The sequence below is a fragment of the Telopea speciosissima genome, chromosome 7 (assembly GCF_018873765.1).
Source record: "Telopea speciosissima isolate NSW1024214 ecotype Mountain lineage chromosome 7, Tspe_v1, whole genome shotgun sequence".
NCBI classification, from domain to species: domain Eukaryota; kingdom Viridiplantae; phylum Streptophyta; class Magnoliopsida; order Proteales; family Proteaceae; genus Telopea; species Telopea speciosissima.
In genome coordinates, this window is record NC_057922.1 from 39,162,612 (window position 1) to 39,234,700 (window position 72,089).

A 72,089-nucleotide genomic window follows, 5' to 3' on the forward strand; every position below is an offset into this window, starting at 1 on the left:
GTGAAACTTTCAACATTAAATCATAGATCAGACAGTGAAGAATCTACGGATCATTTTGAATCTTTTATTTAGGTAACTCAACTAGCGAGTCATCTTAGCGTTCCCCGAACACTTTATTCCACGCTTCGCTTCCTCCTCGCAGTTTCCGATCGTTTGCTTCCAATCATATAAAACACGTGGCAAGTTCTCGTTGAAATTGTGCCCGTCTACTTTTTTTGTTTTAAAATTATCCGGTCGGATCGGAAATGTGTGCAGAGTTAATTAACTATGACGTCTCTCATTTTCAAGAAGAGAGTTTGGGGTTCTTAATCTGGTTAGCTTCAATCCGCTTTTGTATTCTGGAAGGATGAAGCTGAATATGATTTAAGTTTTGCTTTACCTTCAAACAGATTGGGTTTAGAATAATCTGTGACTATGAATTAGGGTTTCGGATTGAATTGATGGAACATCTCGTTTGCTTTGATTTTTTAGATGATAAGGTCAATTTTTAGATTCGTGAGTTTCGGCGTTTAGTTGTTTTGTTCGTGGAGGAGGCCCTGAATCTGTGTTCTGGTTGTGGATCTGTTAAGGTTTCTGGATAATTCATGGGAGGTAGGCTCGCAAACCTATTTGTCTTTCCTGAGATCCTGAATTACCTTTCTTGGAGTTTGGCCTGTGCTTTAATTTTGAGGTTTCTGATTATCTGATATGAGGGTTTGAGGTAGATTTAATTTCAAACCTTCTCAATTTTCTGCTCTGATTGGTTTTCATAGGTGAAGAATTTATCTGATTTCACCTTCCGCGAAACTGTTGTCGAAGAGAATATTTTTTTGGGGTATTGGGATTCTCTGTGGCACTAGGATTTTGAATAGGAACATCAATCATGGATGGTAACAAGGATGAAGCAGCGAGATGCATCGGAATAGCTAAAGCTGCTATTGCTTCTGGCGACAAACAACGTGCTCTGAAATTCATCAGAATTGCACAACGCCTTAACCATGACGTGCAGGTTGATGATCTACATGCTGCGTGCGAAAACTTAGATTCTATGGAATTCACCTCTTCCACTGAGCAAAAGCCCATTGGTCAAAATCAGAAAGAGCCTAGTCCATCTAAATCTCCTGAGTTGTCAAATGGAGTGCGGAATTATACCGAAGAGCACGTTAAGCTGATCCGAGAAGTGAAGAAAAACAAGGATTACTATGCAATTCTTGGGGTGGAAAGAACCTGTTCGGTTGAGGAGATTAGAAAATCTTACAGGAAATTATCTCTCAAGGTTCATCCTGACAAGAACAAGGCCCCAGGTTCTGAAGAGGCATTTAAGAAAGTTTGCAAGGCTTTCAAGTGCTTGAGTGATGAAGATTCAAGGAGGCAGTACGATCAAACAGGTCTTGTTGAAGAATTTGAATACAATCAGCAACACAATGTCAGGAGGAGGAGGAGGAGAACTGCACATGACTACTTTGATGATGATTTCGACCCCGATGAAATATTCAGGTCGTTCTTTGGGCAGGCAGACATGTTTCGGACTGCCCATGTTTATAGGACTAGAGGAACGGGTAGTCAACAAAGGGAAAATAGTAATGGAGGAGGGCCTAATCTTTTGGTTCTTCTTCAAATCTTACCATTCCTGGTGATCTTCTTGCTAGCCTATCTTCCTTTCTCAGAGCCTAATTATTCTTTGCAGAAGACATATTCTTACTATATTCCCAAGGTCACTGAGGAACATGGGGTTGAATTTTTTGTTAAGTCTTCCAATTTTGATCAACAATTCCCACTTGGAAGTCCTTCTCGTGCTAAGCTTGAGGATCTTGTGGTGAGGGATTACAAGAATACACTAGGACGCTATTGTCATGTGGAGCTTCAACGGCGGCATTGGAACAGGAATTATCCAACACCTCACTGTGATAGGCTACGAGGAATGGCATGAAGGTTAGAGCGGTGCTCTCTTTACTAATGATATATCATGTTATATTTGTTATTTCCCTTCTCTTGCCGCCTTAGGTATACTGTGGAAAATCCATGGACAGAGTTAGTTTTGGAATTTTATACTGTTTAATTCTTTCTGTATTCTATATGTGAATATTCAACTCAACTCATCTTAGCCTTGTCCCAATTAAATGGGGTCAACTACATGATCCTTACCCTCCAAACAGCTCTACCCAAAGCCATACTTGTTACGAGGCCTAAGCTATGCATATCTTTCCTCACCACTTCTCCCTGAGTCATTTTGTGTCTACCCCTGGCTCTTTTAGCCTCTTCAATCTGAATCAAATCACTCCTCAGTACTGGAGCATCTAAAGGCCTCCGTTGCACATACTCATGCCACCTCAAACTACTTTCTCGCCGCTTATCATGTATCAGAGTTACTCCTAAATCAGAGCTAATCTACTCCTAAATTAGATCAATATGTTTGTTCCTTATTTTATCCTTTCTAGTTCTACCACACATCAACTTCAACATCCTCATCTTGGCCACACTAAGTTTATCTATATGCTGTTTCTTTACTGCCCAACATTCAGCTCCATGCCTTATTGCCGGTCCTATGATTGTCCTATAAAATTTTGGGTAAATTGCACGACACCCCCTGGTTTTTGAAAATACTCAACCATCCCCCTCTAAAGTAACGGTGTTTACTTAAATCAAACCAAAAAGTGAAATGATAATTTTAACCTCAACCATAATAAGATAAACAATGACAATTGAGGTACCCAACGTTTGTAGAAAATGTACTTTAGATACCCTCTCTGCTTCTGCTGCTCTTCTTTTCCTTCTTCCTGTTGCCACCGCCACAGCCATGGTTGAAACCGGGGCCGCTACCCTCATCTGAGGCAAGTCAGTCACACGAAACCGTGGCTTCTTCTCCTTCTTCCTGTTTGCAGTTTTCCTTTCACTTTCCCATTTCCAATCCAAAGTCTAACTTGCAACCTGTTTAGCCATTTGACCCCATTCAGGATTTCTCTGTTTCAAAGGAATTAAACTAATCAAGCTTTCAAGCTTCAAACCTTCTAGACTAGTTCTGAGCGAGCTACGATTGATAAGAATTGCAGAAACGTCATCGAAGTTCGTGGGCTTCTCCTTGCCGTCTTCTTATCCTTCTTAACAAATTTTTTTTTTGGATGTAATCTTGGTGTTGTTTTTCATCTTCTGAGGCTGCCGCATTTTGGTCTTTGCTGCTCTTATGAGACTTCCTTCCCCACCAAGAAGACATGCTTTTACTATCTTCAAGTCTTCCAACCACAATAGATTAGAAGATAGAGATCAAGATAAGTGAGAGATCACAGCCGATGCCTGTGCACTGACCGCTGATCACATCTGATCCTGTCATAGAAAACATGCTACACCCATTCGTGAAGTAAGTAGAGGTGCCTTGAAGCGTTCCCTGGGTGTCACAACCTAGAGCAGTGAATTTGTTTCCTGTGTCAGGGAACGTGAAGGGTGTTTTAGTCATAGATTGCAGCCCAGGTGTTTGATAAAATCGATGACCCAATATGTTGTAGCAATCTTTAGTTACATGGCTTTCTTCACCAGGCTTTCTTCGCCGAACAAGGAAAAGGGGGTTTCGGGGTTTTTTTTTGGGTTTCACTGGCATCCGAGGCCGGGGTTATGGCCGTCGGACCTTGACGGTTGTTCGCCGTGTCTAAGCTTAGCCGTGTCGGCCTCTGGTTCGGTCGCCGCAAGAGACCGCAGTGGTGGTTGTTAAAACCCTAAATGGGTTTTCTCCATTCTCGGTTTAGCGATTTTGGGAAGGAGGGGGAATATTCCCTCTCCGATTCCTTTTTTTAATTAAAAAATAAAAGAGTAAGAACTCACATATAGTTTTGGGGTTTTTAAATCAAGGGTAAAAAAGTAACTCTACAGTGGTCAAGGGTAGTTTAGGGATTTTTAAAAATATTTAACTTGTTGACTTCATAACTTAACCGCATAAAACTAACGGTAGGGACTAAATTGTAATATAAGGCTCTAATATAGGGGGACGGTGAGTATTTTCAAAAATCAGGGGGTGAGTTGAGTTTCATTTGAAAACCAGGGGGTGTTGCATAATTTACCCTAAAATTTTTCTTTAAGTTTTAAAGGAATACTTCGATCATAACACTCCGGAGTCCAGACACACGTCTTCACTTCATCCATTCTATTTTAATTCTTTGTGTAATATCATCCTCTTTTTCTCCGTCCTTATTTTTTATTGAGCCTAGATACCTAAAATAATCACTTTGTGATATCTCCCTCTTCTCAGTTTTCACCACCTCATTTTCCCTCCTACTGTTGTACTAAAGTTACATATACTCTATTTTTGTTCTAGTTATGTTAAAACCTTTTGATTCCAAGGTTAATCTCCAAAATTCCAACTTGGTGTTTATCCCTACTCTTGTTTCATCCATCAAAGCAATGTCATCAACAAAAATCACACACCAAGGGATCTAATCTTGAATGCCTCTAGTCAACTCATTCATGATTAGCACAAGCAAATATTGACTTAAAGCTGATCCTTGATGTAACCCAATTCTAATTGGGAATTCACTACCCTATCCCCCTGCCGATCTTACACAAGTCACCACACCATTATACATATCTTTAAGTATGTCCACTTATTTACCTGAAAACATTTATCTTCTCTAATACTTGTCATATTAACTCTTTAGGGACTTTGTCATAAGCTTTTTCTTGGTCAATAAAGACTGGATTGAGATCCTTCTTACATTCTCTAAATCTTTCTATGAGTCTCCTAAGTACATAAATAGCTTTTGTCGTTGATCTTCCTGGCATAAAACTAAATTGGTTATCCGTAATATTAGTTTCTTGTCTCAGGCGAGTTTCAATAACTCTCACATAATTTCATAGTATGACTAAGTTTTATGCTTCTATAGCTATTACATCTTTGAATATCACCTTTATTTTTATAAATTGGAACAACAATGCTTCTCCTACAATCATCTAAAATTTTTCTTGTGTTCATAATCTTATTAATTAATTTAGTTAGCCAAGATAAATCATGGATTCCTAATCTCTTCCACATTTCTATTGGAACCCCATCTGGAGCTGGTGCCTTACCTACTTTCATCCTCCTTAATGCTTCTTTTACTTCAGGCACCCAATTCTTTCGTATATCTATGACATGTGGTATCTTAATGGGAATTGCAACCTTCCAAGACACTGTTACTCGAAATGTCCTCATTTAGTAAGCTGTAGAAATAGTTTTTCCATCTCTCATTGATGTCCTCATCCCTTATGAGTATTTTATCGTCTTCACTTTTATTGCATCTAACATGGTTGAAAGATGCATTAACAGTGAAGATGATAAAGTACTAAAAAGGAATGAGGACATCAACAAGAGATGGAAAAACTATTTCTACACCTTACTAAATGATGATATTTTGAGTAATGTTTTTTGTTTTCTATGTGAATGTTACTGCCAAATGGGGATTCTCCCCCTTTCATTATTATCTTCTCATCATTGTCTTACTAGCAAATTATTTGTAGCTTTTGAATTTGAATTTGTATATACCAATGCCTTTTCCCCCTGCAAATTTACCACTGGTTTTTGCTTGTGCATATTGATCAAGAGCTTATATTGATGCTCTCATTTTCTGGACCTGTACCCACTTCCTTCCTATTTTAAACCTTGCAGGCTTGCACTCCTTGATGCAATATCAAATTTTAACTAGAAATACTTGGCTTTATATAAAAATAACTGTGGAAATTTTTTTAACTGTGGAACTATAATGTTTTTAATGATGCTAAACCTCAATTGCAATTGAGAATGTTATAACATAAATTTCCGAAATTCTAGTGAATCTCTAATATGATGATTTTAAATATATCCAAAAGAAAAAAAATTGGATCACCAACCAATCCCCTTTTTTAATGCTTCACATAAGGGTTGGGTCCATTTATCTAACTGGTGCTCTAGTGGGCTCAATTGACTGTCCAGCCTAATTATTCCTTAAAGTTCTTCTGCTGCTAGTTTGTATTGGTAGGATTTGTGATTTGACTAATTGACCATTTCTTGTGCAGGAAATTAAGGTGTTAATGTACAGACGAAACAAACTACTCTGAATTGAAGTAATTATGGTTAAGAATGATAAAGATGTGTTTATGATGTAGGATGTATGATCCCACAATCTCAATCAGGTATTTTAAAGGTTAGGCTTGGGTTTGAGTCAAGTAGGATTGATTCTGTAGTGTTAGTGGGTTTTGTTGGATTAAAAGAAGAAACTTGAAATTGAATTAATCTCATGCCAATTGGTGAGAGAACTCTTAGTTGCTGCAAATTTGCAAGCAAACAGTTGATATATGCAGGTTTCCTTCCCTTGTGAACATCCTGCACCTCTACTCTTTTCATGACCTGAATTAAAATAAATCTAGAGAATTAAATACCTACCTGTAACAAGAAATAAGATCAGGTTAGCCATACTTCAATCAAAGAAAAAGATAAGAGTAATGGGAAGAGAGAATGCTAGTTGGTCACGTGGCCCCTGTGCCAGCGTGGGGGCCAATGGGAGTGCGTGCCCAGGCATCCAACATGGGGGGCTGGATGGTCATTTCACCAATCCTGTGTCTAGGCGTAAGGGCTAGCAACCAAGCAGTGTTCTTTTCCCAGAGTAATAATAGCAAATATGATTTCTCAGACTCTAGAATAGAACCTAAGAAGATGATCTGCAGAATAGGAGCTCCAACACAGATATCTAACAAAGAACTAAAACTAGAAATTTCAGAATAGAGATATATGGGGAAAATTTAATAACTATTCGATAATTGATTAGATGGATTCAGGTTGAGTGACCTATTAGATGAGGTTATTCTGCTGGTTAAAGATCTCAGAAATTTGGGACCAAAACAGGGTTGCCGCAGAGTGATTCTATTAATAGGAGAAAAGGGCAGAGTTGAGAGATCATAGAATTTAGCCACTTGAATTCAGATTCAGAATTGGAACTGAAAAGTATAGGGTATCTGAGCTCGCAGAAAATTAACTAGAAAACATGGGAACCGTAGGTAGCTATGGGTGGAAGGACTGACCTGAGAGTTGATAATAAATAAGTATAGGAATTCAACTGCGGTTAGTCCTTGGAAACCTCCAAGCCACCTGAGAATCCGCTCAAACAATCACTGTAAATCTCTTGCAGCAGAATAGTTGAAAAACTCGACTTTATTATCATAAAACTATGGGGTAGGGCATTGGCCATTACATCTCTATATAATTTTAATAAACATCTCCTGAGCTGACTTGGAAGTTGAACTACCACTTGGAATAGCAAGAATAGACTGGTATTTGACTCTCCTAGTCAAACTAGGGTTCTAATTTCCCTAGCATAATCTGAAAAGTAAAACCTAACCAGCTTTCCTAAGAACTCTAGGACTTGAATTAGCTAACTTCTTACATGAAGAGTACAATAAAGCCCGACTCAAATAACCCCACGAATTCGGAGTAAACTCACCCACTTGACTAATCTCATATTCTTACCTCCTACCCATTTTGTAGGCCGACTAAAAAGGCCTGTGTTAAATGAAGTGGGGTAACCCACGAAACACCACTTAGGGGTCCAACCTAAAACCTTAAGACAATAGGTGGAGATGGCTCAAGGATATATTAAGACACAGCCGAGGTCCTAGTTAACCAATGTGGGACTATATACCTCTATAAATCCCAGCATCTCAACAACTTATTATAATGAAAACCCATTAGATCAAAGGTCAATCCAAAACTTATTTTCACTAAACTAAGCCAACTTTTGTGATTTTCCTGCATCAAATAACCATATTTAAAATAAAAAAATAAGATCAAACTAACCATACTTAATCAAAGTGACCCACCCATACATAGCAAAATACCAGAATACTTTCTACATAATGAAATGCTAGACTCCTCTAAACACAACCCAAGACCAACTTTCAGCAAACTATTAATATCTAGTATAAGACAATACTACGACAAATTCTCAGATGCTAACCCACCAAAGGACACAAAATAAGCTCTATACAGAGGGTTGTAGACTCCTAATGGGCCCCCACATTATATTGGTTTCGAATCAGAATTTATACCCTCATATTGAGCACCCAATTTCTTTCTTTCTCAAGCCTTCTTTGTTCCCAAAATATTACACTTGCCCCGTTTTCTTTCATGAAAAATTGTTCTGATGACATGAGTTTGTTGTTTCATTAAATTCTTCCACGCGCATGATCCTCAAGAAAGCCTGCCTCTAAATCGTTCTCCATCTTATTTTCCATACTGTGATCCTCTACCTTCTTCCAAGGAGCCATTGTCTCAATAGTGAGTCCCCACTCCATATTCCCACTTATCAAAAGTATTCTTTGCTAACTTAATCTCTCTCAAATCCTTGCAAGCACATAAATAAAGCTACTTAGAGAAAGAACATTTTTCCTAACACTAGTCCACATATGCAGTCACTAAGGGAAGGGTAAAAACAGGCCTTGTAATTGATTTAGTACATTGATATGAACCAAGAAAAACCTAGAGAACAGGGCAAGTTTTGGTGAGGCTAGTCAGTATCTTATGGTAAAATGTGTGGTTCTCGCAGGTCTTGGGTGTTTTAGGTTTTGCTGAATGCTGAGTTCGGTAATTGGTTCGACAAATCGACATGAAGTGATGAAAGAAAAGATGGACAGGTTTTGATCATGTAGTTTGGTTTTCTGCAAAATGTTTGGTTGATCGGGCCTTGGTAGGTCTGGCCTAACTAGTTAGGATCAAGTAAACCATCAAATGGGTTTCTTTTAGAGTCCACATGATGGGGAGTGAATGGGTTACTTCTAGATCAGTCTCCATTTGTTTCTTGGGAAAGGGTAAAATGTTTCAAATAATATCCAAAAAATCAACCTGCTCAGAAGATAAACAGGATGCTATGCAATTAGATGCAGTCCTCAAGAGGATCCTTTATACAAAAAGCCCCTGACACTGAACCCTATACATGGCCAGGCTACAAAACCTTTTGTCTAATACAAATTGATACCAATTTTTTGAATCAGAAAAATATTTCGTTCTGTTACGTGCGTCGATCTTGGTGGAGAGAAAATAGAAAACAAATAGAAAAATAAGAGAAAAGATAGGAGGGAAAATAGAGATTTGGCTTTACGGACGAAGCCAGGCATCCTGGCACAATTGGGAGGCTGGCAATCCTCTCTCAAGATAAACCCAAGAATTAAATTAAGATTTTCCCCGTACTCTTTCTACTTCTTCATTCATCAATAATTAAACGGATTATCCTAACAACCCACTTCCCCACTCCTACAGTTTCTCACTATAACTCATCCCACTTTTAATAACTACATATAATAACTAACCACAATCTTGTATACACATATAAGTAATAATAACTAACCACAATCACAAATAACCACACCCTAAGCAAGAACCAGCACATAACATTCCATCCATAGTTGTCATGGCGCCGCCATGGCATTCTGGCGCTGGAGAAGCATGCATGTCGACCTACGCAATGGCGTCCCTCTTCGATTTCTTCTTCTTGTCTCTCTTTCCCTCTTCGATTTCTTCTTCCTGTCTCTCTGTCTCTGTTTTGCAACTAAGAAGTCGCCAGATCTGATTCCAGGAATTAAATACTCCTTGTTTAGTTGATTTCTGTGATGAGTTCTTGCTGGAATTGATAGAACATGATGTGGCGATGCTTCGCCTGAAGGTTTAGACTAGACCGAGAAGAGTTGAAGGAGTTATCTCCTTCGTACCGCGCTGTTTTCCGTCCCAGGCTGAAGTCGTAAGGTTGAAGACAACCATAAATCCATAATCCGATCGTGGGTTATTACAAACCCTTATTTTTGCCTTTTTTCTAAAGTACCCTTCTCTTCTTTTATTCCCCTTTGTCCATACTTTACACATCCCTCCAAGTTTACCCTTGGTCATTAAATCAAAACCCTTTTATGCCCTTTCTTAGATTCTGCTTAATTACAAGATTGCCATCCTTAAAACTTGAGAAACAATAGAGAAAAAATAAAACATGGCTTGAGTGTACATCTATTAAAACATTAAAAATAGAGAAAATAAAAAATAAAACATGGTCGACATGATCGCCATGGTGGGCGACATGTCGATATATCGACGTAACACCCCTCCACCGACTTGGATTGCAATGACGACGTGACAAATATGATTCCATCCCCCTAAAATTTGGTCTTGTCCTCAAGACCACTAAATTACAAATATATTAAAAATAATTCCCCCAGGATTCCAAATCTTGTTGGGATAATTCCCAAGTTGCTTCCGCCAATTGCTAATGTTACGCCCACAAACTCATCCGGTTCAACAATGCTTGAAGAACTTGATGAAAATCTCGTACGGGCTCGGGAAGGTTAATCTCCGCCGAATAAATCTCTTCCAACCACTTGTTTTAGGCTGTTGAACAAAGGAGGATATTCCCATATAGACCCGAGACAGTCGATTTCCTTTGCCATGCTTGGCTCTGATACCATTTGTTACGTGCACTGATCTTGCTGGAGAGAAAATAGAAAACAAATAGAAAAATAAGAGAAAAGATAGGAGAGAAAATAGAGATTTGGCTTTAAGGACAAATTCGGGCGTCCTGGCACAATTGGGAGGCCGCCAATCCTATATCAAGATAAACTCCAGAATTAAATTAAGATTTTTCCAAAAAAAAAAAAAAAAAATTCCCTTTCTACTTCTTCATTGATCAATAAATACACGGATTATCCTAACTGCCCACTTCCCCACTCCTGCAATTTCTCCCTACAACTCATCCCACTTTTAATAACTACATATAATACTAACCACAATCTCGTACATACATATAATTAATAATAACTAACCATAATCACAAATAACCACACCTAAGCAAAAACCGGCACATAACATTAATGTTAAGTACTTGACAAATACGCCAAAAGCTCAAGAGCTGATGGAATGCGTTAAATCAAGCCCTTTAACCTATCCCATACTAGGCTGGCCCAATCCAGCGTCCATACCCTAGAGTGTGCCCCATTAGGCAAATAACAGACCACCACGCTTCTGCAGCCGTCGTCCTCGGAGGCTCTCATTCTATGCAGCTTTCTCTTTGGCGGTAGGTAGCCCTTCCCAAGTGGCTCCACATTGCTCCATGATTTTTGCCTGGAGGTAGGTAGTCCTTTCTTGACAGCTTTCACTCTACTCCAGATAGCCCTCTCCTAGGTGGTCCTTTCCATGACTCGAACCCGTAATGTGGTGCCTTGCTTCGATACCAAATGTTAGGTACTTGACTGATACGCCAAAAGCTCAAGAGCTGATGGAACTCGTTAAATCAAGCCGTTTAACCTATCCCATACTAGGCTGGCCCAATCTAGCGTCCATACACTAGAGTGGGCTCCATTAGGCACATAACGCCAAATCTCTATTTTCTTGAGAGAGGATTGGTGGCCTCCCAATTGCGCCAGGATGCCCGGCTTCTTCCGTAAAGCCAAACGGCCCTTAGGAAGTAACTTTCCCTGGTCACTTTGAACCATTCTCAAGTAATAAAAGCGAAGCGGCCTAACATTTCCATGTTATAAATAATGTTTTTAGGCTCATCCGTGGAGCTGGGTCCAGGCAAGATTGAATTTTAGTATTCATAGGTAAACATATCTATCCGAACGGGGACCTTCTCTTCCCTTATTGCCCGACCCTGTCCACCCTTGCAGGTTTAGATTCCAAAGCAATATAAACATATGCCCAAAAGCTCTCACCAGGTGGGTTTCCGTCCCAAATTAGGTAGAAAAAGCACTCGTAGAACTACTTTCAAGAAAGAAAATTTCATGGTTTTGGTACCAGTTGCAACTATAATGAAAGCTAGGCTTGCTGACCCACACCTGAGAATATCTCTATTTTCTATCCTTTCTTTTCTCTTATTTTTCTATTTTCTCTCCACCAAGATCCGCGCACGTAACAAATGGCATCAGAGCCAAGCACGACGGAGGAAATCGACCGTCCCGGGTCTATACAGTTTTAACCTCCTTTATTCAACGGCTTAAAACAAGAGTGGTTGGAAGAGATTTGTTCAGCGGAGATTGACCGTTTCGAGTCCATACGGGATTTTCATCAAGTTCTTCAAGCATTGTTGGACTGATGAGTTCTTGAGCATAACATTAGGAATCGACGGAAGCAACTTGGGAATTATCCCAACAAGATTTGGGATCCTAGGGTAATTATTTTTAATTTTTATTTGTAATTTAGTGGTCTTGAGGATAAGACCAAATTTTAGGGGGATGGAATGTTATGTGCTGGTTCTTGCTTAGGTGTGGTTATTTATGATTGTGGTTTGTTATTATTACCTATATGTATGTATGAGATTATGGATAGTTATTATATGTAGTTATCAAAAGTGGGATGAGTTGTAGTGAGAAATTGTAAGAGTGGGGAAGTGGGTAGTTAGGATAATCCATGTACTTATTGATGAATGAAGAAGTAGAAAGAGAACGGGGAAAATCTTAATTTATTTCTTGAGTTTATCTTGAGTGAGGATTGGTGGCGTCCCAACTGTGCCAGGATTCCCGGCTTCGTCCGTAAAGCCAAATCTCTATTTTCCCTCCTATCTTTTCTCTTATTTTTCTATTTGTTTTCTATTTTCTCTCCACCAAGATCTGCGCACGTAACACATTCCCCTGAATTTTGGCTCCACAGATAACGTAAAGGACACCAATCTATTTTCTTCCTATATGTTTCTAACTTTAATAATGCACACATTTATATCCATCCATGAGCACCAATACTCTGCAAAATGAATCATTCTCCAAAAGATTCTCTCGTGTTCCTCTATGACGAAAAGTACAAAATTCGAAAAAGTTCATGCCAACCGCAACATTGAAAATTTCTCCCATACAGCTGACACAAACTTACATCTCTAAATTAAGTAATTCACATCTTACTCTGATTGAGGACAGAGACTCAGTCATTTTTAAACCTCAATCACCTCCTAACCAAATTATCAAATATCAATTGTTAATACCTTCCCCCAAAGAACCCACCACAATAAATCCTTCGTGGAATGCTGAGGTTCTAAATAATTTTACAAGGAAAAGCACTGTCACCGCCATGTAACATCTTGAAAAAACAAGTTACAAAAATTACCTTAGGTTACTACCCTATTCCCCACATCTTCCCTTCGTTAGTCCTTCCAGTCTCTAATACCTGCATCATCTCCTCAACTCTCTATTCTCCCCAATCAGATTCGTTCTGAAAGTAGGAACCCACACCTTTCTACCTTCAGTATCTCCATATACTCAAATCATTTTGTTTCCTGGTGGGCTATCCCCATGCCAGTGCTTATACCAGAACTTCACCCTCTTACCATTTCCTACCATAAATATTTCCCCTTCCTAAATTGTGTGATTTACTGTAAGTCCACTTCCAAACTACACATGGGACCCATTTTTCTAACCGTTCTTCTGAAAAATTAGCTGTTGTTAACAGCTGGATGAATCATGTATGTTAACTCTTCTAAAATGGTCTTATAGAATATAGGCTCCTCAGTTTTCCCCCTCCAAGAATTAGGTAAAATTAGCTTTCTGTTTGTTTTTTTTTTTTTTTAAAAAACTTAATTTATCCAAAGAACTGATAGGGTGGATTATTGTTTCTAACAGCTAATTTTCCTGGAGAAACAAATTTTACAAACAAAAGCCTAGATGGAAAGCTGATGGATGATTCATGAATCAATCTTAATCTATATCACAAATTGGATAAGTAAATTTAATGAATTAATTTACATATTGCGAAAAATGGTTTCTATATCTTATATCAACAATTTGACTTTTGTAACTTTTAATTGGTCCTATGATTGGTAAACGGTAAAAAAATTCCCAACCCGCAAGTAGGACTGTTGATTACAGTTTTACAGCAATATAAAGGACTTAATAATCACAATATTAGGGCTTGGATTATACCTCAATTAGGTAAAACATAAGGACACAGTAACAGTAATATACCCCCCCCCAAAGATGGTACCAATCCAACGGTTGGATTGACAGTTACAGCAGATCAAAAGAAATAGCAACTTGCTGTCAAAATTAGGAACTTTGTATAACTCACAAATCTTATGATAGAATACCTCGAAACTGATATCAGTAGTTGTTAGGTTTTTTAAGCCTTGTATTCTATAGTGGTCCTCATAATTATTATTGGGCATGTATATGTTTGGGTTGTGTTTTGGGTCCATTACATATACAAGGGTAAAATTGTAATTGTGTGGGGATTAGGGTTTTTAGGCTTCCTATATATTGTCTCTGTGGGGAAAATCCTAGACACAAGAAAGGGAGATCACATTGTGAGGTGGAGAGTGGTGGAGAGTTTTTCTAGCTTGGTGAAAAATCTTCGGCTCTTCAGGTGGATGCAGGCAATTGTGGCGAACCATGTTAAATTCCATGTGTTGTATGTGATTGTTTGCTTGGTTGCACATACGTCCCCAACAAGTGGTATCATGAGATTCGACAAGTCGTTGCAGGGTGTACACGGAGATTTGAGGAAAGAGCAGTGCATAAATAGAGAGAAAGTTCTCTATGGAAGTTCACAGATCGTTTACTCAAGAGAAGGAAGGGATCTTGTGATAGCGTGTGAAGAAGATGGAGCAAATTGTGTGATTTTTTTCCTCTTCTCTCATCATGCATAGTATGGTAGCAATGTAGCAAAGAAAAAGAGAAAGGTGCTTCGTATGAGTGAGAAGGAAGGGACAAAAAAATTAAACAGAAAGGGAGTTCATACGGAAGGGGAGATTTTGTACAAAGGAATTAAAAAAAAAGAAGAGAGAAACAGTGAGGAATTGAATAAGAAAGGAAAAATGAAGAGAAGTCTTCGTATGAAAGAAAAGGGAGCTTGCGCACAAAACAAGGAAATTGAAGAGTCAGTTCCTGTATGGAAAATCTGATTTCATACAGAGGGTGCGGTACAGGTTCTGTGTTCCTAAGGTATTTTGGCATTCTAGACTTGGTAGAAGGGACGAATCGAGCAAATTCTGCTCTGTTGGTGTAGATCGTGCGGGCTCGTATATAGATCAATGGTGATCAGGTTTGTTGAGGTTGATGGTGGGCACAGAAGGCACATATTGGGTAATCAGATGGTGGTGAAGGGTTCAAGGTTCTCCATGGAATGCTTCAATGGCCATAATGACTTCACCTTGTGGCAACAATAGGTGAAGAATATTCGTATACGGGAGGGAACAATCAAGGCTCTCAGGAAGAAATTAGAAAAGTTAGAGAAGATGAAGGAAGATGAGTGGTAAGAGTTGAGGGATCTAGCAAACAGCACGATCCGGTTGTATCTTACCGATAATACTTTTCACGAGGTCATCGGGTTGGTGGATCTAGAGGAAGTCTGGGTAAAGCTATTGGGTAGGTATAGGTCATTGACAAATCATTTATTTTTTAAGAAACAATTATTTGGCCTTCGGTTGTTAGAGGTAACTAAATTTGAGGTACACTTGAATGAATTCAACAGGATATTGATGGAATTGTTGGCTCTAGATGTTAAGATTGAAGAGGACGACAAAGCACTTCTCCTTTTGGTTTCGCTGCCTCCTTTGTTTGATCACATTGTGACTATATTACTGTTTGATAAGGATACTCTCAAACTCAATGAGATTATGGTTCCTTTGCTGATGAATGAGACACGGCGAAAAATAGCGGTGAGGGGGAGTCAAAGGAGGGTAATGCCTTGGTTACAAGAGGTGGTCAAGGAAGAGGCAATTAAAATGAGAGACTGGAAGAGTTTGGCAAGTACAAGGGCTCCAAGTCGAAAGGTCGCAAAATAACTTGTTATTACTGTGAGGAGGAAGATTGTAGAGAATTTGTCCTAGTAATAGGGAGGATAAAAGGAGAAAGAGGACACGGAGAATGGCGAGAAATCATCTAATGTTGCTGTTACAAAAGGATCTTGGAGTGATGGAGATGTTTATTTCACTACTTCTTTAAGTACGAAAAATTTCATATTGGATTTTAGATTCCGGTCTGTTCAGTCAGGGGTCAGTTTGCTACATATCATGCATGTGATAATGGTATTGTCAAAATGGCTAATAATGCTAAAAACCAGATTGCCGGGATTGAGACCTTATGGATTCACATCTTTGATGGGATTGTACGAACTTTGTCTAGGGTTAGGCATGTTCCAGATCTAAGGAACTGATTTCATCAGGAACATTGGATTCAAGAGGTTCCAGATGCTCATCTGAAGGTGGAGTTCGAATGGTTTCAAGAGGGGCCATGGTTGTGATGCAGCCATGCAAGGACTTATGATTGAGAATCTGTACAGACTTGTAGGGAGTGTTGAAACAGGTGGAGCTACCATTGGAACTCAAGCAAGTGGCATAGATGGACGACGAAGCTTGTAGATAATTCAGGCTATGAAAACATGATGGTTTGGAAAGAAACGGGTCTCTTGTGTCAAATTTTGAGTGGAAGTGATATTTTTGAGCCACCTCACTTCGTGCGGCGGTGAGCTGTATGGGACACCCCAGGTGGGGGAGTGGGCCATGCCGGTTTGGGTATGGCGGACAAGCAAGTACCCCCTAGGCGGAGGTGTGGCTATACCGGTTTGGGTATGGTGGATAGGCAGAGAAAATGGTGGAGTTTACAAAAAACTAATATAACACCGGTCTTCTTTAGGTGGCTTGCAGAATCCAAGCCAAGGTGGAGATTGTTGGTATTTTTATGTCTTGTATTCTGTTGTGGTCCACATAATTATCATTGGGCTTGTATATGTTTGGGTCCATTACATGTCATGCACAAAGATGTAATTGTGTGGGGATTAGGGTGTATAGGGTTTCCTATATATTCTCTGTGGGGGAAAACCCTAGACACATGCAAGGGAGATCACATTGTGAGATTGAGAGTGGCGTAGAGAGTTTTCTTTGATTTAGTGAAAAATCTCTAGTTCTCTCGGGTGGATGTGGGCCTTTGTGCCAAACCATGTAAAATATCTCGTGTTGTGTGTGATTGTTTGTTTGGTTTCTTTCTCGTGGTTGTGCATTTGTCCCCAACAGTTGTAGGTCTTGGTTACAATAGAAAGCCCCTAAATTATCAGAGTCATCTGATGGACAGATCACATGTTACAAGTTCAAACCAGAATTAAGTAATTGCTAAATACTAATCCTACAGTACCAACCGATGGAAACCACAGTTTGTGTTGATGGAAGGGGCTGGTATTCTTCTTATGATTTCAGAAAATCAGCAAGGGTTGATGGGTGGATGTGGTGCAACAGCTCATGAAAGAAATTAGTAACTTACGGACCATAGGCAGATCCAACCACTGGATGTTGCTGAAATTGGTCTCGAGGGAGGAATCCAATGGTGCGACTTTTTTCTCAAAATATCAAACCAATCTGTTGGTTAATAGGGTTTGTAACCTGCTGCAGTAGAACTCCAATAAAGGGTGCCACAGGGATGGATGAAAAGTCTAATCTCAGCTCCTGTTATTGGATCGATGGGATACTCTTCAAGGGTTCAAACAGCAGCAACAGCAGTGTGGAAAGAGTGGCTTGATACAATGATACCTCCCTGATCAGACCTTGTAACAGTAGTGAAAATAGAAACTAAGAATGAAAAAGGATAGAAGAGGAGTTTGGAATTTGGATCCTCTGCACGCATGTTCTACCACCTGTCCCTGTTGCTTCTGTAATGGCCCTCTTCCATCTTTTAAATGGCAGCAGATGGGACAGGTTTGGCACCTAACCAGAGGAACTCAACTCATACAAGAAAAGGGGAAGGAAAAGAGGGGATATAACCGAGGCCTCTCACCTATGGCCTTGGTCAGCTTCTTACTAACCCCAAAGGCTTCACACCTCTCAACTGCATCTCACAGCAACCATGGCAAAACCAAGCTTCATTCATTCATTAAAATCGTGGGGTGTAGGCCAATGACCCTTACAATGACTAGGTGCTTGTACCAAAGTCCATGGGCCTAAGTATGTGCCTGGTTCGTCTTATGCCTGCAACTATATTGCTTGCTGTATTTCTTTTCTCTGTCACATTCAATCTTATAAATCGAATGAACTGATGTTGAATTGTGTCTGGGTACTTATTCACTAATCAAGTAATGATTTGTATAATATCTATCAACTTTGAATCTTATGAACCTCTGAACTTGGCAGCTATTCCTCTGCCTTGAAATACCCGTTATTTTTCTCCTCCTCATTTACTTCCCCAATTTCTGCCATGGGGATATTCTGTCAGAATAATTTGAAGGAAAGAATAAAGTCATGGAAAATGTTTTCTTCTGTTTCTCTAGCAAAGAAAGTGAAAACTTAATCTTGGCTAATTGAGAGCATGCTTAACGTCTTTAGTGGTTGAATTAGATTATTTGGTGCACTTCTAATTATTTTAAGTTTGTGTGGAAAGAGTCAATTTCTTAATGATATGACCAATAGGTAAATCCCTAAATGATGACAGGTTCCTGGATCCATAGAACATTAAGCGATGAACTAGTTATTAGTTTTATGGATCATACTATTGGCTGGTCCTCCCCCCATCCCCACCCCTTCTTTTTCTCTCTTCTAGCCCTGCACTAAGGTGGTCAAGAAATTTGTTGTGATTGATCTATTGAAGCTGATATATTTGTACATTTTTTCCCCCTTCTGGGTTCTTGCAGGATTACAATGAGAATAGAGGACCTTTTCGCTATGACATGACAAAGCGTCTACACTCAACTGGACTCTGGTAACGAGGATAACAGTGTCAAGTTATTTAAGATTGAGGTATTGGCCATTGTGTTCCCAACTGACTTGCCTTCATGGTCATTGGTGCAAGGGTCATCCTCGATAGAGAGGAAAGAAGGCACAGGGATGTCCACAGCATACGACACTTTGTATTCTTGGATATGGAAACACTGCCTCATAACCTAGAACTTGGAATGGAACTGATGAAAGTGCATTCTAAGTAAATGAAAATTTATCTAGTAGTGGAACTGGAATTTGTAGAGCTTATTTCACTCGAGCCTTCTAGAAGTGCACTTCTAGTAAACATGGGTGGCAAATTTGGCAACACATTGTATGAAAAGTATGGTCCATCGACTGATAAGTTTTGTTAAGTATCTCCATCCTGGATTGTTCTTATGGAGTTAAGGGGAGAGCGTGACATGTTTAATCTTGAACAGGTTTTTTGTTTGCACCAGTAAAGAGAGAGGTTAATTGCAGCTAGTAGATAAGGTTAGGTTGTTTGTTCCGAGGATTTAAAACTCATTATCACAGGTTGGATCTTTCACTGTTGGCTCCTAAACAAAATGGCCAATCTGACTCCTATTGGTTGATATTGAAGTAAAAATTGATTACTCTGCAAGTATTGGATGGATCAATATCAGCCAATATGCTTGAATTTTGCAACCATGGTTTGGATTCTCTCCAATGCCTTCAAAGAGGCTTATAGAAGATGGCTTCTTTCTGAATGGAAACTCTGTTAAGGTGATAGTTTCTCATTTTGAATGATGAGTTCATATGTTGGATTCCGAATGGACTTCAATTCTGATTCTTGCTGATCTGAGTCGGTCAAGTCATATTGGATTCTAGGGTTCAAGTTGATTCTGACCGAATCGGAATTGACAAGACTCATACCATTCCAGATTCTGCTTGCTTGAAGTTTGGCATTAAGTAGGTATTTCCTTAAATAATTTTTGATTGGGGAGAGTTCGGATGGATTCCATCTGAACGGATGTGACCTGTTCTCGTACGTGAACGTACGGGGAGGGGGAGTTACACCTCAGGTGTTGCAATAAAAGCTGACCCTGTAGTACTAGGATCTGCTTATAAGAAAACTAGGGATCTAAATTGATTCCTCCATTCAACAGTGGAAGGGTTTTAACTAGGCAGTAATATAACTTAAAGGAGTTGTGATCATTTGTAAGTTTTTAGTCAAATCCAACACTTCCACGTGTATAGGAGAAATTTTTTCATAATTGTTTGAAAATTATAGGTCTACTCGGAAGAACAAGAAAAGCCACCAAACATGATGATAAATGTGTTAGGACAAAACCTAACTTGACATGAGCCTTATGTTGGAACTCTATCTAATTTAACAATTACCACCAAATGATTAATCTACGTGGCAAAATAAGGCAATTGTCTCAGATGGTCTGGACTGCTTATCTAGGTTTTCTATTCCCTTTTTTTCTTTGGGGGGGGGGGGGGGAGAGGTGGTAATTGCCTAGATTTACAAGGTATAACTCAACATTATTCTAACTAACTGGGTCGGCTAGGATCCTTGTCCTCCAATAAGCTCTATTCGAAGTGTGGAATCCGTGTAAAAGGATTTCACCTTTTTTGTTTTTTCTAGGTGCTGAGTGCTAACTTGATGCTCCAATCCTCCTCTTATATCTGGGCTTGAGACTGGCAACAAACATTGACGAATTTTGCCAAGATCTACGAGATAAGAAATGTAATTACAAAACAATTAGGTTTGATTTATTTGTACACCTACTTATTTTGTAATTAATTTTTGGGTAAGATATACTAACTGGTCGCGTTTGGCCCCTGCACCTGCGCGAGTGCCAATGAGAGTGCATATGGGCATTAACAGGGATGAAAATTTTTAATTCATAATGGGTGGCGTGGTAATTTTGCGCACTCCGCTGTTTGGATGTAGGGGCCACACAACTAGATAGCATTCTTTTTCCCATTTTTTTTTAGGGCAACAGATCAATGTTTGGTTGTGTAGCCCCTGTAGTAGTCAATGGCCAATGGGAGCGCACATAGAGGCATCAACATAGATGGGATTTTTTATTTCATGGGTAAGGGTGTAATGCAGTTTGGAACCAAGTATTCAGTTTGGTTCCGGTTTCGGTTCTAGGGAGTGTTGGTATGATCCGGAACCGTACTCAGCCCCACCTTGGTTATGAAAAGCGGTACCTGCTCCATACCTGTTCGATTCTAGTTCCTATTTGGTTGGTTCTGATTCCTATACTCAATCTATACTATATATAGTATAATGCTATAATATTATACTATAATATGATAGTATTATAAAATATAATACTAATATTAGTAATAATATATTAGTATTATAGTGTTTTAATATACTATAAATATGTTAGTATTATAATTAATATACTAAAATAACTTGGTACCCAAATTCAGTTCGGTTTTGATATCCACATTCTGTTCCCAGGTTGGAAACAGATCCGAATCGAACTGAGCTTAGTTCCAACATCCTAGTCCTGAATGATAACCAAATTCCATTCGTTTCAGTTTGATTCTGATTATTCGATCCGGATCCGGATTCGGTTTTGGATTCCAATTCTAATTTTGACACCCTTATGCATGGGGATGGGATGGGAATTTTGCACACTCATGTCTCTAGGTGCAAGAGCTATGCGACTATGCATCATTCTTTTTCCCATTTTTTTATTTTGTAGATTTAAGAAATTGTCCCTGTTTTTTCTTCTTCAAATCGGACACGGCATGGCACATTGAGACCCTTTACCGTATGTCAAGCATGGTTTGAGGAATCGGAATCAAATCCCTAATTCCAGTCGAATAGGAATTTTGATTTCGATTAATTAAAATCGGTTGATTCGTACTTGATTTCTAAAGTTCAGTTTTGCCCTTGTTAATTTTTTTTAAACCATTTTTCCCTCAATATGGTTTGAGACATTGCACCGGTATGAGTATCGAACCAAAGTTACGTATCAACCGATAAGATATGAATACTCTTGATTTTTTGTTTTGTGTGGATAAAACAAATCTCTTGATGGCAAGGGATAGAAAATTGTATGGTTTCACTTTAATTTCCTTCAAGGCCTCTTAAGAACAGATTTTTATCTATCTTTAGATACACTTTAAATGTGCACCGGCTAGTACACCACACTTGAAAGGATAAAAATTCCTTAAGAAAAGACTCAAAAACTCTTTACAATCCTATATATTAGGCATTTGTTGGCTCGGTAGTCAAATTTTGTGGCATCACTTTATGTCGATTCAGATTGAAATTGCTTCCTCACTGAGATAAGTAAAAAAAAAAAAAAAAGTAGAAAATTCGATTTTTGGGCAATTTTGAATATTTGATTCAACAACAAAATCAAATCATGATCCTTGTGGGCCACATGATAGGAGATAAAGACTTGAAATTTGACCCTTTACGAATGTTGGTGTCATAGTAGTATCTTAATCAGCTGATCAATGTGGATCTAAGTGGTGGACCAAAAAGTCAGCTATCCCTATTACAATTATGAAAGTGGTTTGATTGGATGGACCTCCGTCATTAAAACCATGGAGGGTACAAATTATCTTTCACATAATAAGTTCGAATACTCTACCTTTAAAAAATAGGGGATCGGTGTCCTCTGTGGGGAGTGTGGCTCTTCTGTGTGAGATCAATGAAAATATATGTGTGGACATCAATACATCATGGGGTGGGCGGTCATTTTGCCTCCACTCTGCGTCTCGATCGTACACTATCTTCACAAAAAACTTTTTCAACAAAAAATAAAATAAAATTGGAATAAGGTTCAAAACTTTGGGATAGATTATGATTTAAAAACCGGAATCAAAATCAAAATCAAGATCAGGATCGGCATTTTAGAATCAATGAAAATCGGCAAAAAACCTCTTAAATCCTAGTTTCCATTCAAGATCGATCCAATCTTGATCAGTTAGAAATCGAGATTAACCTCTATCGATTCTGATTTAGAATCCAGATCAGCACGAATCGGCTAATCCAATTTGATTTTTTCAAAGCCAGAGATAGATAGACCCCAAAACTAAAAGTATGTCAAATGTCAACCCAAACAAATTATCCAAATGGCTAAACAAAACTTTTAAAAAATCAATTAATAAACAAAAAAGAGAGGTATAGGTGAAAATACAAATTTGTTTTTATTTAAAAAAATTAGGCATTCGTTGATTTGGTTTATGATTTTAGATGTAAGCAATCTATACCAGGGTTCTTATACTTGGTTTTGATACTGGTATTGATCAGTGTCAAAATTGAGATATGGTCGAAACTAGTCGAAACCAAGGATTTTTTTTCCCAGCCAACTCGAATTAGTTGTTTCAAGGTCCAGAAATGTTTTGTTTTTTTATCTGATGTTTTCTATATAACCTATTTTTGACATTATAAACACAATGCATGAACTATTTTCACAAAAAAAAAATAAAAAATTCAAAATGGTACTCGTTGTCTTTTACCCAAGTTTACTAGTGTACGCTGAATGATTTTGTACAGTTGTCTAGAGTGACACTTTTTATGCCAATTACACAGTGGACTAAGAATTATAATTATAAAGATCGACACTTATTTATGCCAAATATCATTTAAGTATATGAATTTTATTTATCCAAGATATTATTTATAAATAACCAAATACATCCTATTTGAATCCAATAAAAATAATTTAAAAAAAAATCAAATTTCAAAAGATAAAAAATCACCTCCTCAATTCAAGAACAAAAACTGAATTTTTGGTGGTAGATACAATTTACAACTTTTAAATACTGGGGTTTTTATCAAATCTATAAATTTTACAATTCTTAATATGATAAAACATTGCTAAAAACCAAAAGTACCGTAAAATATTCATTCGTTTTGATATGTAAAAAAGATTTTCATTAAGAACAATTTTGAAAACATTCGCGCACATCAACTAAGGTTTGATTGAAACATAATTCCTTCAATATAAATCATATTTAAACAATCTTGAATTTATTTGGAAAGCTTTCCAAACAAATCATAAAAATTTATAGGGTTAGGGCATATTTGGGTGGATTCTTTCTGATTTCTAGCGATGTGCGACCAATTTTGGATCCCGGATTTTTAAATCCTCTCTATGAATCAAGGATTTCAAAACATTATTCTTTCAAAACAAAAATTGGATGATGCCTATACCTAAAACTGTTCCCATGAATCCTCAAATTGAAATAAGAACTGTAAATTTACTTGAATCTGACAGTATAAAGAATTGATTCCATCTCTCCCTAGGGAAGAACGATTGCACTGTGCAGACTTCTGCATCAGAGATGACTCTATTTGGGAGAGAGAGAGAAGCGTGGAAAAAAAGGAAAAAATAAAAGTAAATAGAGAGATAGAGAGAGACTGTAATCGTTCTTTCACACCTATGGAATCCAGCTGATCGTCGCTGTAATTGTTGAAATTTTGGAGTCCAACCCCACTACATCTATTATTGTTTTCTTTCGCAATTTGAAAAATTTTGAAGTAAGAAAAGGAGGAGAGAGAGAGAGAAAGGGCACAGAAAGAGCTTAGCCACCGACAATCGATTCATTCTACTGTTTTATATTTAATTAAGAATTGGATTGGGGAAAAAGAAAAAGAAATGAACAAAGAAAACCACCTTTTCAATTATTACAAGATTTGACTTTTATAAATTGGACTATATTTACCAAAATGGAATACCACATGCATAAATCCGGTTAGTTTAGCTACAGTGCGAGAGAATTGAGAACTGAACACAGACGGAGGAGTCCCATCTCCATTAGTCCTTCCATGAGCTCATCATCTCTTCGATCTGAAAAAAAGAAAGAAAGAAAGATAGAAAGGGGAGAAAAGATCTTCTCTCCCTCTCTCTCTCTCTCTCTCTCTCTCTCTCTCTCTGCTCTACTCTACTTGCTTTACTCACCATCATCGTCGGATCCGAATAATGAGACGCGGTTGTAGAGGAGGAAGATGAGGAGAATGAGGAATAGAGCCACACCAACAGGGGATCCGCTAAGGCGGTGGATTGAATCAGGTTCGCCAGTAGAGAATATGCCTGATAGTACTGACCCTCGATCTGAAGACAAGAACTGTATAACGAGCAGGAGAACGATGGGGACGAGGAGAAGACCCATGGGAGTGAGAAGCTCCGCGATCGCTCCAGTAATGGCTTCTCCCTGCTCTCCCACCAGCATTGGCACTCCCACCACTATCCCCACCACCACTGCTAGTAGCACTCCGTGCGGCGGCGCCGCTGCTCCCCTTCCTTCTATCATCTTCTGCTTCTCCTCTCTCTCTGGTGTGTTTTCTGTTCGCTTCTCGTCCTCTGTGAATGGCTCTGTTCTTAAAACTACATATAAAGACGCGTTTCTCTCCTTAACTATATTTCCTCGCATCTTCATCTTAATTGGCCCAAAAAAGAGGGCAGAGACTACGAATCGAACGAACGAAAGTCATTGGTACGTGGGCCCCAACGATCTGAATTAATGGTTAAGATCAAGCCTAAGTAGAAGCTCTACCCCACCAGGCCCGTACTTGTGGTTTCGGTATAGTTGAGCAGGTATAACAAAGAAGACGCGTGGCAGTTACCTACTAGCTGGGCCTGGGCCCCACCAAGCGACATGTGCATGTGCGAGCTACACTACACTCTAGGTTCCTTGAATTTTACATTTTTACCTCAGTTAAAAAAACAAACAAAAAAGGGGTTCGTTGATTTCAAATTTCTATGAGAGGGATCGGTGGCCGATACCGATACAGATATTGATCTGGACGATTTAACACTCAATTTTAATAAAAAAAAATTCATTTTCTGGACAGTTTCACCTATACCGGATCGGCCAAGTATAGGTATTGGGCATCGAGGGGCATTATATGGTTATCCCGATACACCCGATACCGATTCTTTTCTTATCTCACTTCCCGGTGGTCTGTAATTAAAAGAAGGGTAAAGTACACGTACCCCCCTAGAATGCACCCAATATTCCTCGTACCCCCCTAAGTGGCTCAATATTCCACGTACCACCCCTGCTTTACATTCCAAATGCCATTTAAGTCCACACCAGGTATTAAATGCTATAAAATGACCAAACAACCCTTTCTTCTATCTTTTCTAAAATTTGAAAAGACCTAATTGCCCTGACCTATTTGCTAAAATTTAAAAAGACCAAAATACCCTCATCTTCCCCAAATCATCTTCTTTTACATACCCACCACCACCACCACCACCACCACCGCCACCCACCATTAACACCATCACCATCCCACCGTGAAGCCCCACCTCACTATCTCTCCTCCCCTCCTCTACTTCCTCCACCTCTTGTAGCCGCTCATCACTCCAAGTTGCAGCATCTCTGTCCAACTCCTTTCTCTATCTGAAATTTTCTGAAGGTGGTGGGGTCTTCTCCAAAAAGCAGAGATTTTTACAGGAGATTTTGATTCAAATTGGTTTGCGAGTTGCAATTGCAGTGGTAGATGAGTAGATCAGCACACGGCACGCCTCACGGGGATATCGAGGAAGCCTACCTGAAACAAACTGAGTTTTATATTTAAATTTTTGAAATGGTAATCTTTGTTTCCTTAATCAAGATTCTTTACAATGCGTTTCCCGATTTTCCTCATTTTTACCCAGAAAGAGCAAATCAAACACGAATACACGAGGGGTTTTGATATGTGGGGTAGTTCTTTTTCCGGTCGAAAATCAAAACCTAGAGCGTTAGTGATGTCCTCAGAGCTCCACCCTGCTTTTCTCAAAGAGTCGGAGAATCGGTCTGCCTTGAGTAGTAGAGCATCCAAGATTGCTTGATTATCTAACAAAATCACCTCCCTTTCGAAAAAACTAGATGCTGATACCTGTACAATTTCCGCTACATCTGTTTCATTCCAACTACCTTCCCTCAGGATCGTTCCGATCCGCTCTAAATACACTTCAACCCATTTCGACAATTTTCGCTGAAATGTTGGCCGAGGAATCTCAAAGTATTGATCGGAAGATAAAGAAGACGACAGAGATGACGAATTCCTCCACCTTCTATCGATGGCTGCGCATCACTCCAGAACTCAACCCATCTGGGTGTTTTGCTCCCTGCGGCGCCACCGGAATCTAAGCTTATGCGGGAGTAATTAGATGAAAATGATAACGAAACTGTTGTCTTCTCACTGACCGAGCGCTGCTTTTGGAGGACGCATGGATCGTTGTCTCATCGGAGCAGAGACTCCCGTTCGAAGAAATCGGATAAATCCAATCCGCAACAGAATACTCGATTCTCGTCGACGGAGAAGATAAGGTTTCCAGCCAAAGAGGGGTTGCAAGGGATGTAGCAGTGGTTGAAGAGAGGGATCAAGATGGGTGCCTTCTTTAGTGCATTTCGAGCTACGCGCAGAGCCTTCTCAGGGTCAGATGGCCGTGGGCCCCAAGACTTGGGCCATAGAGCGTTGCGTGCAATCTGAAAAGAAATTGCAGTGATTGGAACATCAAGACAGGCGTGGAGACGGAGGCGTGAAAATGGGGCTTCACGGTGGTGATGGTGTTAATGGTGGGTGGTGGTGGTGGTGATGGTGGTGGTGGTGGTATTGGGTAGGTAAAAGAAGATAATGATTTGGGGAAGATAAGGGCATTTTGGTATTTTCAAATTTTAGCAAATAGATCAGGGCAATTAGGTCTTTTCAAATTTTAGAAAAGATAGAAGAAAGGGTAGTTTGGTCATTTTATAGCATTAAATACCTGGTGTGGACTTAAATGGCATTTGGGGTGTAAAGCAGGGGTGGTACGTGGAATATTGAGGGGTGGTACGTGGAATATTGAGCCGCTTAGGGGGGTACGAGGAATATTGGGTGCATTCTAGGGGGGTACGTGTACTTTACCCTTAAAAGAACCCCATACGCCGTTCAAGGCCATAAGACTCTAGCTAGCAAGTTATGTAGTCCAACACTCCTGAATTTAAAGCTGTACTTTTCGTTTTATATCTAGGGAGGGTAATGGTGTTGCCTACTCCCTAGCTAGGATGGCCCGATCCGTTGCAAGCCGGACCGTTTGGCTATGTTCCACCCCTTGGCTGCTGAACTTATGTAATCAGGACTCCTTGGCTCCAGCTTGCCCTGCTCAATAAATTAATTTTCACAAAAAAAAAAAGTTATGCAGTCCAACACTGCTGAACAAATGTGAATTAAGCACAACACCTGCACCAAGTCAATGGACACATGGGATTTATACATAGGGGGTCTCACATGGTTAAGGAAGAGACAGAGTATGTGTCCAAGGATGTGTACTATTGACAATGTGTATCATGCTATAGTGTGGGAAGGATTCAACACACCACACCAATAGCTGGGCTGTCCCAAAAAACATAACTTTCACATGGAGTCCACATATTCAAAGTAAGAAAGAAAGAATTGTAAAAAATAATAAGAGTTGGGGGAGTGTTCTTTGCGTAGGACGCAGGAGTCAAGCCACGCGTGGCAGCCAATGAGAGTCCGATTGGGGATTTGGGGGTGGAATTTCTGCCATTCATGGGGGGCGTGCTGGTCATCTCCACCCCCATGTATCTGGTCGTAGTCCCTGCATCCCACACAAAGAACATTTCTCTGAAAAATAAACTTATGTGAAAGGAAAATTACACTTTGATGTTGTTGGAAAGTTTTACCAAAAAAAAGAAACATCGGTAGGAAAATTTTCCCATCAGCTGTGAACCTAGCTCCTCTGTGGTGTGGCAGGGCATGCAACGCTTATTAAATGGTCAGGAGCACCCGAGAATGCAGCCCAACACATGGGCACTAGATGGAGCTGTGTGTCTAGGTGCTCTGGCTGTCTAATGTGCACTACACACCCTACGGCGCTATAGAGGAGCCCCATCCATAATTTTTTCCTTACCTTTCAAATTATGAAAGTACCCTTTACTAATTACCAAAAGTCATTAATATGTGTTGCATCAAGAAATCGCCTAGTGGTCCTTTCAAATGCCGCAACCTGCAAAAGGACCTTAGTGACAAGGGAGAACCGGTGTGGTTCCGGCCTAGAACTCTCCGATGCCTAAGTTAGATCTCTTTGAGCAAACAGATGAATAGTTAGAATACAAGATGGCTTAATGGGGTAGAGTACTGATGAACCCAAGTTTATCTAAGCCAATCAGAAAGCGCCACGTGTACCGATGAACCATCCCAAGGAGATGGACCGTGATAGGCCCAGAAGAAATCCGATGCAAACATGGGCGCAACCCCCACCCTTGGGTGTGGCCTCTCCACATGGGTGCCACCTCTCCACTTGGGTGCCACCTCTCCACACTGGTGCCACCTCTCCACATGGGTGCGACCTCTCCGCATGGGTGCCACCTCTCCACCTAGGTGCGACTTCTCCACATGGGTGTGGCCTCTCCACATGGGTGCGGCCTCTCCGCCATGGGCGCGACCTCCCTAGACTGGACCTCCGTGGATGTCGTCTCACCACGGCTGTGCTCCAACTATATCGCAGCCGACACACGCCATCTCCAGGACTCTAGGCCACCGCCTAGAGGTCACGTTGCCTAGACGGACTCAAACACTAAAAGCCTATCACCATGGGCAGAGGTCTATCCACCAAGGATCCTAACACTACCAGGACACTCCCTCCTGCAGGGAGGCGGCCAATCAAGGAGGAACCCTGCTACCCAGGGACTCTGAACAACTATGAAGGCCACTCTACTTTAATTGGGACTCTCCCCACCGCCATGCTCAACTATAAAAAGGGAGGTAAACCACCCCATAAATCTCATCTTGAATATCTTGAGTTTTATTCACTCATCTGTTTGCTCAGAGAGATCTAACGTTGGCATCAGAGAGTCCTAGGCCGGAACCACACCAGTTCTCCATTGTCACCTTGGTTCTTTTGCAGGTTACGACACTCGAAGGAACCGCTGATGATTTCCTGACGCAACAAGTATCTTGGAATTTATAATGGAGTGTGGCGGTGTGGAGAGTCCCAATTGGTAATGAGTAGTCCTCGTAGTAGATACGTTTTCCTTGCTGGTAGGATTTATCACTTAGTTGTTTCCTCTCCCATGGGAGATAGAGTCCCAGTAGGGAAGATGTTCTCGGTAGATAGACATGCATATGCCCATGTATGTTGGATAAGATCCTTGGTGCATGAGTCCCTCTAAGATTGTGGCTTTTGTAGATGGTTGATACCTTCAACTGGTGACTTGATGCATATCTCGACAATGACGCTGGTGGCTTGCGTGTAGTACTTGGTCTTGAACCTTGGATGACCTTGTTGGTTCTTTGTCTTCTGGGCCAATCAAGTGAGACATAAAATGGCTGAGCTTGGGGTGGTCTTCCCTCTTGTATCAGGACACATGGCGGCTCATGATTAGCTCGTATAATTTTGGTTTATCAATATGCAACTGATGACATTTCAATTTTCTTTCACATAAAAAAAAAAGTCATTAATATGTGAAAATTTCAATTCAGGTGGGCTTTGGTGGTCTCGTCACACATTACTATATTCATTCTAAACTCAACTAATGCCTCACATTCAGAAATTGACATGTGCTTCACAGCTTCTGTTTATAAAATTTCCTCATTAATCTTTTAAGAATTTAAAAAAATAATAAAACCAATGGCCAAATATGTCAGCCCCTATTTTATGATCTATGAAGTCGTTTTCTTTTTTTTTGGTAAAATTGTATGAAGTCGTTCATACCCTGGGAGAGTCTGATTCAATGGAAATTAATGTAGCGAATCCATTTACCAGGGGTGAAGGAAAATTTGGAATTTGGTCCAATAAACTACATTTGATACATCCAATATTCACTGGGCCAATCAGCGACCGCCACGTGTCACAGGGCGACCCGCTCTAGAACCAAGGGGAACGAACCGGGGTCCCAGCACCCGGGCGCGGCCTGCACCAGGCGCGGCCACATCCAGGCGCGGCCTCACCCAGGCGCGGCCTCCACTAGGGCACGGCCTCACCTAGGCGCGGCCACACCCAGGGGCGGCCTCACCAAGGCGCAACCTCTCGCCCAGGCGCGGCCTCACCAAGGCATGGTCTCTAGCCCAGGCGCGGCCACACCCAGGCGTGACCTCACCCAGGAGCGGCCACCACCCAAGCGCGGCCACCACTCAGGCGCGGCCTCACCAAGGCGTGGCCACACCCAGGCGCGCGGCCTCACCCAGGAGCCGCCACCACTCAGGCGCGGCCTCACCTAGGGGCGGCCTCTCACCCAGGCGCGGCCACACCCAGGCGCGACCTCACCCAGGACCGGCCACCACCCAGGTGCGGCCTCACCTAGGCGCGGTCACATCCAGGCGCGGCCTCTCACCCAGGCGCGGCCACCACTCGGGCGCGGCCACCACTTGGGCGCGGCCTCACCTAGGCCCGGCCACATCCAGGCGCGACCTCTCACCCAGGCGCAGCCACACCCAGGCGCGGCCTCACCCAGGCGCGGTCTGCACCCAGGAGCGGCCACCACTCAGGCGCGACCTCACCTAGGCGCGGCCTCTCACCCAGGGGCGGCCTCTCACCCAGGCACGGCCTGTACCCAGGCACGACATCGTGGAAGCAGACGTGACGTGCACGGACATCGGGGCTACTCATCTATCACCCAATCGTATCACTACAGACTCATGTCACCACCAGGACTCTAGGCCACCGCTTAGAAGTCACGTCACCCAGACGGATTCAAGCACCAATGACGTTATCATCACACTCGGGTATCTATTCAGCAAGGATCTTGATACCACTAGGACACTCCCTCCCGCGGGGAGATGATCAATCAGGATAGAGCCCCATTACACAGGGCCTCTATCCACTCAACGACACACTTGCCATCAAACTGGGACTCTCCACACTGCCATACACTACTATAAAAGGAAAGGTACACCACCCTTAAAGGGACATCTAAACTCATACTGAATAATCACTATTCATCTATTTGCGCCAGGAGATCTAACTTTGGCATCGGAGAGCCCTAGGCCGGGACCACACCGGTTCTCTCTGTTGACCCCTTTGGTCCACTTGCAGGTGACGGCACTCGCAGGACCGCTCGACGATTTCTTAACGCAACAGATTGGTGCCGTCTGTGGGAACGACGCTAGCCATTACAGCTACTAGCTCGCTTCCATACTCATTCAATGGCATGAAGGAAGACTACCACCACCAACAACGGAGCAAGGAATGGATCACCACCCCTAGAGTGCTCTCGCAGAGCCAACGACCCGGACCATGTCCCTTTGGAGGAAGAGATCCCCCTTAATGACCAATTTGTGGTCGACGAGCCCAACAATGACGAGGCCGACGATGTGGTGGTGGAGGTGACACCTGACCCCAATGCCCCAGCCACTGTGGGTCAGATCAATGACCTGCAATGACAGATCCTCGAGGAATAATGACTCTTTCGAGACTACTTGACGCAACGTGCGACTTCTCATCGTCGAAGGACTTCACCATCAGCAAGGGTGGAGTCTGTACCTCGACAAGAGCCGAACCCTAGGAGATCATCTCCCAGGGGCGTGAGATCAGAGAGACTTGCGCGACAGGCAACCCCCACTCCGCAGCGGGGGGAGCCTTCCCAGCATCCCAGGAGAACAAGAGACCTCTCGCCACGGTCAGAATGTGGGAGGACGCCAACACCCAGGGTGAGGGTGTCTAGCCCACAGAGATCGATCCGGAGGTCTGTGTTCGATGGACGACTGGAAGGTCACATACCACGACAAAGTCGGACCTACAGAGAAGAAAGCCCCTCACCTTCACGACAGGGTTCATCACAGTGTGACCATTCCCCATCCCGCCAACACTCAAGGCGGGAGGGGACATCCAGGAGAGAGCGTGAACGGGGTCGCAGCGAACGTCCGGCCAGGCGTGGGGGCAGTCATGGGACGAGGAGCTCGATCAAAGACTCCGTGACCTGGATGAGAAGCTGGAAGGGTTGAAGAAGCAGACCAAAGGCGAGATGCATTCCATACCTGGACAACACCCCTTCTCGGCAGAGATCATGTCAGCCACACTACCTTCCAGGTTTCGACTACCCACCTTTGAACTCTACAGTGGTACCACTGACCCTAATGACCACATCAACTACTTTAATGGCATGATGACGCTGTATGGGGGGTCGGACGTGGTCTCCTGTCGGGCATTCCCGACATCCCTTAAGGGAGCAGCCACATCATGGTTCTCTAGGCTATGACCGAGATCTATATGCTCGTTCGCAGAGCTATGCGAACAGTTTGTCACCCACTTCCAAAGCAGCGTCAAGCAGAAGAAGACCACCGTCAATCTACTGAACGTGGTACAGAACCCTGGGGAATCTCTCAGGGAATACGTTACCAGGTTCACCAAGGAGTCCCTGGAGGTTCGAGACTTGGATGACCAGACACAGCATGCAGCCCTAGCAGGAGGTATTAGGGACCTAGACTTGATCAAGGACCTGGCACGTCATGAGACCAGGACTATGAAAGAGCTCTTGGAGCGGTGCAATGAGTTTGCAAATATGGCCGAGGTACTACAAGCTAGAACAAAAATAATCGAGGCCAAGCCACAGGACAACAAGAGGTCAGCACCTGATGACCGCAAAGAGGGTAAGAAGCCGAGGACAGAGCGTTGACAAGAGAAGAGCGACCGCCCATCTAGGAGGACAGACCGCCGCCCAGAGAGAAGTGAGAGGGCAAGCACCCCTGAGTTCACGCCACTGAACACCACCAGGTCCCAGATACTCATGCAGATCCAGGACCGTGACCTACTCCATTGGCCATGACCCATGCTAGCAGCGCCAGAGAAGCGAAACCCTAACAAATATTGTCTCTTCCACAAAGAGAATGGGCACGACACAGAGGAGTGCTATCAATTGAAGAGAGAGATAGAACAACTGGTAAGAGCAGGAAGCTTGAATAAGTATGTGAAGGGGAGACGTGACAACTGCTCAGGCCAAGGAGATAGAGGTCGCGACGGAGACAGAGTGGAACCGAGACGAGAAGAAAGAAGAACAGATCGAGAGAGAGACCACCCAGAAGAGCGGAGAGATGCAACAGAACCTAGTGGCACCAAGGGACCTCCTATCCTCACCATACTTGGAGGACCAGGGCAAGAGTCCACCAGAAAAGCTAAAGCTCATGCCAGGTTCGTGGGAGTGGTAGAGAAGCCTAGTAAGATAGCCAGGATCGAGGCGGTGATCTCCTTCTCAGATGAAGACCTGGAAGGACTAAACTTCCGGCATGAAGATGCCCTGGTAGTACAGGTGGAGGTAGCCAATCGACCTGTACACAGGGTACTGATAGACACAGGGTCGTTTGTTGACATACTCTCCTTGGACGCCTATCGACAGTTCGGGTTCGGGGATGACCAGCTCAAACCAGAGCCCACTTATCTCCATGGATTCTCAGGTGCCACCGCCTCCATCAGAGGTACCATAGAGCTATCCATCACCTTCGGGGTACACCCTCAACAAGTAACCATCGTGGTGAATTTCATGGTAGTCAAATCCGTGGTATCCTTCAACGGCCTCTTAGGGCGACCATCACTGATAGCCCTTAGAAGAGTCATATCGCCACTTCACCTGAAGATGAAGTTCCCCACCGATAATGGGGTAGGCGAAGTCCGAGGAGATCAGAAGAAAGCAAGGGAGTGCTACGCCACCTTCATGAAAAAGAACAATGGCAACACCCGTGGAATGGCACTCTGCCTAGAGAGCATGGTCAGTGACCAGAGAGATGAACTGACAGAGAGAAGGGGAAGGCTAGTGGAAGACCTCATCCCATGGCCCCTCAGCCAGGATGACCCCTCCAAGGTCGTTCAGGTCGGCTCGCTGCTAAGCAAGGAACAGAAAGAAGGGCTTGGACACCTCCTCCAAGCGAACATGGATGTCTTCGCATGGTCGACCTTCGACATGCCAGGAATACCACGTTCCATAGCGGAACACCGACTAGATGTCGACCCCACCAGGAAGCCCGTTCAATAGAAGCGGTGTAACTTTACCCTCGACCGACAAGCAACAATCAAGGAGGAGGTCGAGAAGTTAAGCCGATCAGGGTTCATCAGAAAGGAGAAGTTCCCAACCTGGCTCGCCAACGTGGTCATGATACCAAAGCCAAGTGGGAAGTGGAGGATGTGTGTCGACTATACCGACCTGAACAAGGCATGCCCAAAAGATGAGTACCCACTGCCCAGGATAGTCCTACTGATCGACGCCACCACCGGCCATGAGATGCTGAGTTTCATGGACGCCTACTCCGGATACACCCAGATCCTCATGTATGAGGATGATGAGTCTTACACCACATTTCGGACGGACAAAGAGAACTACTGCTACAACGTTATGCCGTTCGGGTTAAAGAATGCAGGGGCCACCTATCAGAGGATGGTCAATAAGATGCTCGAGGAGCAGATCGGGCGCAACATGGAGGTATACGTGGATGACATGCTCATGAAAAGCATCCATGCCAACCAACACCTGACCGACCTAGAGGAGGCATTCGCAGTACTGAGGAGGAACCAGATGAAGCTAAACCCTGCAAAGTGTGCCTTCGGCGTAACGGCTGGAAAATTCCTAGGGTTCATGGTCTCAGTCCGTGGAATAGAAGCCAACCCATCCAAGATCAAGGCCATCCAAGAGATGGCACCTCCTCGAACGGTCAGGGAAGTGCAGAGGTTGAATGGAAGGGTCGCCGCCCTTTCCAGGTTCGTGTCACAATCAGGTGATATGTGCTTACCATTCTTCAAAACATTGAAGAACCTCCGAAGCCCTAAAGATTTCACATGGACGGAAGAGTGCCAGAAGGCGTTCGGAGAATTGAAGGAGTACCTAGAGAGCCCACCACTGCTTGGGCGACCAGAACCTAACGAAGAGTTACAGCTCTACCTGGCCGCCACCCCTGTCGCGGTCAGCGCACTACTGCTGAAGGAAGAAGACAAAGTCCAGAGGCCCATCTACTACATCAGCCATGTCCTGATCGATGCAGAGACCAGGTACACTAGGATCGAGAAGGTAGCCTATGCATTGGTAACGGCAGCCAGGAAGCTACGACCATACTTCCAAGCCCATACCATCATAGTCCTCACAGACCTACCCCTGAAGAAGATACTGCACAAGCCGGACATCTCCGGGCGATTGATAGGATGGGCGGTGGAGTTAAGTGAGCATGACATCAGGTTCCAACCCAGGACTGCCATCAAAGGCCAAGCCTTGGCAGACTTCGTCGTTGAATGCACCTTACCAGAGACAGAGCCAAAAAAAAAAAGAAAAAAAAAAAAGAGAGAGAGGCCAAGTGGCTACAGCCAAGAGGCCATGGCCAAAAGACCACAACCAAGGGGCCACGGCCAAAGGGCTATGGTCGTCATCAATGGACGTCACCTATCAAAAGAGAGAGGCCAAGTGGCTACGGCCAAGAGGCCATGGCCAAAAGACCATGACCAAGAGGCCACGGCCAAAGGGCTATGGTCATCATCAATGGACGTCACCTATCAAGAAAAAAAAAATTTATGAATGGGTGCCATCCGTCAAAGGCCACTGCCCAAAAGCAAAGAAGAAGAGAGAGAAGAAAGAAAAATAAAAAGGGGGTCTTTGGCCATGGCCAAGGACCATGATCGACAAACCATGGTAGAAGTTCGAGGTTTGAGGTTCGAGGTCCGAGGTCAGGAAGTTCGAGATGGTTCGAGTTCTAAGGATTCAGAATCCAACTGTTGATGCACTGTTCAGGCTAGCCAATGATGAACTCAGAAACCTGGCCAATGCAGTGTATGTGGAAATATTACATGAGCTAACATGCCGGGAGAAGCAAGTTAATGAGATTGAGGAGGGGCCTAGCTACATGGACCCTATACTCAACTACCTACAGGACGACGTCTTACCAGAAGACAAGGCTGAGGCAAGGAAGATCAGGATGAGAGCTATAAAGTACACCGTCCTAGATGGGGTATTGTACAAGCGGGGGGCAACAACACCACTACTCCGGTGCCTAGGACCCAAGGGGGCAGAGTACGCCCTAGTAGAAGTCCGTGAGGGGATATGTGGAAGCCACATGGGAGGACGAGCCCTAGCCTACAAAATCCTCCGCCAGGGACTAGACTGACCACGAATGCAAGAGGAGGCTATCCAATATGCCAAGAAGTGTGAGTAATGTCACTTGTTCGCCCCAGTACCCCATCTACCCGCCACCAAGCTGACATCAATCCTCAACCCCATACCTTTTGCCATGTGGGGACTGGACATCTTAGGCAACTTCACCGCAGCACCGGGAAACAGAAAGTACCTGGTCGTCGCGATTGACTACTTCACCAAGTGGGTCGAAGCTAAACCCTTGGCCAAGATAACAGAGACAGAGATGGAGAAGTTCGTCCACGATGACGTCATCTACAGGTTTGGGGTACCACAGATCCTCGTCTCAGACAACGGGAAACATTTCAACAACCCCAAATTCCAAGCATTCTGTCACAGCTACAACATCGACTATCGGCCTGTATCGGTAGCATACCCACAGGCCAATGGTCAAGTGGAGGTCACCAACAGAAAACTACTGGAAGGAGTCAAGAAAAGGCTAGAAGGAGCCAAAGGGAAATGGGACGAAGAGCTACCAACCGTTCTGTGGGCGTACCACAAGACGGACACCCTGAGAGAGAGCCCATTCGGCCTAGCATATGGCATCAAGCATTGGCGCCAGAGAGGTCTGCGCCATGTCCCATGGGGTTCTGCACTTTAACGAACGTACCTATATCGACGGACTACGGGCGAACTTAGACTTTATAGATGAGGTCCGTAAGAGAGCACTACTAAGGAACGTCACCTACCAACAACATACTGCCAGGTACTATAATGCCAGGGTCAAGGAAAGGCTATTCCATCAGGGAGATCTAGTCCTACGGGGGGCAAGTGCATTATAGCCACAGAAGGCAGGGAAGCTGTCAGCCAACTGGGAAGGACCCTACATAGTCTCCAAGCAGATACGTCCAGGGACCTACCGCTTGAAGACTCCGGGGGGCAAGAACGTAGACCGTGCCTGGAACTCACTACACTTGAAGAAGTATTATTAGCAGAAGTAACAGCAGCGGAGTTTGGCACCACCAACAGTAGCAGTAGATGGCATTACAGTTCCAAGGATGAATTAAAAAAAAAAAAATTCGGGAATACTCGGCTTCTTCTACTACTCAACTGAGGCTTCATGCCTAAGGCAACATGCCACCACTGAGGCTTCAGGCCTAAGGCGTCATGCCACCACTGAGGCTTCATGCCTAAGGCGTCATGCCACTACTGAGGCTTTATGCCTAAGGCAACATGCCAACACTGAGGCTTTATGCCTAAGGCGTCATGCCACCACTGAGGCTTCATGCCTAAGGCTTTATGCCACCACTGAGGCTCTATGCCTAAGGCGTTATGCCACCCCTGAGGCTCCATGCCTAAGGCTTTATGCCACCACTGAGGCTTTATGCCTAAGGCGTCATGCCACCACTGAGGCTTCATGCCTAAGGCGTCATGCCACCACTGAGGCTTCTGGCCTAAGGCGTCATGCCACCACTGAGGCTTTATGCCTAAGGCAACATACCAACACTGAGGCTTCATGCCTAAGGCGTCATGCCACCACTGAGGCTTCATGCCTAAGGCGTCATGCCACCACTGAGACTTTATGCCTAAGGCAACATGCCAACACTGAGGCTTCAGGCCTAAGGCGTCATGCCACCACTGAGGCTTCATGCCTAAGGCGTCATGCCACCACTGAGGCTTTATGCCTAAGGCAACATGCCAACATTGAGGCTTTATGCCTAAGGCGTCATGCTACCATTGAGGCTTCATGCCTAAGGCATTATGCCACCATTGAGGCTTTATGCCTAAGGCGTTATGCCACCACCGAGGCTTTATGCCCAAGGCGTTATGCCACCACTGAGGCGTTATGCCACTAAGGTCCGGGGACCATCGAGACAAGGCATCCCTATGGACCGCCAACTACATGAGATTGCATAGATCAATATCAAAGCGACAAGGATCAAATCATATCAACATCTAAAGAAAGAGTCAAGTACATACAAAAGCAAGCATCACAATCCAAAAGTTATCATCCAAAAAGTCAACATCCAGAAAGAACATCTATAAAATCAGGGGGCATCTAGTGGAGGAGCAGCCTCTGATCCAGAAGGAGACATTATATCAGCCTCAGCCGGACGAGCAACACTCTCCTCTGGTAAGACCGCACCCTCCTCTGTCACCACAACATCATCCTCAGGAGAGACACGAGCCACTATAGCAGTCTCAGGTAGCAGCATAGTGACCTCAGGGAACCTTGAGAAGTCATAATCACGGGTCTTCTCCAGAATGCGAACCGCCAAGTCCGAAGAAGTCAAGACGCTAGGAATGAAAGCCAACTTACTCCTAAGGTCACCAACAGAAATAGAAGCTCTGGAGGCCCTACGACCCTTACTAGGGGTGGAATCTCCAGAAACCTCCTCCTCCCCTTCACTAGCAACAGGGGAAGGCAAAGAAGAAAAAGTATCCGCGGGGGAAGAAGACTCCTCAAGGGATCCAACCACGACCGCAGTCGGATCAGAGTCATTAGATGATGACATGGATAAATAATGAAGTAGACTAGCTACTTGCTCAGAGCAACGATCTCCCAGACAAGAAGCTAGCAAGAAAAATGAAATGAAGACCACCTGCAAAGTATAAACAGCAGATCCATCACAGACAAGAAGAAGGAGAGTGGACAAGCATGAGGGTCCATCACACCCACTCCGTGGCCACCATAGGCGCGGCCTCATACCCACAGGCATAGCCATCCCAGGCGTAGCCTCACACCTGCAGGCGACGGCCACCTAGGCGTGGCCTCATGCAGGCGCGGTGACCCAGCGGCCTCACGCCCGCAGGCCCGGCCTCAAGCCCCACAAGCGCGGTGACCCAGGCGTGGCCTCACGCCCCACAGGCGCGGCCTCACCTAGGCGCAGCCCTGCATAAAAAAAAAAAAAATAAATAAAAAATTAAAAAAAAAAAAAAAAAAAGGAAAAAGAAAGAGAAGGGGTCGAACTTACCTCAAGGGGAAGGCGATCTCACGGGGAGGCAGGCACACGATGACGCGGCCACACCACTGGCATGATCAAGTGACAGAGACCACCAGAGGCAAGGCACTCAAGCCAAGCACCACTGAAGCCCTCCCAGCAAACAAGACACCAAGTGAGCACAAAGCAAACTCAAGGACCCAAAATCAAGCAAAATGGATACTAGTCTAGGTGACCAAAAGACTAACACATGGTGGACACCAAAAAGAGGGCAAAAAACAAGAAAGAGGAATGAGAAGTGAAAGAAGAGAAAGTGAAGGAGAAGGACATATGTCTATAAAAAACAAAAGATGAAAAAGTGCAGGAGGAAAGGTTTGAACCCCCAATCTCTCCTACCTCATTACTAGATTTACAGGCAAGCCCCGCAAGGAAAGTCTATTCGCAGCGGACCCCTCATTATGTAAAGGCATCTACTCTCTTGGACATCCTATCCCAAGAGAGTGGGGGGCAAATGATACATCCAATATTCATCGGGCCAATCAGCGACCACCACGTGTCACAGGGCGACCCGCTCCAGAACCAAGGGGAACGAACCGGGGTCCCAGCACCCGAGCGCGGCCTCACCCAGGCTCGGCCGGCACCAGGCGCGGCCACATCCAGGAGCGGCCTCACCCAGGAGCGGCCTCCACTCGGGCGTGGCCTCACCTAGGCGCGGCCACACCCAGGCGGCCTCTCACCCAGGCACGGCCTCACCAAGGCGCGGCCTCTCGCCCAAGCGCGGCCTCTCTCCCAGGCGCGGCCTCACCAAGGCACGGCCTCTTGCCCAGGCGCGGCCTCTCACCCAGGCGCGGCCACACCCAGGCGTGACCTCACCCAGGAGTGGCCACCACCCAAGGGCGGCCACCACTCAGGCGCGGCCTCACCAAGGATTGGCCACACCCAGGCGCGACCTCTCGCCTTGGCGCGCGGCCTCACCCAGGCGCGGCCACCACTCAGGCGCGGCCTCACCTAGGCACGGCCTCTCACCCAGGCGCGGCCACACCCAGGCGCGACCTCACCCAGGAGCGGCCACCACCCAAGCGCGGCCACCACCCAGGTGCGGCCTCACCTAGGCGCGGCCACATCCAGGCGCGGCCTCTCACCCAGGCGCGGCCACCACTCGGGCGCGGCCTCACCCAGGCACGGCCACCACTTGGGCGCGGCCTCACCTAGGCGCGGCCACATCCAGGCGCGACCTCTCACCCAGGCGCGGCCACACCCAGGCGCGGCCACATCCAGGCGAGACCTCTCACCCAGGCGCGGCCACACCCAGGCGCGGCCTCACCCAGGTGCGGCCACCACTCAGGTGCGGCCACACCCAGGCGCGGCCTCACCCAGGCACGGCCTGCACCCAGGAGTAGCCACCACTCAGGCGCGACCTCACCTAGGCGCGGCCTCTCACCCAGGCGCGGCCTCTCACCCAGGCACGGCCTGCACCTAGGCACGACATTGTGGAAGCAGACGTGACGTGCACAGACATCGGGGCTACTCATCTATGACCCAATCGTATCACTACAGACTCATGTCACCACCAGGACTCTAGGCCACCGCTTAGAAGTCACGTCACCCAGACGGATTCAAGCACCAATGACGTTATCACCACACTCGGGTATCTATCCACCAAGGATCTTGATACCACTAGGACATTCCCTCCCGCGGGGAGATGATCAATCAGGATAGAGCTCCATTACCCAGGGCCTCTATCCACTCAACGACACACTCGCCATCAAACTGGGACTCTCCACACTGCCATACACTACTATAAAAGGAAAGGTACACCACCCTTAAAGGGACATCTAAACTCATACTGAATAATCACTATTCATCTATTTGTGCCAGGAGATCTAACTTTGGCATCGGAGAGCCCTAGGCCGGGACCACACCGGTTCTCTCTATTGACCCCTTTGGTCCACTTGCAGGTGACGGCACTCGCAGGACCGCTCGATGATTTCTTAACGCAACAATATTGATTGTTCATTTGTTCTAAAATTTTCACTGCCACGTCGAAGTTCTTGATTCTTATAAACTTTCAAGGCCCTGTTTATTTAACGGAGAAAAGTAGAAAGAAAAATGATGAAAAACTTGTACTTGTTTCCCATAAATTTTATTTTTGGTAAATGGGGATATTATTGATGATGGGGGTGTGTACAACCAGTAGCTTCAGTCACACAGTAGCTTCAGTCACACAAAGTTTCTGAAACCACTGCGTGGAATATGGCCAATCTGTCACACACACAAGTGACAGTTCCTTCCTTGCCAAGGCATCTGAGATTGCATTCATAGCCCTAGGAACAAAAGTGAAGGAAATAGTAGAAAAAGAAGAAGCAAGTCTGGACACATCTGAAATCAGATCTTCCACCTCCCAGCTCGGGGTCTTCTCTCCTTTTAAAAAGAGGATTGCATCCAAACTATCAGACTCCACCTGGATATTATCGCAGTTTATCTCCAAGGCTGTCAGCAAGGCACAATGAATAGCAAGAACCTCCCCTTGAATAATAGAACCAAAGTGGTGAGGTATGGACCGAGCCTTACACAGCGGCCCCGTATGGTTCCTACACAGCACCCCCCCTAGACCACCTTTTGAAGCTTCCCTTGGCAAAGCAGCATCACAACTGAACTTGTTCACTCCAACTGGGGGAGGTTCCCAACGAAGATTACAACTGTGAGCGCCTTCTGAATTAAAACCGGGAAGCTCTCCTGGTCTTTGGTTTGCTACAGAGAACTCCAGAAAAGCCTTCTCAGCTACAAGGATGACCTCAGAAGGAGTCCAATCCTTCCTATTAAAAACCAAGTCATTCCTAGCCTGCCACAAGTACCAACAGATGAAAGACGCTCTAGAAAGTGATTCTCGAGCAATTCTTTTATCCTTCTTAAACCAGAAGTCCCAACCTTGGATCCAATCAGCTAGGTTAGGCATATCACCTGGAGGGGAAAACTGAAGAGGACTTCCAAACCATACGCTACGCGCGAAGGGATAGTTGAACAAAATATGATCCACTAATTCTGGAGAAACTCCACATCTGGAGCAGCTAGGATCAACATTCACATGCCGAGAAACTAAGCCTGCACCTATAGCAAGAGCCTCATTGCAAGTCCTCCAAAGAAAAGACTTAACTTTTGGGAGGGTTTTGATGGCCCAAATACGATTCCACACCATATCTGGAATGTGCTCCCATTGTCGAGTCCTGGACGTAGAAGCTTTACTCAAAGCATTTTCTTCTTCCTTCTTAGCCAGCAGACGGTAAGCCGATTTAACACTAAATTGACCATTTTTAGTAGCACCCCAAATCTGCTTATCTTCTCCAGGATAGATACTTAAGGGGATATTAATAATAGCGGCTGCATCTGTCACACCTGCAAACCACCCCCTGGGAGGATTCGGCTAGTGACCCAAATACCTGAAGTATTCGAAGACCTCCAGGATCCCAATGCAGTATTTACACATCACAAGCACAATACTAAATCAAGATAAAAATATTTAATTGATCAGAATGCGTGAAAAGTACAATTTACAAGTTTATATATATATATTATTTACATTTAGATCCCTTTTTTTCCAAACAGCTTGGATTTACATAGTTTCATCCATTGGCCTAGAAACAAGCTATACTAAAATATTTACAGTGGAGAAAACAAATGAAAAGATTACGTCATCAGTCCCTATTCTCCAAGTAATCCCCTTCGCCACCATCGTATCCACCTGCAAGATCATCTAAAAGAAAATATTTCACAAGGGTGAGCTCCACCTAGCCCAGCAAGTAAAGGATAGACCACACATAAGCAATCACACATACAAAGCAAAAATCCTAATGCATGAATTCAATTTTAAACCTAATTTTCACCTAACAAATAATGGCTAAGTCTCTAGGTCGTACTATGCCAACAGCTCGGGAAAATAGAATTGGGTCCGTCAACTCAACCCAAGCCATAACCTCAATTGTTGCATGGAGCCCACACCGGTCGTAATCCCCAGATCCCCCTGTGGGTAGACTCTGATGATCATAGCCTGGACCCCATACCGGTGTTCCACACACTCCTCAGCGACAGGGAGCTATGATCACCCAACACCTGGACCCCTGCTGGTAAGGGTTGTAGTACCAAGGAATGTCGTCCCTAACCATGTGCAGTCTAAATGACACAGTAAGAGGTGTACAGTGCTCCCGCATCCCATACTACGGCGTACCACACCTCTCGTTTCCAAGCTGTCTACGCCATCTATTCTAACATACAATTCACACCCTTGAACATATTTCTCAATTCATCAAAATCCCACAATTTCATAATCACAAGCGATGAATACAATGATTTATAAGACAAGTTCTAACAAGAGTAATTTCACACATATGCACATTCCTGATAATTAATTTAATATGATAAACACTCCAAAATAAATCAAGGTCTATCCCCACTCGCCTTGTTACGGCCTGACATTTTTTTATCCGAACCCTAACCCGAATTCGAATGTAGATCCGGAACCCGAAGTCATGGCATCATGTGTGTTATAGTATTGATTTGATGTTCGAACGGGTAGAAGATAAAGAAGGAATCTCAGTGGTAATCTGCCGCTTGTCGTCAAAGCGACAGATACCTCCCCCGTGCAATTGTGGGATCCACACGCAGATGTACAACTCGTGGTAAGATATCCTAACCGTGTATTAGGTATTTTTAGTATTTTAAATTTGTCCGTGTGGGTTTGCTTGTGGAACGCATCGACTTTTGGATGTTTGGACATGGAGAAATCAACCCTGCCTGTACCGGCTTTTTCGTCACAAGCCCGATGCTTGATTATTAAGAACTGTCTTGGGACTTTTTAACGTTGCGAATGAAACCCCGCTCCTAGATTTTTCATCGGACCCACGGTGTGGGCCTCACGCATAATCAAAGTTAGAAAGCCCAATTTTAATCTTAATTAATTTCTAACTAATCAAACCTTACAATTAGGTGTAAAGTGTCAATACCAAACATAAATAAGTAGCCATATGGTTAAGTTAGATTTAACTAAGTTAAATAAAATATATTAACTAATTCATTTTCCCTTTTCACTTCACCAAACTGAAAACGTGGAAGCAGAGGAGAAAAAGAAGAAAAAGAAGAAGAAGAAGAAAAAGAAGAGAAGAAAAGGAAGAACTTGGGATTTCCATTCTTGGTTTTAGAGGTAAGAACCTCACTCCCTCTTCCAATTTTCTAAGAAAACTCATGGTTGATTTGTTGAACCTCTTCTCCTCCCCTTTCCTTTGATCTCATATTTGATTTTCCTTATTTACTAGGATCTTAATACTAAACCCATCTCTAATTTGGGAATTTAAATATCCAACTTGTATACATAAGAATCTACTTGGAAGATTACTGATTTGATCAAATCTTCTTCAAGCATGATCAAACTTTATTAGAAGACTTCATTTGGTTCTAGTTTAGATGGATTACTAACAATTGTCATCTATTATGTTAAGCATGGTTTTATAACTTATTCCAGCCATGTATTGATAGTTGGATTCAATTAAAACTCAAATTACTCCATACATGTTGATCCTTAAGCTCTAAAGAGATCAATTCTAATCGTTTATACCAAATTACAGCAATTGGAAATTGATTTTGCCATGCTTGGTCAAATCCATGAACTAAAACATAATTTTCTTGTCTATGTTAAAATCCAAACCCAAAGACTACATTAAATTCTGTTTCAAAGATAGTACCTAACCATTCATGTCATGTAGATCAATTTGTACCAATTGAAAACAGATTCTGTCATGCATGATTGTATTTGCAAACCTGAAGCCAAAACCCCTTGCATACAGTCCCAAAATCCCAACTCAGAATTTGTTTTTTTGAAATTTTAGGCAGCTGACAGATTGACCTATCAGCAGTCCAGAAGTGATATCTCCCTCTTTTTAACTTGTAATTGAATGATTATAATTTTTTTAGAAAATAGACTCATAAGAATTTTATTTATATAGAAATATAATTTTTCCAATTCCATCTCTGAATGGGCTAAGATTTCACTTCAAGATAGGGAACATGTTCTGTCTTCCATTCTGGCAGATTGACCCCTTCTTAGTAAAAATGCTATAACTCCATCATCCAAACTTCATTTTCTCTGATTCTAGATTCATTAGAAACTAGACTCATAGGGCTTAATTTTTTTAGAAGAAACCATTGCCTAATTCGACACCAAAATGATCCTAATTGTCCATACAAAATCCTTCATTTTTCCTTTAAATTTCTGTAATTACCGTTAAACCTGAATTTGATTCTAAACCTGTTCTAACCTAACCCTATGGCTACCCTAAGATCCTACCAACACTCAAGCATATTCTAATACTTGTGTATGACTCAATAATCATAGGGAACGTTCATCAAAATCTATCGACAATCGTCTCGAGCACTATTTCAATCTCGTAAACGCAAACATAACAAGGTAAGTGGGGATAGGCTTTGATTATTTTTAAGAACGTTTAATTAAATTTTTAGATACAATTTTCAGTAATCATTTGCATGTGTTATTCCTGTTTTATTTACGATATTTATTGATTTCATTGTCTATAATTTATGGTTGTGAATGATATGATGTGGAATAGTTGGCAATGTGAATGCTTGTGATAGATTAGATGCCATAGTCGGCTTGAAAATGAGAGGTATGGTGTGCCATAGTATGGGATGTGGGAGCACTGTACACCTTGTACTATTCCATTTAGATTGCATATGGCTAGGAATGTCATTCCTTGATGCTACAACCCTTACCAGTAGGGGTTCAGGTGTTGGGTGATCATAGCTCCCTATCACTGAGGAGTGTGAAGGACGCTGGGATGGGTTCCTGCCTATGATTATCGGAGTCTACCCATGGGAAGGTATATAATACCAACGACTACTGTGGGCTCCATACAACAGTTGAGATTACACCTCGGGGTGGTTAAGAAGGAATCGAGAACGTCTCCCGAGTTGTTGTCGTAGCACAGACCCGACTTAGGCATATGTTTGTTAGGTGGATTTAATATTAAAATTGAACACATGCATTTAGGATGCATGCTTGTGTGTGTGGTTTATCCTTTACTTGCTGGGCTCAGTGGTTTATCCTATGGAGTTTTTTCTTTTTAAATGATCCCACAGATGAATGCGTTTGTGGCAACAAAGATTACTTGGAGAACAGGAACTGATGACATGGCGTTATCTTTATGTTTTATTTTGCTAAATACCATCCTTTTTGGTGGATGAATTTCCACTGTTTATATTTTAGAATAGTTGTGGGTTGGCTCGATGTTCATGAACTTGGGAATATCGAACTGTTAGAACTTCCAATGTAAATAATATGTATAAAACTTATAGCACTTTACTTTCCCTGCACTCTGATCAATGTAACACATGTTATCTTGAAATTGTGTTGTGCTTGTGACGTGTATTTACTGCATCTGGATCCTGGTGGTCTTCGAATACATCGGGTATTCGGGTCAGCCATTGAATCCTCCCAGGGGGTGGTTTCGGGGTGTGACACACCTTGCTTAGTTGAATTCGAGCGATCGGATTAGTTCACGAGTAGATTGCAGGTAGGTTCAATGATCTAAGAGTTATGCCCTATTATTTATAAACCAAACATATATGTTAGGCAACATCCTAATATTTCTGGAGTTCCAATATAGGTTAGGTTAATTTAAAATAGGTTTGGAGCTAAGAGAATGTCTGACAGCAACACTGGCCTGTGTCTCTGGTTGACCAGTGACTTCCACCAGAGATGAACAGCAAACAGAAAATTGACTCGAGAGTTAGATTTCTAAAAGTTATTAACTAAACATGCATGCTATATGATATCCTAGTGATACTGATGTCCCAAGATAAGTTAGGATCGATTCGGTATAGATTTGGAGTTAGGAAAACACCATTCTATACTCTGGTCTATGTCTCTGGTTGACAAATAACTTCCACCAGAGACAACAGCAAGGGAAAATCGACTCGAGCGCTACGTTTCTAAAACATTATCAACTAAACATGCATACTAGATGATGTTCTAATGATACTGAGCTCCTAGGATAAGTTAGGGTCGATTCGGAATAGGTCTGGAGTTAAGAAACAACTCTCAGTAATTCTAGTCTATGTCTCTGGTTGACCAGTGACTTCCACCAGAGACAACCAGAAACGAAAAATAAGAAGAAAAGTAATATTTTAATGGAGGTTTTGAGTTGTTCTTCTCCAATTCACATCAGGGACGCTCCCTACATATAAGATTGAGTTCTTGTGACTCAAAATAGGCTAGGGAGGTGGGTAATTTGGGGAATTGGGGTTAGGATAATGGCTATGGTTCAGATATGCAAGAATTAAATCAGAGTTACTGTTTCTACATGAACTACACTAAGTGAAGCTAACTTATGCAGCATGATTAGACTCAACATGGTGTTATTTGATGGTAGCACCATCATTCAATGATCCAAATGAAAATTTACTAGTAAAGCCTAGCATAAATTGGGATAATTTCACTGAATCAAATAGCTGCCTAGCATAAATAGGAAATAACTTCATTGAACAAATAGCTATCTAAGTAAACCCCTATCCCTGAGACTGGAGGTTAGGTTTCCTAAATCAGAGCTGAACTTGGCTCAGGAATCATGGTAAGGAAGAAGTTAAAGAAGAAATCATGGGAGGGATAAGGTGTGAGGGTGAACTCCTTACCAAAACCGTATTTCAGTTCCTGGTATTCTTCTTCTCTTCTTCTTCTTTCAACTTGCTGGTTTCTTTTGTTCAGGTACGAAGAGAAAGGAACAGTGGAGAAGTTTCATTTTATACAATTTGAGTTAGTTGGTCTATTAACCTTATCTCCATTTAAATAAAAAAAATATTAATTTACCGTATTTGTGTACGAGGGCTAGTTAAACGGGCCCCACTTACCAACATTGTTGGGGAGACATTCCAGCAAGCTAAATGGGGTGCGGTGGCAAGATCCCCGACTCGAGGTACCGGATATGTGTGGTTGACCAGAAGATCCGCCAGAGTGCTTTATGTGCTGTCTAAGTGTTGGAACGCCTCGAGCTTTGACGGTTTTGCTTATAAACACATTTCCAATGATGTTTTCATGCCCCAAATACCCAAAACATGGTCAGAATCGCTTTCCATGATTTATACATTAGATTGTAAATTTTGAAATTGTACAGGGGAGGTACGCGTCATTTTGCCGATAGACGACGGGTTACCACCAGGATTCCTTTTTTATCTTTTGTTCGTTCAAACATCAAAGCAATACTCCATAATGTATACAAGGCTGTCACTTCGGATTCTGGACCTACCATCAGATTCGGGTTAGGGTTTGGGTCAAAAAAGCCAAGCTGTAATAGCATCAGTAGGGTGGAAGAGGCATTAAATCAAATTAAGATTCCATCTTTGGGAAGCAGGATCAATGAGATCAGCCACCTTCAAGATGTCACAACCATTCGGCTTGGGGGTTTGCAGCTTGAAATTGTGAAGAGAAGGGATCCACCTGTCCTCCCACAGATTAACACTAGTACCATCACCAATCTTCCAGATAAGGCCCTCCATCAACACCTCCCGGCCAAGAAGAAGGCTTCTCCAACCCCAAGAAGGACGATTCCCAATCTTAGCATGCAAGAAGTCACAATGAGGGAAATAAATGGATTTAAAAATTTTGCCCAATGAGAATCCGGGGAAGACCATAACCTCCAGGCTGCTTTAGCTAGAAGAGCTCGATTTTGAAGCTTTGTATCTTTGAAACCCAAACCTCTCTACTTTTGGGTTTACAAAGACGCTGCTAAGACATCCAGTGAATATTATGCTTCTCCTCTGAGACCCCCCAATATAACCTGGCAGAAGCTTTCTTCACCGCCTCATGAAATGAGACTGGAAGATTAAAGTGTGAACTAGCAAAATTTGCCATTGGAGCCACAGCCGCCTTCAAAAGGACTTCTTTACCTGCATTTGATAACAACTTCCCCTTCCAACCCTGAGGTTTATTAAGAGTCCTCTCCTTGATATCATCAAAAACCTCCTTCTTTGACACACCAAAGTGAGTGGGTAGACCCAAATACTTCGACGGCCCATCTCCATGTCTGACCTTGAGGATCCTAGAGAACCACCTCTTGATTCTATCATGAGTATTAGGACTAAATGTAAGACTGGATTTGTGAAAATTTATGGCCTGCCCTGTAGCATTGCAGTATAGATCCAGACAATCCTTTAAAGCATTTATTTCTTGCAAATCCACTCTTCCAAACAATAAACAGTCGTTTGCAAAAAGTAGGTGAGTCATAGGCTCCCCTCTATGTCGAACCCTGACTCCTCTAATGGTACCGGCCAACTCGACTTGTCTTATGACAGCAGTAAGGGCCTGGGAACATAAGATAAATATCGCAGGAGAAATAGGATCACCTTGCCTGATCCCTCTAGTAGGAGAAATAGCACCCTTGATACAACCATTCACAAGCAAGTTATAAGACACCGATGTAATACAAGTCATCACCAGATGGACCCAAGAACTCCTGAACCCCAACTTAAGAAGCATACCTTCGATGAAGTTCCACTCTAATCTGTCATAAGCCTTACGCATATCAAGCTTCAGAGCAAGGAACTTGTCTTTTCCCTTCTTCTGCTTTTTAATGTAATGGAACATCTCGTGAGCTATCAAGATGTTATCAGAGATGAGTCTGTTAGGAGTGAAAGCTGACTGAGCTGGCGAAATAATTTGGTCCAGCGCCCCGTTCAGCCTCTCTGTAACAAGCTTAGTGATGATTTTAAAGGCAGTGTTACACAAACTTATAGGGCGGAAGTGGTCCGCACTCTCATGGGCCTTCACCTTAGGAATAAGATAGATGAAGGTTTTATTGAGCTCTCTGGGGATTAGACCAGTATTAAAGAACTCCATCACCAAGGGTGCCAGGTCATCCTTAACAACCTCCCAATATTTCTGAAAAAATAAAGGGGGAAGGCCATCTGGGCCAAGGGACTTCAACGGGGCCATCTTGAAAAGGGCATCGCGAACTTCCTCTAAACGAGGAGCCTCACACAACACATTATTAAGATCCTCAGAAACTATAGGTTGCATAGCATCCAAGACCAAACTTAAAGCATGATTATTGGAAGGTTCAAAGGAATACAAGTTTTGAAAATGATTACAGAGAATATTAGATACCTCGGCTTCAGTGGTAGACCACACCCCCTCTGGGTTTTTGAGCTTCAAAATTCTATTTCGGTGTCTTCTCCTCAGGGTTGTCACATGGAAGAAACTGGTGTTCTTATCTCCCCCCCTAAGCCACTCCACCCTAGACTTCTGACGCCACATTTCCTCCTCCTTCTGAAGCTCAATCTGTAATAACTACTGGAGCTCATTTTCCCTTTCCTATGAGTAAAGGGAGCTCGCAAGGCCTTGAACCCTCTCAAGCTATGCTCTAAGGCATCTGATGTTATCACCCACACGACCAAAGACCTCGGTATTCCACCTCTTAAACATATCTCTACAATGTGAGATCTTCCTCAAGGTTTGATTAGTAACCGAACCAGTAACAGGTAAAGACCAAGCTCTCATAGCTGCATTCTTACAATCTTCATGGAGAGTCCACATAGACTCGAATCTAAAAGGCCGCCTTCCCCTGAACTTGCCTCCCTCAGTATCAACTACAATAGGGCTGTGGTCCGAGCTAACACCAGGTTTGATAAACACTGCAACATTTTCAAAAGCTTGTCTCCAGGCCGGGTTACAGAGGCCACGATCCAGTCTAATCCTAATATTTGCCGCACCCTGCCTTCTATTATTCCATGTACACATTGGCCCAATAAACCCCAAGTCCATGAAATCACAATTCCGAAGAAATTCCCAAAAAACATCACCATCGTGGGCTCACTTTCTTGAACCTCCTTCCTTCTCTTGCCAGGACAAGTAGGAATTAAAATCTCCATAACAAAGCCATCTACCCCCATGGTGATTGAGGGCCGTGATTTTATCCTAGACCGTCTTTCTTTTATGTTTAACAGGGTCTCCATACACGCAGGTGAGAAAAAAGGCTGGAGTATCTACCATGCTTACCTCCATATCAAAAAAATTTACATCCGCAGCCAGCACAGAGATAGTGACACTTTCCTTCCAAAGGAGAGCCAACCCCCCTGAAGCCCCAACTGGATCCATAGTAACAAAACTAACAAAGCTCCCTTTCCTTCTAATCTTCTCAGTGGTTTCTTTCTTACTTTTGGACTCCATAATGAAAAGAACTTCAGGGTTCTCAGATTTGAGGAGATGAAAGAGGGATCGAACTGTCGAGGGACTCCCTAGACCTTGACAGTTCCAACCACAAAGCTTCATTGCCTCCCGTGGAGCTAGGACTCTCCAACCTCCACGGGGTAGCTCCTAAAAACTGATCACTTTCCTCAGATTCAGACTGCTCCATATCCTCATTGCTGCTTCTTTGCCTTTTGGTTGGCTGCAACCTCCGATCCCGAGGAGTAGAGAACGAAGTACCATTCTGTGAATGGTCAAGGGTCCCAAGGTTGGAAGGGGGGGCTGGTAAAGCGGGTTTACATGCATGGTTGAAGGGGAGGGGACAAGGGAGGATTGATTTGAGATAGAGAAACCCGAAAGGTGGGGTAAAAGGGTTGCCAGGGCCGATGCCATTTCCAGGGTTTGGGGAAGGTTGGAAAGGATCGAAATCAGCTGGTTTGGGTCTGTAACCTACATTGTAGGGGGGTAAAATTGGAAGGAGAAACTATATTTAATGGCTGTATGTTAAGGATGGGCATGTGTGTAGGGTCCACAGGGATGGCTGTGGGGAGAGTATGAGATAGAGGGCTAGAAAGAGGGGGGGGGGGGGTTGGTATGAATATTTCCATTATGGGAAGATCCAATCACGTTAGATTGAGAATGGATATTTGGGTGTAACTGACTAGGCATGGGGCGAGAAGAGTGGGAGTGAAATGGAGTTTGCATATTTGGAGCCTGATTCATCTGGATCCCCTCTAGAGCACTACGCCGGAAAGTTGATGCCTGAGAGCTAGGCTCGTGCCGCCGATCATGGTTGTGCACCGGTATCGTCTGCTTCGACCAGCCGCACATCGGGACTGGGACATTTGAGATAAGGCGGGTAAACTCTTCTTTCAAACTCTGAGCAGGGGACGGCCTGGACACACTGGTGGAGTTGCTGGTGATTTGCTTCAGCCTCGAACAATGCCCTACACCTCTGTTCATCATGTCCTATTTTTCCACAAAAATAGCAAAATAAAGGAAGTCTCTCATACTTCAGATCCACCCACTGATCCAAACCACTTCTCCGCTTGATTTTCAAGGATTTTTTAAAAGGTTTGCTGATATCTATGTTGATCCGAGCATGGTAGTAGAAAATCCTTTGCCCACCCCTAACTCTGTTTATCACCATCAGTTTAGACACTTCACCTATCTTCCTCACCAGTTTTGTAACCAACCCCTGATCCTGCAACTCCTCAGGCAGGTCGTGAAACTGCACCCACATGTTTGTAAATAAGAACGACCAATCCTTTGTTGGTTTCCATCGTTCAAGTACAATCAAGTTTCCAGCCTCAGTCCAAGGGTTTCGTTCAAAACATTGAAGAGATCCATGGCATGATCGAACTTAATAGGTATCGGCCCGAAGAGGGGAGACTGATACGGGGCAAGAGGGGTTCCAAGCATTTATCAACGCCTCTGTCACCGGCTGCTTTCAATATCTTCTTCCTGCAAGTATGAGACCTGCCAACGTCAAGGATTCACTGTGCTCGATCCAATCTTCAAAATCGTCATCTATTGTAAAGACATCATCGTCGTCCAAAACATCAGCTTCTGCGCCTGAACCTTCATGGTCATACTGTCCTGAAGGTGGAGCACCAGAAGCGAGGAGAGGTAAAGGAGGGGTATTCATGGACGTGGATCACGTAGTGCAACAATCCACAGTACTATTCACGAGATCACTCCAGAGGAGGATGAAGAAAAGCACACCAGAAAGCTGTGGAAAATAACTACTATTATTCGCCACAGAGTTAACTTCACGGAAACAATGATGTTCCATTTGATTTCCATAAATTATCACAAATATGAGTGTTGGGTTAGATGATTCAAACAATCTCATTAAATGCATTTATTCTTATTTGGTGATGTGACATCCTACTTTTTCCTACCCCCATTCACTTTCAAAGTGCTAGCTATTTAGAAGGATTTTGGCACTATTCATTGATATGTTCATTTTGTGTTCTCTCTCGTCCTCCCATATCTTTTCTCTTCCATAAAATTTCACCTCATCTCCATATCCTCTTTTTCCCATCTACAAAGTACATATTCTATTATTTCCTTTCCCTATCAACTTAACCCATAACATGTTGAATCCATCCTCACAAGTTTCACATCCCTTTGTATCTGTCAAACAAAAATAGCCTTAGGGAATGAGTTTGTTGTCACGTTACATGATGGGGTCAATGGAAGCGTGTGCACAGGCATCCAAGGACACAGATGGGTGGTCGTTTCATTGCCCCATGTGAGAGGGGGAGCAACATTCTTTTTACCAAACTTTTATTATGGGTAAGAGATTGTTGTCTGGTCGTGTAGCCCCTGCTGAGAGTGTGCGCAGGGGCATCAACATAGATGAGATTTTTATATTCCACGGGACGTGAGATGCTAATTTTGTATGCTCCTATGTCTGGGTAGGATTCATGTGACCAAGTAACGTTCTTTATCCATTTTATTATTGTTAACAAAAAATACATCACATAGATGTTACCTGAAGCAGTTACGAAACGCAACGGAATGGGATCACGAGCAAGTAGGGTTACAAGCACCATGAACTTCAAGTATCTTCTTCAATCCTTAGATATCAGTAAGGTTTCTTCACAGGAGAGTCCACACCACAAATCCTTTGGAGACGATGGATTTCCACAGAGAACACAACAATAGCAGAGAGATAACTTGAAAGGCAAGACTGAGAGTGAGAGAGCTCAATATCAACTTAGGGTTAGGGGGCTAAAGATACATGTATATATAACCCCCTCTCCTTTTAGAATTCCAGTAGGAATACAACAAAGAAAGAAGGCCATCATAAGTGACCGACCTCCTCAAGCCAAGCGGGTCGTGGCCCGTACGGCTGCCCCCAATGGATGGCGCCTGAACTGTGTCCAACCCGGTTCTACAATTACTATTAGAGAGAAGAACGCTGCTAGGCTGCTTAGCGTATGCTAGCACCAATGCATTAGATTGTTTAATATTAACTTGAAAAATAATGGAAAGGGTTTGCATGCATAGCCGCATAAGACAAGATCCAGATCCTCTATTGCCGAGCTGCCCCGTCTTGTCGTGCTGTACAGACACAACAAGGCAGGATATGGCCGCCTTACCCCCACTTGAGTAAGGCACTTACGCATGGGTAAGGCGGCCATTTTACACCTTGCTGTGTCTGCGCAGCATGGCAGGAGGATCCAAATTGCATAAGACGTGGGTGGGATTAAAATGCATTAAATAGGGGTGGTTTTGATTTTAAACCCCCTACTGTGAGAAGATCAGAAGGATAGGACATGCATAGCCGTGCATGGAATCTTTTGCCAAAAATAATTAATTAAATGTTATCCCTTATCACATGGCCAAGTCAAGAGCAATGGTAATATCATTATTAATTCCCTTCCCACCAAATATTCTTTTCAATCCAAAATGGAAAGGTCAGATCCTATGAATTAAGAGTCTTACTTTATCATTAATGTCAATAAGTTCAGATTTGAATCTTCTGCGGCCTAGAGTTGAGTGGCCATCATACTCAACTCCCAAGCCGCCATGTCGGATTCCATACCGATCCAATGATTGATAAATGAGCTCAATTCAAAACTCAAACTTGCTCATCCGCCAACCATTGGATCAGCATGAAATCCGATGTGATGTCCCGAAAGTTGATTGCAGCATGATGGCTGCTCAACCCCAAGCCGCAGGGAATCCAAATGCATAAAGTTTTCCTTTACCGCAAAGTGAATGTTCACCACACCATTCAAGGGTTCACAAACCACTATAGGGTTTTAGTATGTTCCCCAAAATACTCTCCTAATAGTTCCTACATGCATCTAAAACCCCGCAATGAATAGATTCTCATTCACCATGGCTTAAGAAAAACTCAATCCTTTGTTTAATTATTATTTTTTTGTTGGAAAAAGAATACTAATCGGTGTTGTGTCTAGGCGTGTGCTTGCACTCATACACAGCCCAGTGCGACAAGACTGGCGCAGCCCCTGTTAAGGCGGAAAGGACCAAGGGCAGCGCTGATCCTTTTTGCACTGGGATAGCAATTTGCATGCTATATGAGTCAGGTATAACTCGGGCCTGGATTTATCGGCACTGCCCCCGTTAAGGCGGAAAGGACCAAGGGCAGCGCTGGTCCTTGTGCACTGGGCTAGCAATTTGCATAGTATATGAGTCAGGTATAAGTGTATAACCCGGGCCTGGATTTATCCAACCATGGTTCTTCAAAGCAATCCCTTCCGATCTTCCTTGTTGCTACGATATTATCTGCAGAATGCCTAATCTATTTGTTTTGACATGAGACATAGGCGAAAGTAAAAAAATAGAACATAATACATCAAATCATAGTCTGTGTATGGTATGCATTTTCATAATATGTTCCAAGTCCAGAACATATTTTGAGACCCGATTCTTCTCTATTTTTTCCCTTCAAAATGCATTCTAGACCTAGAATCTATTATGAGAATCCATAACAAATAGAGTCGTAGAGTTCAAAGGATCATGAACTTTCATCGCAGAGCTCATTATTTTATATTCCATATTTGAAAATCTTCCCCCCCCCTAATTCTTAGCATTTTACACAGAAACAAATAAGCCAAAAGAAATTTGCAAGACATGCAAGTGATAGAATAACTCAGCAAGGAAAGATCAACAAACATAGCAAAGACTTCAAATGATCATTAAACACTGTCCCTGAGGAACATTACACTGAGACACCGATCTACTAAAAGACCTAGCTATCCATTTAATTGGTTTTTGCACTCCTCAACTCTAGCCCATTGAAGATCATTGGGTTAACTTCTGAATGAAAATCTTGATTTAAGAAGGCACGACTTGATTTTATTGCTAATAATCAAGTAGAAGTAGAAGTATGGATTGACTAAGAACTGTTGAACCAGATGCACCCGAAGAATGATGAAGTTGCAAAGCCATGGGAAAGTTTTTATGTGTTGTTTGATACAAACTGTTTCATTACATGCTTTAGTTCTTTTGTAGTTAAGAAACAGTCAGGACAGGTTGTAAGCATAGTTTACTGCCTCTCCAGAAGAGCTAGGATAGAGAAGTTTATGGATGTTATTTCTTAGGGAAAAAGAACTCTGTCCGGGAGTGTAGCCTACGCTAGCACTCCCATGAGTCTATCTCTCTCCTCCCCATATGAAAAGACACCTCCGCCCCATTGTTTTGAGGTGGGAGATAGACACAAGGGAGTGCTGCCGTAGGCCACACTCCCGGACAGAAAACTACCTCCGTATTTCTTATTACTTTCTCATGCATACTTGACATAGGAAAAGGCAAAAGGATATGCTACACCAGATGGTTAACAATTAGGGAAAAGATTTTGTCCGGGAGTGTAGCTCCTACTCCCACACACATAATGGCACGAAATGACTGCCCCACCCCCCATGAAATGCAGAAATCCCACTTCTATTGATGGTTTCTCACGTGTTCCCAGTGTAGGGGCCACGCTCCCGGATCAAAACTCTTCCCCTAAAAATTATTGTCCTTTCGGCCCAGACATCCAAAGGTCAGTTCCAACCCACTGTGAACAAGAAACATGACAAGGTACTTGAGGATAGATTTCTTCAATTATATTGAATAGAGTGGGAGATCCAACTCTCAAGTTGCATAAACTATCGCCTCTCTCTCTCTCTCTCTCTCTCTCTCTCTCTCTCTTTTTCTCTTCCTTTTTCTTTTATTATTTTCTTGGTATCAGAGCTATAGGCACTGTTACAGGTCTCTTAGTCTATTTTCTTCTCTTTTCTCAAGCCTTCTATCAGTATTGAAGTATTCATATCAGCTTGAGGTTTTGCAACTTCTCATCTTTCATTTGAAGAAGTACAAAACCCTATGTTGTGTTTTGGGACTGTTTAGAGACTAGTTCATGTTCTAAATTAAGGACTAGTTCTCCCTTTATGGTGTTTGGTGTATATGGAGTGAAGATTGCAACTGAAGCTTCAGGGATAAATATCAGCAGCACCTTATCAGGGTTTTGATATCGATTTTTCAACAGGGTGAGCAATCAATTTTTGTTTGGGTCTTTAGAATCAATTTTTGGAGTTTGCTGAGGAGATTGAATTTTTGTTTGATGAAGGATTTGAAGTGGATTTTTGTTAGGATTTTTAAGAATCGATTTTTTTCCAGAATTTTCACTTCCTGTTGCAACTTCACTCTATTTCTAGGCTGTGATTAATGTCTGAGAACTCAAAGAATGTGGTGACTAAGGTGTTATCCTCGTCATCAAATCGTATTACTAAAAAGAAGCTGGAGGGGATTAACAACTTTCAACAATGGAAGAAAATTGTTAAGTTGATTCTGACCAGACGTGATCAACAGGATCACTGGTCGAAGACTAAACCTGTTGATGACCCATTATGTGATACTATTGATGCAAGAATCTTGGGACAAATTCTGAATTCAATGGAGAACCAGACTATTGATTTAGTAACTCACATTGATACTGTCAAGGAGCTATGGGAGTATCTTAATGTTCTGTATTCAGGATAGGACAAACTTTCTTACATCTATGATCTATCTTAGGAGTTCTACAAGTCTAATTGAAAGGGTCACCCTTTGACCCAGTACTTTGTTGACCTCAAGAGGATGTACGAGGAGCTAATTTCTCTACTTCCTATCAATTCTGATGTGGAACAAATGCTAAATCAGTGTGTCAAACCTTGCTCCTGACTGGCTGAAGTTTTGATTGAAGGACAGGAACCCCTGACCAGGAAACCAGGAACACTGTGGAGTATCACTCCAGTGACTTGGACTAATGAGGAAACCCTGTGCATGTCATCCTATATACCTGTTAGAAGGTGGATAGCAGACCCCTGCAGCTGCACAGCTCATAACATAATGTATGGCCTGGACCCCAGGTAATCTCTCTCCTCCCCATAACAGTGGGACCCACCTCTGGAAAAGTGTACAAAAACCCTTAAATGACATGTGGGGACAATGCCCTGACCAAGGGTCAAACCCCTGTGCAAGCCCCACTGAGATTCAGTTTTGCTGGAATCTCTGGACGATGGCACTGGGCGATGTAGACAAGGGCCAGAGACATTGCCCGGTGAGTGAAATAGTATATTTTAATGGATTTTAATTGTGGGGATCACCCAACATGGACATGGGCACCCTCCATAGATAGAGGGAAGTCGGAGGGACCACCTCATACCCCTAGTTCAGTGTGGACCCCACCACAGAGCCCAGAATGGCTGTGAATAGGGTTAAAAATGCATTTTGAAAATGGACTTAATTGGCCAAATAGGCCCTAGTCATGGGCTGGCCTATAAATAGGAATGCCTTGGGCTCATTTAGAGCCCTTAGCAATACTAAAACCATGAGGGGAGAAAGAACAGAGAAAGGAGAGAAAGAAGAGGAAGGAGAAGAAGAAAGAAGGGGAGCGGAAGGCTACCACCCATCCAAGCTTGGGATCGAGTTCTCCCACCTGTGCAGTGATGAGCACATTTATGTGTGAAATTTTAGGGCATAAATTATACATTTTACCACATTGAACAGAGTTACTCGGTGCTTTCTTGTGCTTTTCAGGGTTTAGGTGAATTCTTGTGAGGATGAAGGAGATGATGCTAAGGAGATGTTTTTAAGCTTTTTAGAAGTGTAAATGGATGCATAACCCATCGAGTCAGCTTCGCAATGGTTCAAACGGCACTTAATTCTGAGTTGAAACGAAGAAGTTATGGCCGTTTCGTAACGAGCAGCGTGAAAATGGTCTGTAGGGGTTTATTTATAATTATTGACAGTCGGATGGGGATAAAGTGAAGCGGAAGTTCGGATTTTAGGGGCCTTAATGCAATTATCAGAAATTACTTTACTGTACCCGAAAGATTCCATTTGGAAGGCTCTGGACAGTCCAACTTCAACTTGAGATATCTTGGGCTCCCCAACTCCGAATTGGATGAAATTTGGGTCTATTTTGTGTGATTTTTCGCAAGGAACACAATGGTGAGACCTATATAAGCACCCCATGCTCCACGTTTTCTGAAGGACAGAATGGGTATTTTATTTATTCTTGAAGGAATCCTAGTCATCACCCTTACTCTCTCTCTCCTTCAACTTCTCAAGGGCACTTCTGGAACTCTACTTGGGATAGATTTATTTTGAAAGATATTTTCTCATCTATGGAAGGTTGAAAAATCAAAGATGCTTTGATTTTATTGCTTGGAGAAGATATCTACAAAGAAAAGAAAGACTTGTTAGAATTGGAAGTTTATTTTTTAGAAATAGAAGGTCTATGTAAACAATCTTCTCTTCTTCTTCTTTCTATTTTTTCTTTTTCTTAGGATTCAAGGCATTGTAAAAGAGGAAGGAGAAGAGAATATTCTCTTTTCTTAGGGAATATTTCTCCTACACTTCCCTCTTCTCTCTTCTCCTCTCTTCCCCTTATAAATACCCCTTGCCCTCTGGGTTGTAAGAAGTTAGTAGTTTTTTAGTTCAGTTTTTAGTTAGTTTCTAGTTCAATTTTAATTCAGTTTTTTAGTGTAATTTTTATTTCATTCACTTAGTGAAATTTTCTCTTCTTTTTCTATTTGTGGCTTACGTTCTTAGTTTTGATTTCATAAGTCTAGTTTAATGGTTGTAATAGTTTTAGTTTAAAGCTTCCTAGTCTAAGTTCCTATGTTGATGACAAGACATGGAGATTTAGAAGAGGAAGCCATGGTGAGTTTATTCCAGTATTCAAGCACATCAAGGTATCTCATTCTCTAAACCCTTAATCTCATTCTCCCTTTCCTCTATCTCTCTCTATCTTCTTCTTCTTCTCCCTCTATTTCTTTTATTTTTTTTATATGGTTGTGGTATGTGGATGCACTTTTATTCCCTTATTTCTTTTTATGTGATTATGAAGTGTGGCTGTGTTTTTGTTATTCCTTTCAATTTGCGTTAGTCTGATAGGTTAGATGCTCATGTGTTAGGACGCCAATTTAATCCCTTAATTTTGTTAGATGCTTATGAGTTAGGATGCATTAATTTTCATTAGTTTAATTAGTTTAATTTAATACTTTAATTTGGTTCACTTTGCATTACTTTTAAGTTAATTAAATAGAGTGGCGTATATCTCCTCGTGTTCGACCCGTAGCTACGATTAACCCGTACGCTTGCGGTATTATTTTAACTCAAACAAGTTTTTGGCGCCGTTGCCGGGGAGATTATTGACCACTTTATTTTTTTGATTTTTAAGTAATTCGAAGTGCTTTAGTTTCTTCTCTTTCTCCTCAGAAAAAAAAAAAAGTTTTTGAAAACCTCTTCTTGTTACTCTTCTGTTTCAAATAGTGTGCGCCCAATCTAAAGTCCTTCATATGCCCAAACCCAGCCAATCTTGGTGCCCCTTGATTCGTTGGGTGGTTTGGATTGGCATGTGACTTATCTTTGGAGGTGACCACTCTTGATAACAGGAAAGCAACATAGTGAGAGTTTTGGAAACATAAACGTATAGTAGTCCTCCACCCTACATCAGAATCCATTTGGAGTCGCCCGTAGGTGGCTCGTGAAGACTATACGGGTTCCCTTGCTGTCAACCTATATGGCAACCTTACAACTTTGGAACCATTGTTTCGATTTCTAAGGGATAGATGCATTATCTACCTTGGGCTCCCTCTTGTTTTTAGTATTTTTTTTTTCTAGTCTTTTATTTTTCTTTAAACTTTTTTTTTATGAGAGACCTCAATTTGGGATAGGTGGTTAATTTAGAATAATGGGAGATACACTTCCATATAAGACTTTGGGGGAAAGATGGACCTATGCTAAGGCAACCATGATTTTGGAGGAAATGTTTAAACAGATTAGGGAAGCCAAAATTAGTGAGATAGAGAATAATTTTGCACCACCCCAATACAATTTTGCTCCCCAACCCAACTATGGGCTTTCGGGAAATTTTGATTGGTCACTTCCCCAGACATGCCATGTTATGGAAGGATGCCCTAATCTTTATGGGGATAGCTATGGTGATGAGAATGTGAGTCCTCAATTTCAATACAATTCTTTTGGCACTTACAATTAGGGGTGGAGTGATCATCCCAATTTTTTGTGGGATCAATGGAATAACCAAGCTGGACCACCCAATTTCCAATATCATGGTCAGTCTGGTCCTCCAATGCCCAACCCTCCATTAAATCTCAATGTGCCACCTCTCCTTGAACCATATCACCAACCCCTTGAGTTTCAAAACATGGGTGAGGAGGCCAGACTGAATCAGCTTGAGAAATACATAGACCTTCTCACAACAGGCCAAAATGCCATGGAGAAGCAACTCTCTCAACTGATAACCATGGTGCAAGAGGAGGAAACAGGTACATTACCTAGTCAGCCTGAACCTAGTCTATCCTACCAGATTCCTGTTCAGAATGAACCGCCCCATCCCCAGTTTAATGATATTGAAAGTCCACCACCCCAATTTGAGGTTAATGAGAGTCACTCCCAACAAGATGCTTTTCATGAAAATTTATTTGTTGAGATTGAGTCTCCTAAAGATATTAGTGAAGCGAGGTTTGATGAGCTACCTGGGGAAGTCCACTTTTTGCCTGAAATTTCTGATTTTAGTGAGCCTAGTGAATTTATTGATTTAGAATCAGATTTTCATGATAACATAGAAAGCCAGGAAATTCGATCTCCCCCTCTCTCTTTGGAAAACTTAGATAATTGTCATTTTGAGGATTTCATTGTCTCACATGTTGATTTGTCCAAACCTCCTAGGTTTGACGATTTTATTGAGGAGGACAATGTTAGTCATAATGCCTTTCAAGCATATTCCCATGATCCTTATTTGGCAAACCAAGTTATGCAATAGCCGATAGTTATATTGCTAGGATTGATTTGAGTAAACCTCCAATTTTTGATGATTATTTAGATGAGGTTATTCATAATCCTTTTTATGCTTATTGTGATCCGTTCTTGGTTGATTTTTCAAAGCATGACAAGTATTCTACATTGCAAATGGAAGAGAAGGGAAGGATTTATGGCCTGAGTTTTAGTGCCTTCATTTTCCACTGTCCCATGAGGACAGTTTTTTCTATTGGATATTTCTCAGTTGTGCTTAACTTTTATATTATTTCTCGTTTTACTAAAATTCATGGTCGAGTGTTTTCTGGGTCTGAAGCTATTTCTCCATTTATTGGTCATGGATTGAGATTTTTGTTGCTGCTCCTAGCACATTTTGTAGAGCTCATCATTCTTCATGACCCTTTTTATTTATTATATCTGGTAAGCGCCTTCATCTCCTCCCTTGTCCTTATTTTTTTCTTTTATGCATGCATTGAGGACACTGCATGAATTAAGTGTGGGGGGGATGTTAGGCTTAATTGGTGAATTTTGATTATGACAATAGTTTGGTTTTGTGCATATGTCTCTTTGATTGCAAAGCGAGAGAAAGAGGGAATTAGGTGTCCTAGCATGCGAAATAATAAAAAATCCCTTTTCAAGGACGGTAATTGGTTTGTATCCGGTGAGAGGGATTGAATTGAAAAATATGAGCGTTATTTCATTTGATGGCTAGATTCGTCTATGTGTTTTATGGATCCTTTGATCTTTTGGCTAGTAGTTGAGACCAATTTGTTTGTGGCAAGGCAAGGCATGAAAGTGGAAGTGAATGAGAAAAAAGAAGAAGCAAGAAACAGAAAAGAAAGTGGAATTCCTTGGGACTAGACAGGGCACTGTGCCTCATGAAGCAGGGTGACTTGATCGAAATTCTTTGGAAAGAAACTAAAAAAAAAAAAAAAAAACTCTTGCATCAATGTCTCAATGTCTTATGGATATATGCAAAAAGCGAAGCTACCAAGTATTTGGGTGTCTGGTGTATGCTCCACCATGTCATTCAGAGAACAGTAGTGGAGTAGAATTAGAGTTTGTGGTTGAGAAAGAAAAAAACTTTTGCCTTAATGCCTAAAAAAAAAAAAAAGTATGGTCAACAATACTCAATGCCTAAGTCTTTGGTTCCATCGATGCTATGGGGGGTTTACTTGAAGGTGAGTAGTGTTCAGAAAATATGAGGAGATCCCTTGAACTTGATGCATGCTTATTATTTGAATTGATGTGGGGTGATAAAATTCAAGTGTGGGGGAACCTTTGGCTCCTTCATCTTTAGTTGAACACTTTTTGGGATTATGTGCACTGTCCTACTTATGCCATGATTAAAATTTACAGCATTCATTTACAATTGAATTTTGGATGTATATTCACTGCAAATACCCACGAGACACAACTCGTCCACTATGGGTAACCTAGGGGTTTACAGGCTTGTTGCACATGCTAAGTGCAACCGTGATTCCTACGAAAGTGAGTTAGGATTTTCTGCATTCTAGGTTAGTTTTTCTTTTTGCTTTACTTGAGGACAAGTAACGTTCAAGTGTGGGGGAATCTGATGAGCACATTTATGTGTGAAATTTTAGGGCATAAATTATACATTTTACCACATTGAACAGAGTTACTCGGTGCTTTCTTGTGCTTTTCAGGGTTTAGGTGAATTCTTGTGAGAATGAAGGAGATGATGCTAAGGAGATGTTTTTAAGCTTTTTAGAAGTGTAAATGGATGCATAACCCATCGAGTCAGCTTCGCAATGGTTCAAACGGCACTTAATTCTGAGTTGAAACGAAGAAGTTATGGCCGTTTCCGTAACGACGCGTGAAAATGGTCTGTAGGGGTTTATTTATAATTATTGACAGTCGGATGGGGATAAAGTGAAGCGGAAGTTCGGATTTTAGGGGCCTTAATGCAATTATCAGAAGTTACTTTACTGTACCCGAAAGATTCCATTTGGAAGGCTCTGGACAGTCCAACTTCAACTTGAGATATCTTGGGCTCCCCAACTCCGAATTGGATGAAATTTGGGTCTATTTTGTGTGATTTTTCGCAAGGAACACAATGGTGAGACCTATATAAGCACCCCATGCTCCACGTTTTCTGAAGGACAGAATGGGTATTTTATTTATTCTTGAAGGAATCCTAGTCATCACCCTTACTCTCTCTCTCCTTCAACTTCTCAAGGGCACTTCTGGAACTCTACTTGGGATAGATTTATTTTGAAAGATATTTTCTCATCTATGGAAGGTTGAAAAATCAAAGATGCTTTGATTTTATTGCTTGGAGAAGATATCTACAAAGAAAAGGAAGCACTTGTTAGAATTGGAAGTTTATTTTTTTAGAAATAGAAGGTCTATGTAAACAATCTTCTCTTCTTCTTCTTTTTATTTTTTTCTTTTTTCTTAGGATTCAAGGCATTGTAAAAGAGGAAGGAGAAGAGAATATTCTCTTTTCTTAGGGAATATTTCTCCTACACTTCCCTCTTCTCTCTTCTCCTCTCTTCCCCTTATAAATACCCCTTGCCCTCTGGGTTGTAAGAAGTTAGTAGTTTTTTAGTTCAGTTTTTAGTTAGTTTCTAGTTCAATTTTAATTCAGTTTTTTAGTGTAATTTTTATTTCATTCACTTAGTGAAATTTTCTCTTCTTTTTCTATTTGTGGCTTAAGTTCTTAGTTTTGATTTCATAAGTCTAGTTTAATGGTTGTAATAGTTTTAGTTTAAAGCTTCCTAGTCTAAGTTCCTATGTTGATGACAAGACATGGAGATTTAGAAGAGGAAGCCATGGTGAGTTTATTCCAGTATTCAAGCACATCAAGGTATCTCATTCTCTAAACCCTTAATCTCATTCTCCCTTTCCTCTATCTCTCTCTATCTTCTTCTTCTTCTCCCTCTATTTCTTTTATTTTTTTTATATGGTTGTGGTATGTGGATGCACTTTTATTCCCTTATTTCTTTTTATGTGATTATGAAGTGTGGCTGTGTTTTTGTTATTCCTTTCAATTTGCGTTAGTCTGATAGGTTAGATGCTCATGTGTTAGGACGCCAATTTAATCCCTTAATTTTGTTAGATGCTTATGAGTTAGGATGCATTAATTTTCATTAGTTTAATTAGTTTAATTTAACACTTTAATTTGGTTCACTTTGCATTACTTTTAAGTTAATTAAATAGAGTGGCGTATATCTCCTCGTGTTCGACCCGTAGCTACGATTGACCCGTACGCTTGCGGTATTATTTTAACTCAAACATGCAGCTATAAACTTTCATGAAAAACCTGCTGCCCTCTTAAGATCCCTGTATTTTGAATGATTTTCTGCTCCCTGGGCAGCCTAGAATAGCTAGGGTTTGCCCTGGACAGCTCCAGATCTGCCATGCAAGCATAGAGCATAGGAGATCTGAGATTTTTATCAAAATTTATAAATCTGTTATGCTGTTCTTGGAGCCAAATTCTGGCTGTGCACAGCTGCACTGCCAGATGCTCTGTTGCTTGGCTATTTGGAACCCTGGATGCAAGCTATGGCTGCATGGGACCAAACCCTAAGTGGTTGCAGCCATGAAACATCATAATACATCTATTTCCAGCCTTGCATGTGGCTGAAAGTGAGGTTTATGCTTGAAGAAAACCCTGTGACACTTTTCACTGGGTTGTTTGGCAGCCTCTGGTAGCCAAACGGTGGACCTGACAGAGGATCCATTTGGATCAAAATGAAGATCACCCTAGGGGCTACCTGACCCCCTAACATGCAAAGGGATCATATTTGAGCACTGCCTACAGAGCCCAACCATGGAATCTCAGCCCTTTGTCGATTTGCAGACTCTGGGCGATGCACCCAACGCCTAGAGCCATCGCCCAGTGAAGGATATGCTGCTGCTTTTGTAGTCTGGCCTGGGAAACCTCACCCAATGGCCGTGGGACAATGTGGAAAGGTAGGAAATGACATAAATGCCCTTTCCCACATCTGTCTTAATGAAGGAACGCTTGGGAACCCAAGTGGGCCCCATAGGTGAAGGAAACCCTGCCTGTGCTTGGTCCTACAGCACAGATAAGCTGTGGACAATATTGTGAACCTAAACTGGCCTAGGGTCTGGTACAACCACTGATAATGACCATTTTACCCTTGTGCCACTAACACTGGATGATGCACCGGGACATGAGCCTAAGGACCAGTGCAAGGCCCAATGTTTCCAAGTGAGTACCAACTGAACACCGGGTCAACCCAGTAAGCTTAGGTTAACCCTAGAACTACCAGAGATAGATTGGAAACCTAACATGGCAACTTCTGATTTATATCTAGGATTTGATCCCATGCTCGAGGTCAACAATCAAACTGCTGTTGGAACTGATTTTGCGACCGAGGTCTTAGAACAAAACCCAGGTGAGTGAAATATTATCGTATGTGTACATGTAACTGTAATGCTATGCCGACTATTAAATTTAAATCATATATGCTGTGTTATTTAAATTCTGTTCAATTATTCAAAATACTACATATTGATTGTCTGTTGATCAACACTGTGAATTATGCTCGATGATTGTGATTGATAGACTAGATGTCGTAGTCGGCTTGGAAATGAGGCCTGTGGTAGCCCGTAGTATGGGATGTGGTTGACACCACCTGATTCATATGATGCCATATAGACATGGGGCTAGAGTTTCATCACCCGTGCTATGCACCCTTGCCGACAGGGGTTTAGGTGTTGGATGCCTGTGAGGGTGACCATATGTGTATTTCAGAAAAGAAAAGAAATGAAAAGAAAAGAAATGTGTTTAAACCGGAATGGTGATTATGAGCTATATGCCGGACTAGAAGCCAGATTTGAAAAGAAAAGAGAAAAGAAATGGATTGCCCCACAGGTTAATCACAGAGGGCTGGTCGGGCTGACCTTGGTTAACGAATGCGGGAGCTGACTGGTCCTCTCCGATAACTTAATGGGTGTATCGCGGGAAGAGGTAACCAAGCCTGCACTAGGGATACATGTATTGGGGATTATAGTAGCACAGACTTGACTTAGTTGTATTGTAAGGGGGCTAATAAATAATCTGGACTTGCATATCGTGTAAGATCATATGAATTATGGTTGCAAGTGCATGCATGATGATATAGTTGCTCACGAGTTCAGTGGGGCTCACACTCTGTTATACATTGTTTTTTTTAGATGATTTTGCAGATCGATGTTGCTGTGGCATGGAGGCTCATTACGAGGAGGCGAGCCCTAATTATTATGATGATATTGGTGTGGATCCCGAAGGAGGTCGTGCCGATGATGCGTGCATTCTCAGTGGTCCTTGATAAAGACCGTTGATGAGTGCTTCTGATGCTTTTTGTCTTGGGGACTCCTTTTTGTTTTTGCTAGGAGTTTTTCCCCATACTGCCTGTGGTTCTGGTGTAGTTTTCTTTGTTTTTCTTTTTTGGGGTTGAGCTTACTCACCCTGTATATATATGTATGTAGTAACTTTAGTTTTGTTCTTGTCAGCTTTGTTTCTTAAGTTAGGGGTTGTGGGAAAATGTATCAGAACAAACTTGTCTATGTATATATTATCATCATTTCCCGTATCGCTATGCTTTCTATTTGTTATTGCAATTGAAGTTTATCTGCAGCACTCTGATCTTGCCATTGGTAAAGTGAATGAATGTGGTTCCATGAATGTATTAACTGCTTCTAGATCCGTGGGATTTGGCAGATTGCTGTTACACAATTCAGGTCACCTACCTAATCCTCCCAGGGGGTGGTTTGGGGTGTGACAGAGCTTGGTATCAGAGCGCGAGGCTCTCCTTACATTCATGGAATGCAGATTAGGGTTAATAAACTACCAATATTAAAACAAGTAACAACTAAAAAAAAAACCATCGGGGAGGTAGTTGCAATTAAATAGAAAATGCATAAATTCCATTAAATTTAAAAGATAACTGTGGCCGAGCCACTACATAAGTTTAATTTCATGAACTGAAATTCAATAATTACATAGCTAAAAAAAAAAAAACTCACTAAACTAGGTACTTCCCAAACAAAGAAAAGTACGTAAGCAAAGAGAAAAAAAAAGAGATAGTCACAACCAAGTAACATGTACGGATAGGAACTGATCAGGAACTACTCAGTAGGAGGTAAGTCACTCGGAGGAGGCTATGTCTGGCGAGAGTCAACCCTGTAGAATCTATCCCAGAAATCCAGACGCTGCTCGACAAATCCCACCCTGCTCTCCAAGGAAGTATAGCCCTGATCCATCCTAGCCGCCATATCTGAAAGCTGGGTATTGAGGCCCTGGAAATGTGACATCATCTACGTCCACTAGGAGGGCCCTGGAATCTGAGAACTGGTGGCACCTGTCGCCTCATAAGTAGGCAAGTCTGTGTACTGAGTACCAACACCCTCAGAGTCACCCTGACCTATACCCTGCTCCACTCCCTGCACCTCCTCGCACCTTCATCTTCATTATCGAAGTCTTATCAATAGGCCTGGATCTGTCCTTCGTGGCATACTCACCCTCCAAAGGAACCCCAAAGTAACGAAAAACCAAAGTGAGGAACTTCCCATATGGAAGGTTCCCATCAGCTGGGTTCTGTGCATGATATAACATGGCCTGAAGTAGCAAGTAAGGGAGGTTTATAACCGGACCTCCTCTACCCGCACCTAGAAGGCAATAGGTGATGTAGGCCCTCAACATAGATATGCTACCCCTGTTCCCCCCCTTCGGGTAGATGTTGTAGGACACACACCTACTAATTACTCGGGCACTGAGCCTGTAGGAAGCCTCAGATTTAGGTGTGTCTTGTGAACTAGTCAGTGCTTTGAAGACCACTCTCCTAGTCTCCAAAGAAAACATCTTTGAAATGTCCATCTTGGGTTTATAGTAAACTCTCTCTCCTGTGTTAGGAACATTCAGGATCTCTGCTAGTCAAGCAGTGGTCAGACTGATATCCACCCCCTTTACCCTACTCAATAGTCCGAACTCTTGTGCCCCAGATGGCACCAAGTTGCAATAGAAGTACCGAACCAAGTTGGGATAACAAGGCTCGGTAGGTGACAACATTGAAGCCCAACCTAGGGCATTGAACCTAGCAAATAGGCTGTATTGGCAAAAGTCCTCCACCCAAACAACCTGGCCGTTTACAATTTTTAGTGACCTAAAATCCTTCCAAACTTTAGCATGCTCGTACCTAGAGAAATGGAACCGATCAAACTCGGGTTCCTCCAAAGATGAGTCATCTCTAGATGAAGAGGGAGGTACTATGGATGAAGATGATGAAGAATGATCACTCTCCACTCGTAGCCTCTTTTGGGCTACCGATTTCTTAGCCGTACGATGGCTAGTGGACATCTTGCTATAAAAGGAGAAAAAAAGAGATAGTTAGGGCAAGAAAAATTAGTAAAAACCCTAGCTAAAACACGATTGAAAGAGAAGAAAACCTAATAAGGTAATGTAGTTAAGAAATCTTACCTAGGCACGTGAAGATTCATGAAGAACACGAGGAAACGCGAGGAATTGGTGTGGAATTAGTCACACTACCCTCCAAAGACTATTCCTAGGTGTTTAGAGAGGTTTAGGAGAAGTAAGGAATGATATGGGCCCCTCTCGGACTTATATACCTATGCCCCGATTCTCTGGGCGATGTGTCCAACGCCCAGAGACATCGTCCAGTGAATGTATTTTGCTGGTTTATGTGTTTTGACACATGAGAACTTGGATATCACTCATATTAGCTTGGTTGAACATAAAAATAAAGATTTTTACCAATGTTTAAAAAATATATATATATATAAAATAATAATAAATAAGTAAAAAAAATTTAATTAAATTAAGTAACTAAATAAACATGAAGGGTGAAAATAAAGGAATACAACTTTTATTTGGGGTCTTGGTAGGACTTATAGGGAATTGAAAACTTTGCTATATGTTTAAAATAAGAACCTAAAATATATAAATAGATATACATATTTATGAGCATTGGTGTGTGTAATATTTAATTACTAAGTGTTTGATATTGTGATGTACGAACGATGTGGAGTGCTGCTATGCAAAATGGAACATAGATATATAGGTATGTTGTATTACGTATCTACGACGTGTAGGGAGCATAGATCTTACCCTATCCAAGGACTAGGTCAACCAAGTGTAGTATCTAAAAGGTTGTCTAGTCAATCGAAACACTTAGACGCTAAGGTACCTCGAGCCAACCCAAGAGTAGTCAATTTGAATCTTAGTCATATAAATTTCAATAGATCTGTACTTAATTCTTTTAATTAAGTATGACCTGATGCTTAGAACCATTTTCTATGACAAGACCCATTACTACAGCCAAGGCTGGAGACCCCAGCACCATGATCTATATTAGATAGGTACGAGAGAGACTGAGATGGATACGACTAATATTACCCCGAGCTGAGAACCGGTTGGACTTTTATTTAGCCATTGCCGCCATTAGTGGACCGGTAGAGCGAGACTATTTTGTGTCCTTAGCCGAGGAAGTGAGAGCTGACATAGAGTACTTACTTGCGATGGGGTTTGTAACCGAGAAGAAGCTAGAATTGCTTTCCTGTTAGACAGGTAATTAATTAAAAGTCTTTTATTTAAAAACTTGAAGTCATTCATATAGTGTCATGCATAGCATACCATAACATAAAATGCGTAAGAACGAGGAACAAAATACACACAATAAGAAACAGCACATAATAAACCAAGAGAATGTAGCTAACAATCCACCTTACTGGTGTGACCCATGAAACTCACTGGAACTGTGGACTAGGTTTGTACCTGCTCTAGCTAGGAAATAATTGTTGAATTCAATGGCCGATACCAGAATATTGAACATGCCCCTCTTTTCAGAGAAGTCACGATGGTCAACACCAAGAGAAGTGCCCGTGGTGGTCGCAAGGGAAAGCAACCTCGTGTTATACCGGAGGTTGAACTGCCTAATGGGATTGAGGCTTAACATTTTGAAGCATCGGCTGCTTTGTCCGAGGCACCAGCGGCTGCTCAAGCCACTGCTGCTGCACCTCAGCCAAATGTAGCAGCCGGTGATGTGACTGCATTTATGACCACAATGATGCGGACCATGCAACAACAGCAAGAATTGCTTGGTCAGATGTCTACACAGTTTGCAACTATGATGCATGAACGTACGACACCACCACCACCACTTAACCGGCTTATACTATTTCCACCACCTGTGCCTCAACATTTAGCGGAGAACTATACCGCCAAGATTATGGAAAGATTCAAGAAACTCCAACCGCCTGTATTTTCCAAAATAACTTCCGAGGCAATGCAGCCGAAATGGTGGATCAGTGCCCTAGAGAAGGCATTTGAGGTACTTGAGTGCATGGACGCACAAAAGATTATATGTGCGGGTAATCAGTTGCAGAATGAAGCCAAAGCTTGGTGGAGAGCTACTAAGCCTAATTTGGAAGCTACTCATCCGAACCCCACGTGGTAGCAATTTAAAGAAGTTTTCTTCAAGAACTACTTCCCAGAGAGTTTCAGGGATAGAAAAGAAGCTGAATTTATTGCGCTGGTGCAAGGAACTAAGC

At 42.5% G+C, this 72,089-nt stretch overlaps 2 protein-coding genes and 1 pseudogene across 2 annotated transcripts; 1 reads left to right on the forward strand and 2 right to left on the reverse strand.

The window, feature by feature from the left end:
• Positions 1–669: 669 nt before the first annotated feature.
• LOC122669485 (chaperone protein dnaJ 49-like) lies at positions 670–18,875 on the forward strand. The gene is made up of 3 exons (XM_043866252.1): positions 670–694; positions 746–1,911; positions 18,542–18,875. Exon 2 carries the CDS (start codon positions 863–865, stop codon positions 1,907–1,909), a length of 1,047 nt encoding a protein of 348 aa, XP_043722187.1. The 5' UTR covers positions 670–694; positions 746–862; the 3' UTR covers positions 1,910–1,911; positions 18,542–18,875.
• A 5,584-nt stretch (positions 18,876–24,459) lies between these two features.
• Positions 24,460–24,989, reverse strand: LOC122668544. The gene has a single exon (XM_043865093.1). The coding sequence runs from the start codon at positions 24,987–24,989 to the stop codon at positions 24,504–24,506; it is 486 nt and encodes a 161-aa protein (XP_043721028.1). The 3' UTR covers positions 24,460–24,503.
• A 1,174-nt stretch (positions 24,990–26,163) lies between these two features.
• LOC122668545 lies at positions 26,164–32,002 on the reverse strand (annotated as a pseudogene).
• Positions 32,003–72,089: the final 40,087 nt, after the last annotated feature.

Excerpts from the sequence above, each read along its gene's own strand:
- LOC122669485 (XM_043866252.1), top strand. The coding sequence starts at position 863 with ATGGATGGTAACAAGGATGAAGCAGCGAGATGCATCGGAATAGCTAAA.
- LOC122668544 (XM_043865093.1), bottom strand. The coding sequence starts at position 24,989 with ATGAAGATGCGAGGAAATATAGTTAAGGAGAGAAACGCGTCTTTATAT.